At 37.9% G+C, this 72089-nt stretch overlaps 2 protein-coding genes and 1 pseudogene across 7 annotated transcripts; all 3 read left to right on the forward strand.

Annotated features, from left to right (window-relative positions):
* The first annotated feature begins 11105 nt into the window (after positions 1-11105).
* Positions 11106-37719, forward strand: VWA5A (von Willebrand factor A domain containing 5A). 6 transcript variants are annotated; one of them, XM_050755577.1, is made up of 18 exons: positions 11106-11200; positions 12287-12401; positions 13214-13271; positions 13390-13592; positions 13904-14126; positions 14247-14422; positions 14689-14803; positions 18656-18825; positions 19058-19146; positions 19357-19501; positions 19934-20013; positions 26102-26216; positions 26999-27163; positions 27442-27542; positions 27896-28149; positions 32894-33037; positions 33738-33868; positions 36879-37719. In XM_050755577.1, the coding sequence occupies exons 3-18, from the start codon at positions 13229-13231 to the stop codon at positions 37164-37166; spliced, it is 2442 nt and encodes an 813-aa protein (XP_050611534.1). In that variant the 5' UTR covers positions 11106-11200; positions 12287-12401; positions 13214-13228; the 3' UTR covers positions 37167-37719. The 6 variants fall into 6 exon arrangements, with proteins under 6 accessions (XP_050611534.1, XP_050611537.1, XP_050611540.1 ...); XM_050755580.1 differs by lacking the exon at positions 32894-33037 and adding an exon at positions 33093-33221; XM_050755581.1 differs by lacking the exon at positions 12287-12401 and having other exon boundaries at positions 11157-11200; positions 36879-37005; positions 37505-37719.
* A 12023-nt stretch (positions 37720-49742) lies between these two features.
* Positions 49743-50703, forward strand: LOC126934811 (olfactory receptor 149-like). Its single transcript, XM_050755632.1, has one exon. It carries the CDS (start codon positions 49743-49745, stop codon positions 50676-50678), a length of 936 nt encoding a protein of 311 aa, XP_050611589.1. The 3' UTR covers positions 50679-50703.
* Positions 50704-70900: 20197 nt separating this feature from the next.
* Positions 70901-71703, forward strand: LOC126936543 (putative olfactory receptor 10D3; annotated as a pseudogene).
* Positions 71704-72089: the final 386 nt, after the last annotated feature.

A 72089-nucleotide genomic window follows, 5' to 3' on the forward strand; every position in this document is an offset into this window, starting at 1 on the left:
CTTCAATACGCATCTGAGAGATTGAATGGCAAAAAAAAAAGTTAGGATAAGTTTTTTGGGGGGGATGTGGAAGGCCAAATGTTTATTCTAAAGTTTCAACAAATTTGCTGTATTGTGCATAGCTGCATGAAGATCTGAGACAGATGCCCATTTACATCCACAAACTAATTGTGTGGCTTGAAGAAAATTACCTAACATCCCTAAATCTCATTTCATCTTCTGTAAAATGATCTTACAGAACTCATATGTAGATTACAGTAGATAATACATAAAAAGCAATTACACAGTGCCTGGTAAGGAGTAAGGACTCAATTAATGGTAACTTATGATTATTACTCTAGGCAGATCTTCTGAAAAGCTACCTTTGACTACATTTCTCAAACTCTCTCCCCACACCAAGTGGAGGTATAAAATATAAAGAAACAGTGATTTGGGAGGGTTCAACTAAAGTAGATGTAGTTATAGGAAAAAGGAGACAACTAATAAATCACAGAATGTGTGAAAACTGCATAAGCAACCTTTAAAAAAAAAATGTAGGCCAGGTGTGGTGGCTCATGCCTGTAAGCCCCGTACTTTGAAAGGCCAATATGGGAGGATCCCTTTAGCCCAGGAATTTGAGACCAGCCTGGGGGCAACATAATGAGATCTCATTTCTAAAAGACATTTCAAAAATTGGCTGGGTGTTGGGTGTGCACCTGTAGTCCCAGCTACTCTGGAGGCTGAGGTGGGAGGATCTCTTGAGCGCGGAAGTCCAGGCTATAGTGAACCATGATTGCACCACTGCACTCCAGCCTGGGTAACAGAGCAAGATCCTGTCTCAGAAAAAGAAAATTGTGGTAAAATACACAAAGCATAAAATTTAACGTCTTAACCATTTTGAAATATATGGTACAGTAATGTTAAGTATATTTCCATTGATGATCAACTGTTTACATCGTTGCCCAACTAATCTCCTGGACTTTTTCATCTTGCAGAACTGAAACTCTATAACCATTAAACAACTTCTCCATTTCCTTCCAACATCAGTGGCTCCTGGGAACCAACATTCTAGTTTCTTTTTCCATGAATGTGACTATTCTGGATACCTCATATTACTGGATTTATACAGTCTTTTTGTGACTCGCTTATTTCACTTAGCATAATGTCATAATGTCAACATTGAGGCTCATCCATGTTGTGGCATGTGTCAGAACTTCCTTTCTTTCTAAGTCTGAATAATGTTTTGTTGTGTGTATATACCACGTTTAGTGTATCCATTCATTGAGTGAATGCTGGGTTGCTTTCAGCCCTTGCCTATTGTGATTAACGCTGCTAGGAATGTGGGTGTTCAAATGTGTCTTCAAGACCCTACTTTTATTTCTTTTGTATATATACCAAGAGCTGGAATTGCTGGATCATATGGTAATTCTATTTTTACTATTTTAAGAAAATACAATACTGTTTTTCATACCAGCTGCACCATTTTACATTCTCATCATTAGAGTACAAGGGTTCCAATTTCTGACATCATAGCCAAAGCTTATTACTACGGTAATTTTAAAAATAGTAGCCATCCTTATTGAAGTGATATGTCATTGTGGCTTTATTTTGCATTTCCTTAGTGCTTAGTGGTATTGAACATCTTTCCATGTGCTTATTTGCCGTTTGTGTACCTTCTTTGGATAAATGTCTATTTAAGTCCCTTACCCATTTTTCAATCAGGTGATTTGGTTTTGCTGCTGTAGTTGTTAATGAGGTAAGATTTTAAAAAGTGATTGTGTGTGTCTGTGTGTGTTCTTGTATGTGTGCATTTGTGTTTTAAATAAAATCTCATGTTGTGTGCTTTTAGATCCAGGAAAGATTTAAATGGTTGGTGTTTGTTTTCAGTGCCAGCCATTGCAACATTAATTTAGAAAAAGCCAAAAAGTTGGTCATTCAGATTTTGTTTTTCATATATCATCAATTTTACCTAAACATGAATGTATATTTAAATTCAGACATAATATTATTCCGTACCTTAATTATTTCACACATATTCCTCTGTATCAATAAATATACAATTGCATCATAATTTAATGGGTAAAGAGGTATCCATTCATTAATTCAACAAACCTACACTGGAAGCTTACTATGTCACTGGGCTATGTCTTATGGATACAGTGATGAGCAAGACACACATAATCTCTACTTTTATGAAACTTTCCATTGTCTAGAAAACAAATCTATTATAGAAGTATCAGTGTGTTGAATATCTGTCCCTAAACACTAGTCAGGCTTTACCAGATATCATGACATGTAGATTCTTCTACAAATATCCTGCATTAGTAGAACAGCAAACTAACACTAGGGTTATTTGAATTCAGCATATTGTCTCTAATAGGCATCCCCAATGTGTGGGAATAAGATGCTGTGGCATCTTGGATTTTTGCCAATCAAGTTAGGAGGAGCCCTAGAATCCTCCTAGTGCACTAAAACCATTTAACTATGCTTGAAGGAGCTTCACTTTATCATTTTATCCTTTTAGCTTCATGCTATTTGTAAAGTAAGCATTGTTATTAGAGATTTTTACTTGTTTTTGTTTACTGGTTTCAAATAGGAAGGGAACTTTGGAGACTACAAATGGAATAGAAGAACTACAAATAACTAAAATGTCATGGAAACTAGGAGCTGGCGTGTCTGTGGGATCCCCAGTTAATAGTACCCGTTCTTTCACTTTAGATTCTGAGAAAATTGAGAAACAGTTATCAACTTCAGTCTTGTTGGAAGTTAAGTTACAAAATGTAACTTGCTGGGAGAATCAAATGAGCATGCTAATTAAGCCCCATAATTAGACCATCTTCTCTTCAACAACACTGGATGGAAAGACTTTCCCCTTGCTTTTACACTAAAGAGTATTTTGATATATTGGCAGTGTGGTGCAATAGGAAAATGATGACACAGCAGGACTTAAGAGGACTTGGATCTAGGGCTGGCTTTAGCATAACTAGATGTAGTACACAAGGAAGACACTTATTGCTGTATCTCAGTGCCACCATCTACAGGTGGGAACAATTGGTAATAGAATAGAGTAAGTGGAGATAATAATAAAGTCAAATCAGTCGTCCTTCAGTATCCTCAGGAGATTTGTTTTAGGACCCCCATAAATACCACAATCCAAATATGCTCATGTCCCTTATTTAAAATGGTGTAGTATTTGCATATAACCTATGCACATCCTCCTGTATGCCTTAAATCATCTCTAGATTACTTGTAATACTTAGTACAATGCCTACCACCATTTCATGCACATGAATTCAATGTAGTACTCACATGAGGCAAATTCAAGTTTTGCTTTTTGGAACTTTGTAAAATTTATTTTCTGAATATTTTTGAATCGCAGTGGTTGAATTCATAAAGGCAGAACCCATGAATATTGAGGGTTGACTGTATATAGATGTAACCTCTGTCAGTACTTACTTTACCAGTTATTTATCGAACAACTTATTTGTATCATGAGAGAAGTAATTAGGATGAGTAAATTGCCATGCAGGTCACTTAGGGTAGCTATGTGGTACAGGAATCTATAGCAGGGAGGTGATTTGGAGTTAACTGGAGCTGAGTTTGAGGTCTGATTTGATGCTTAATGTGTAACATTGGGTTCACTATTTGAAGACTTTAATCCTCAAAACTCTTTTCTACGTTACATAAAATCTACTTTATAGGGGTGAAGATTTAATAAGATGATGTATGTGAAATGCTCATCACAATGCCCAGAAGACAGATCATGCTCTATGAATGTTAGCTAACCTTCTTCTTCGCAAGATGGAAGAACTGAAATGCTTATACACAGAAAAGAGGAACAATTACATTTTAATTGGAGCAAAAAAATAAGGTAAAATTGAATGTTGATTTATACAGAGAGGAACTATTGAAGGGTACTTCTTGGACTGCTACAGATCCTCTCTGTCCTCAACCAGGAAAAGTTGGCTACCCATTATAGAGACAAGAAATCTGTCTCCAAGTGCTTGCTATGCCCTTTGGATTCCTTATCCAGAATTAAGAGACAAAGAATAATGTTAATTATAACATTTATTCCCAATAATATCTCATAATTTATTCACAGACAGTAAGTAAAACATTTCGGAATACTCTTTTCAGGGACCTTTTCACTTCCTTGTTCCTTAAGGAATAGATTAACGAGTTCAGCATGGGTGAGACAATATTATTTAATATTTGCACCATGGCACCAAGCAAGGGGTTGGGTGTGGACTTCAGATAGATGATGATTACAGGTCCATAGGCACAGAGGATTGCAATGAGGTGAGCACTGCAGGTGGAGAAGGCTTTCTGCCTGCCCTCTGCTGAACGGATTCTCAATATGGTAATCCCAGTGCGAGTGTAGCAGACACAGATACTGATCAAAAGTGTTAAAGCCAGAAAGCCAACATTTATGGAACCCACCCTCTGGGCCAGGGCACTGTCAGTGCAAGCCAGGGGTAAAACAGCAGGAATGTCACAGAAGTAGTCCACCTGATTGGGGCCACAGTAGGACAACTGAAAGGTAAAGGAGGTCAGAATGGTGGCGTGAAGACAACCCACCAACCCGGCTACCACGACCAGGCTGACACAGACTCCAGGCTTCATGATGAGCATATACCTCAGTGGGTGACATATGGCAACAAAGCGATCACAGGACATTACAGAATAGAGGCAGCCTTCAGCAGAACCCAATAAGTGATAGAAGTAGAGCTGTGAAGCACATCCCTTGTAAGAAATGACTGGGCTCTGGCCAGAGAGATACAATAGCATCTTGGGACATGTTACAGATGGGAACAATATGTCAAAAAGAGACAGGAGTCCCAAGAAGAAATACATAGGCATGTGAAGGGTAGAGGAAGAAACAATTGCTACAAGGATGAGTAAGTTTCCAAGTAGGTTGAAGAGGTAGATGAATGAGAAGACAGCACAGCGTACAGCCTCCAGTCCCTCTGTCTGAGGTATTCCCCGTAGAATGAACTCATTCAGCAATGTGTGATTCTTCATGTTCATGGAAGGGTAGTCTGGGTTTTCACAAAATATGTGAAAATATGAATGTGGAGGCAGATTGGGATAAGTACAATACCAATACATTCATTGGCACCAATTTTTGTTTAAACATTAAGTTGATGTTGAAATTAAGAATTAGAGATTCTTCCGCAGACATTTAGAGATTAGTAAAGCATGCATATGCCTTCACATCTTGAGATATATTTGTTCGTGATTATAGACAGCAAACAAAATGAAACATTAATATGGTGAAATGTTGGATGGGCTAAGAGAACAGAGAACATAATTAATGTCCGCAACTAATGATACAATAATGAATGCCCTAAAAAGACCAACTCGTAAGTCAGATCCTCCTGATTCCTCTTCACAATATTTCTACAGTTACTCGAAGATGTGATCAGATGCCCTAATTATTCACCAAAAGTCAATTTTGTCATTGACATTTCTAATAAGAATGATGGACTGAGATACAATGCAATGAGCATTAAGATTTGGATTGTGTTAATATCATTCTAATTATAGATAAACTTTTTAGTTTTTTAGTTTTGGCACGTTCTTATTTGGAAATATTCGTTTGTCTGAAAAGACACTAGCAGTGACTAATTTTGTTGTTACTCTAGGGTTTTAAATTGCTTAGAGATTAGCAGCTGAGATGTATTATCATATCCTAGTTTTAGGTTTGAGTGAAGTCACATCATCTATAAAGACGCAGATATGAAATATTTCATCTTTGCTAACAATTGGAATTTTTGAATCCTTAGAATATAAATATTTCAATTCTGAAGTTTTTGTGTGTTTTTGTCTTTTAAAATTTTTTTATTATTTTGTTGTGTAAGAGCACTTAACATGAGAGGTACTCTCTTACCAGATTTTCAGTATAGAATACAATACAATATTATTATTAACAATATAGGGTCAATATTGTACAACAGATCTCTAGACTCATCTTGCATTACTAAAACTTTAGAGTCATTGATTAGTAACTCTCCATTTTCCTCTCTTCCCTGCCCATGACAACCATCATTTTGCTCACTGCTTCTATGAATTTGACTGTTTTATTTTAAGGGAAAGAGTTAACTGTATATGCTGAGAACATGTAACTGCCGCTGGGGTATGACAATGCTTGAATATAAAGGCTCTTGTGAATCATTCAAGAAGGATATTTTCATTTCCAGTTTTTACTTTTTTGATGTATTTATTTTTGATACTCCCAAATATGAAAACTAATAATTGCCCTTATTTCCACTTACAATTCCTGGTCAATTTCTCTGATTCTCTTTATAAGTAATAGTTATTGATTGATAATTTTAGCCTCTAAAAATATGGAAGTGGTAAGATAGATGAATATAATCCACATATACACAGGAAATACTGAAGGAATGTAGTTCAGGTTCTGTTAGACTGTTAGATCCCTGAAAGTAGTGGCTGTAATTTGTCATTGAATCTGCAGCACGTACCATAGTACTTCTGAATAGCTGGAATTTAAATATTTGTTAGAGGAATGAATGAATGAAAAGTTGGAAATGAATTTATGGATATTATCTGACTGTGAGTTCTATGAAGAGACCATGTTTATTCTTGCTCATCATTGTATCACTAGGATTTAAGAAATAGCAGCATCCAACAAGTGTGTTTATTTCGATCAACTTTTTAAATTCTCTAGAATTATTCCTTTGGGCCTTCAACTATTTTAAGTCTTTCCTCTTAACCCCAGCCAACAATGGTTGTAGTCAGCCTACTTTAGGCTTCAGATACCATGCCTAGTAAAAGGAATTTAGATATTCATTGAAATGTAGAGTACCTAATTGCTGAGCTAGGAGAGAGAGGATGAGCTTTGAATATCTTCAAAATTGCTGTAACTCATAATTACCTCTTGCTGGAGGAGAGTTAAGGAAGGCAAATGGACCTTTCTGAAGAGAAGGAAAAGAACAAAATTATGATTAGTGGAAAGTTCTGTCACAGCAACAACTAAAGAATGTGAAAAGGAATTATTGTAAAAAATATCTTAAATAGGACAAAATTATTCACACAATCTTAGGTACCAGATTTAGATCACATGTCTTAGATCATGTGATAATCAAACCTGGAAAAGTGTTATCACAAGATCTTAATGAAATTGATGTACTCTATTATTGTCTTAAGGCCTCAAGTCTATAGAGATTCTGTTTATTGTATCGAGTTCTTTGAATTTTGGGGTCCTTTGGGGTTTCTTGTTGGGGGAAAGCTACTATTCTTCATTCTCCCCAGTATCCCAACTCCCCACCCCAGGATCCTTTCGTCTGCTTTCTCTGGGGGATCATCTGGACCTGAAATGAGTTTGTATGTTTGCCTTAGTTGTTAAAGAACAAGTGCATGGCCACTGGGTGGCCTCCAAGATCCGGATTAGTCATCTCTTCACGTAGGTATCTTGGGAGGTTTCTGAACAATTTCAGTTAGGCTTAATGAACAGAGGGCAAATAGAGTTAACTGCTGTGTAGTTATTTTAACATATTCCTAGAAAAAGAGGTTTAATAACTCAGTACAGAAAAGTGGAGTGTACTATGTGACTTTTAAACTAAGAAAATGTAGGGGATAAATGACAAAAGTAGTTAGATGTTGGAAATCAAGATCCAGTGAATGGAAAAATATTGCCAAAATGTGGGATGTTCTTATATTGTGCTTGGTATATAGTGAGTATCCACTAATGTTTGTTTTTGACGAACTGAGATAATACTTACCTCACACAATTGTGTAAGGATTACATATGATGATATTCCTGACATAACCTTGAAAAAGATAGAGAATTCTATTGTTCTCTGCTTGGATGAGAGGAGCCAATAAGGGAAGACAAGAGTTTAAGCCTGGCAGATTTTGTTTAACATCTAGGCTCTTACTTACTAATTCTGTGACTCTGCCGTGCCTTCAATTTGCTTATCTTTAAAATAAGGATAGTATTACATTCTATGACAAATGATGACATGAACTCAGAGTAGTTAAATTGCTTTCTCATGATTATACAACTATTAAGTACTAGAGGTGGGAATTAAGCCCCAGACTGAATCTGAAGCTCACAGACTCAATTCTGTGACAGAGCCAAGTTGATCCTGATAAATTAGAACCTGGTTTCTTGTTTTCTCTACAATTTTCTGAACCTCTGGATGAGCAACGTATGTTCTTTACAAGCCCTCATAGATTTTTAGACCCTTGAGCTGCATCCTGCCTATCTCCTTTGGCATTTATCTATGCTTTGGGTTTGTCAGGAGCATATTTGCTTGTAATCAATGAAAATTGCTCCTCTTAAGCAATGGTCACCATTATCCAAGAAATTTCTGACAAACAACTAAGTGATTTGTGATGACACGGCTTTATTCCTGTCTGTAATTAATGTAATTTGACATACTATGTAAAATAATTAGCACTGGTTTCAAGTAGGAACTCAATACATAGTACTATACATATTTGTAAATCCACCCTACCTATCCATTCATTTATAAGTTTCTGCTGAGCCCAGGTTGTATGTGATATCTTCAAACATGAAATTTCCAAGTTATCAGTGATCTTATGAAAATTATACCTATTATTATAATTGTTATCACCAATATGTAATAAATGCTTATAAGATTTGTGCACATGTCTGAGCATTTGTTATTTGATCTTTTGAAATCTATTCTCCAATATCGATAGTAGATTGCAATTACAAGGCCTAAGCGTATATTCAACCACCGGAATTTATACGTATTTATAAATTAATCAAATAACTTCATGCATTTTAAGAACTTATTTTCTTAAAGGTTTACAATTTTAAGAGCACATAAAGGGCTCAGGTTTGATAAGAACAGCAGGAAGTTTTAGATGAATTGCTATGGAAACATCAGAGGAGAGACAACAAGCAGAACCGTACACTTAAAACTCTCCGTGATGATAAAGATATAGAACATCGAAGAAAGAGAATAACAGAAATGAGACAATGAGCAAAACAGTTTATTGAAAGCCTGTTCTGAACCAGAACAGAGTGTCATAGAGTGTTAAGAACTCTATGACAGCCTTTTTATTTCAGGAAGGGAAATGGCTCTCAGAAGAAGTAAAGAAAAATAAATAGCAAACTATGATAAACATAATCAACACACACCAGCATAATTCAGGACACATGTGTTACAGTGGTGGGTGCTAAAGTAAATTGGATATTGTTCTCATAATATACAGATTTCTATTTCCATTATAAGCAAATGTGCTTTTCATATTCCGAAGAAGACGGTTTCCTTAAAAGCCTACTTTTTAATTAATCATAATTAAATGTATTAGGGTAGGATAAGGACCCAAAGAGCTGTAATAAACCATGGAGACATTCATTACTTTATCCTGTAAAATTCTGTGACGATACGGTGACTTGCTCTATGAGAGTGTCAGGGACTCAGGATCTTTCTATCTTGTTGCTTCTCCAGTTTTAGGGGAAATACTCTAGGCTTTATGGTCTAGTCTTTATGGTTCAAGCTGGCTCAGGATATACCTGCATTCACACCAGTGAGCAGGGAGAGGGTAAAGTGAATGGGAGGCCATCCTCTTTTCTTTGAAAGGGCATGACATGGTGTTGCAATTATTTCTTGTACCCTATTGGCCAGAGCTTAGTTACAAGGCCATACCAGCTTTAAGGGAGGCTGGGCAATGTTTTCATTCTGAATGGTCATAGACATTGTGAAACTTGGGGTCCCTATTAGTATAAAAAAGAAGGTGAGAATCAATCTTGAGGAATGCCTGGCAACACTAAGGCACAAGGACAGACTTTTAAGTGAAGATACCTCATCTATGTCGGTTTAATTGTGTATATTGTACTCGGTTACGGGAATTTTCACATAGTTGTCTTTTCAACAACCAGCATCTTCTGTGTGTTTCCTGATTCAGTGCCCTCTAACCATGCTGCATGCCTGGTCTGTGGCAGACTTTTAGTGCTAAGCTCTAAGCCCAGCAGGATCAGATGATGAACTCTGCCCATGTTTCCAGCTCCTCCCTTTTGTTGCTCAGATGTTTCAGTCAATGGAAAGAAGGCACAGTCACAAGGAACAATACCAGACATGATTTCTCTCCAGAGAAAAGGATAATTTCCTCTCATAATTAGTTTAGTACATCTAAAAAACATGGTTGTAGGGCCCAGTACTGATAAAATAGAATTTTTACTTATGTTATGCTTTACTATATATGCATATATTACATGCATGTAACTGTATATACATGTGTGGTGTACATACATACACATATATACATCTATGCATGCACATGCATGTATATAAATGCGGGTGTGTGTGTATATATATATATATATAACTTTTATGGCCACTAAGATTCATTAGATCTCAAAAAAACAATCAGTGGAGGTATGTCATTATCCCCATGTTTCAGACGAGAGAACAAATAACTTGGGAAAAGTAACATATCCACAAAAAATACACCACAGAGACCAAAATCAAGCTGTGTTTTCCATATGTATCATGTATTCTTTCCCTATAGATTCTCTACAGCAATATGACACTTTAAGTCCCAGATTTAATAGGTTGTTTTGAAATAGGGAAGTCATGGGGACCTTGATAACTTCTAATGTGCTTTAGCCAGGTAAATGAGCATAGACATTCTCAGTTACTTACATTGTTAACCCAAACATTTGGTTTCAGGATCCCATAAGTGACCCATGACAGGAAGACTAGGGATTCCCTGGCTAGAGCGTCTCTCATTAGAGCAGATGTGTGTGCCTTGCACTATCTCCTTATCTTTCCCCGTGCTTTAGGGAAGGTGCAACTTGCGGAAAAATGACTCACATTAGAGATAAGGTGTCAATGATATAATGTCCATAAAGTTTTGATTAACAGGGCCCAGGACACAGTAAGCCCTTGGCAATTAAGCTTTTACAGAAATATGCAGTTTTTCATGTCATTGTTGATGTTGTTCCTGTTGCAGCATTTTCCCTTTCTCTCTTTGCCGGTTCTCTGATTGTTCCTTGGCAAAGAGCAAATAAAAAAAGCAAACGTTCCAAAGTCGAAGACTTTTCCTTTGATACAAACAAGCGAAAGTTCGATTATTTGTTTAATAATTTTCCGTTGATCCCTTAGTCTTGTAGTCCCTACTTTATAAACGGTCCCTAGAAAGGGGCGGTTCTTTCCGGAAATTGTGACCGCAGCTGTTTTCACTCCGCTGTGACTCAGAGCACTCTGGATTGCAGGAGAAAAAGGTAGGGGACCAAGCTGTCGGTGCAGGGCCTGGCTCCATCCCCTGCTCTGGAAGACTGAGAGCTGCGCATTCTAGCTCCCTTTCCCCAGTGCCCAAATTTGTAGGGGCTCCTTGAACTGCACGCCCCACGGGTGGAGGATTTCATCCTGATGTATGAACCCCAGGAAGGTTTCCTGCAAGTTTGGTAGTTTAGGGAAATCTTTTGGAGGCTGAAGGAGGGATTTAGGCATCTCCTAATCTGAAGGCCCTTCTTCCTACTTTCCTTCTCTTTTACTTTACTTTTTCACCCCCTTTCTTTCTTTGATATAGACAATTGATGTTTTCTGAATTTCAAGATAGTGTAAGCTGAGGAAATGAGGCTGTAAGCCTCCATCTACTCCAATCAACTGCAGCCTCTAAGCCCTTCTATATAGAAATGTAAGAGACTGACGCAGTCCCTTCTGTAAATACGCGGACATTGGAAATCTGGGACTGAAATGGAAAGGTTAAATCAATCTCTGATTTTATCCAAGCCCCACTTCTTACCCCAAATCTCCTTCTTGTCTGGTTCCGGGTTCTCCACTTCAACCCCTGCCACAGGTCGCAGGGGTGTGTGTGGCCTGTGGTGCCACCCAGCTCTGCTCCCTCCCTTCTAGCCGCTGAGCAGCCCCTGCTGGGACTGCATTCCCCAAGCGGCTACCTGGCTAGGCCAGAAGACTTGTATTCTCCCAGCTGCCTCAGATTCGTGGCTTTCAGCTTGGTGGCCGGTCTCTACCTAAGCCTTGCAAGTTGCCTTTCTGAAGTGCCATCCTGAAAGACAGAACTAATTCTGACCCAAACTAATTTTGTTTGTACTCGGAAGAGTGGGGGCAAGGGTGCAGAATAGCAAGTTTTCCTCAACGGAGGATTTTTTTCTGAGCTTAGAATCAGGAAGTGAAGGCTATTTCCTTGTAGGGGACACCCTCTGCGTCTCTCTCTTTTACTCAAGCCACCGTTGGTGAGTATTGCCTAGCCTGAGAGCTTCTCTTTCAGCTGTTTCACTCCTGTGTGAGTCTCCTGCTTTAGGCTGTCTGCTTAATGAGTTATTGGAAATTCTTCCCTCCCCCAGCCCAGCCTGTTCTACCAGACAACTTGCCCAGGTCAGAGGTCTGCGTAGAAGCCCTTTTCTGAGCATCCTCTTCTCTCCTCACACCTGCCGCTGTCCTCTGCATTGCTGTCAAATTGTGAGTCATTTTGCCACACTCAGTTTTTATCCAATTTCTCAAAATAACAGATATGGAATGAAAAGCCTGATTTACTGGTGCTGTTTAGTTGGGGTGCCAGTGTAGGCTATGTGCATATATAATATTTATATATATTAGAATATCTTGGATGGATACAAACAAGTATACTGGTATCTTTTAATTTTGAGTCCCAAAGAAAAGCCACAAGATAAATGGCCTGTGGCAGGAGTCCATCTTGGATCACACAGCTTCTCACATGCAGCATGTCCCTGAATGCCATGATCCAAAGTGAATGACGGCAGAGGTTTATTGATTAACAGTTACAACAATAATAGGGACAATAGTGATGTCTGTCATCATTGAATAAATGCCTCCTATGGGCCATGTGCTATTCTAGGGACTTCACATGTATTAATTCATATATGATGTGTGGATATGATGCTACTCATTTTAGAAAGAAAATACTGAGACTCAGAGGGGTTAGTGACACCTGTTCCATATGCCTAAGGAGTGGTGAATTAAACACACTTTTGAGAAAGTGGAATTGGTATTTGAAACAGCCTCAGGGTGTTTCAGAGATTTCCTGTTTAGTAGATACCAGTGAATCTTATACCTTCCCCACCTAGAACTGCCATTTAAAGGGAGCCTTTTGATGGAAATCTTTGTCTCCTTTTTTTAAAGGTTCCAACTTCCTAACTCCAACATTAACCCTTTGACTGTATTCTTATGCCAGAGAAAAGCACATAAAGTACTGGTGTTTGAACAGATAACTTCCAACTTGTCTCCCTGTTTGTGATATGTCTTTTCTGCAGAAATCTTGCATCACCATGGTGCACTTCTATGGCCTACTCACCCTCCAACGGGAGCCAGGTAAGCTTACTTTGTGACTCTTACTCGCCATTGAATCTTCGGCACTTAGCACAAGGCTTGATCTACAAGGAAGCATCCTACTGAAGCTTGATGAACTTGAATTCTGGTCTATCTGCAGTGCCACTGAAGAGTATCTCTGTGAGCGTGTCCATTTACGAGTTTGTGGCTGATGTGTCTGCAACTTTGAACTATGAGAACGCGGAGAAAGTTCCTTTGGAGGCCGTCTTTCTGTTCCCCATGGATGAAGACTCTGCTGTTTACAGCTTTGAGGCCTTGGTGGATGGGAAGAAAATTGTAGCAGAATTACAAGACAAGATGAAGGTAGTAGAAATTACCTCCTCCCTTCTTATTACATTACCTCCTCCCTTCTTATTTCCTTAATGCATACTCTTTATGATCTCTACTAAATATACTTTCACAAAACATGCTGATGTTGAAAGCTCTTTCTTCCACTCTTTTCTAACCGCCATTTTTCTAAAATCATTTGGGGGGAAAAATCAATCAGAGGCATTCAAAGTATAGCTGTGATTAGACAAGACCAATCACAGCCACTCTGCACTACTCGTCTCTTTTTCAGCCATGTCACCTTGGATGTTCCCTTTCTTTCCCATCCCTCGCCCTGTTCTTCTCAGGCCCGCACCAACTACGAGAAAGCCATCTCCCAGGGCCACCAGGCCTTCTTATTGGAGGAGGACAGCAGCTCCAGGGATATCTTCTCTTGCAATGTGGGTAACCTCCAACCTGGGTCGAAGGCCTCAGTCACCCTGAAGTATGTGCAGGAGCTGCCTCTGGAAACAGATGGGGCTCTGCGCTTTGTCCTCCCAGCTGTCCTGAATCCTAGATACCAATTCTCTGGTGAGTATCTCTCCCCTTTGAATACTAGTGGTGGGTGACATAAATGGGGAAATTTTCTTAAGGTTGAGAGTGTCTTAAAAAGTGTTGGCAAGGAAAACAGAACTAGTTCACTTTTTATAGGGTCGTCGAAGGACAGTTGCCTTAATGTGAAGACTCCTATAGTCCCTGTGGAGGACCTGCCCTACACACTCAGCATGGTCGCCACCATAGATTCCAAGCATGGCATTGAGAAGGTCCAATCCAACTGCCCCTTGAGTCCCACTGAGTACCTAGGAGAAGACAAGACTTCCGCTCAGGTAGTTAATGAGAGAATACTGCTGTTGTCAGTTCCTCTGTTGCTTGAGTCTTGACTTAGTCCCCACCCAGTTCTTCCCAAATGATAACCCAGAGGGGGTCCCACATGCTCCTTCCATATCCTCGTTTAATCTCCAGAGCCTTCTCTCCAGCCTCACCTCTGTTCCTGGTCATGTCTCTCATGGAGGAGGACTGTAGCTCTGACCTCAGCCCCAAGTAGCAAGCAGTGATGATTCTAATGTGGCTCCTTTACCTGTCCCCAACTCAGGTTTCCCTGGCTGCTGGACACAAGTTTGATCGGGACGTGGAACTCCTGATTTACTACAGTGAGGTGCATACCCCCAGCGTGGTTTTGGAGATGGGGATGCCTAAAATGAAGCCAGGTATTTTCTTTCTTCCTTTGTAGTAATCCTCTAAGGGGCACCTCCCTGTCTTAGAATTACTGTCAAATTACTCTCTTTTCTTTCCTTCCCTCCAGTGGTGGTTAATACGTGTGAAAACTGAAATAGTTTACACTATGTCATGCCAAAATGGTTAGGTTTAATGACTGTCATGTGATACGTCTTGTAGGCAAATTTAAGTAGATCAGTAGATAATTGGGCAAAAGCCAGGAACAGATAATTTACAAGAGAAAACATGGCCAGTTTATAAACATGTGGCAATGATCAGTATTGACAGAAATCCAAATAATCATGTGACATTTTCACCTTTCAAATTATCAATGATTTCCAAATCTGATGCTTCATGCTTTAAAAGGTGTGGTGAATTAACCTTTTGAGGATAAATTTGGCCATATATGTTAAATAAATGTTAACTTTCATAATTTCACGTTTAGAAATCTTGCCTAAGGAAATAAATCTAGATATAAGTAAAAATATGCATTGAGATGTCCCCCACCATTTTAATAATATCAAGTATTAGTAAGCAATCAAAATGTCTCTTAGTGGCTAAATTTCCTATGCTAGGTATACTTCATGAGTTATTATGCAGCTCCTAAAATAATGTACACTGACAGATTGAAGTAATTGGAAAAATGACCTCCAAAGAATGTTAAGTAAAAGAAAAGTAAGTTATAGACAGATTACCACTATAAAATAATCTGTGCTTTAGGAAAAACATTTTAAAACACGGGAAGAATGCAAGCAGTAATTGTGATTAGATTGACTAAGTTTAGTTCTTAATTTCTTTTTTATCTAATAAATAATTTTTATTGATTGATTCATCACAGCTACATGCAGTCTCAACTGAAGTTTTTTTTCTCTCTTTTTTGAAATAAAATATACATAACAAAATTGACCATTTTAACTATTTTTAAGTGTACAATTCTGTGGTCTTCAGGACATTCACTTTGTACAACCATCACCACCCTTCATCTCCAAAACTTTTTGTTTTGCCCCAGCTTTTTAATTCCTAAGACTAAGTTTAGCTTCTTAATAACTTTAGTTTCTTGTTTTCTTTTAATGTTTCTTGCTTTTGAAATTTTCCTTTATGTATACACACTCTTTCTTGGAATTTAAATTGGTATAACCCATGTCAGTTTGCTGTGTTCTTGGGGGCTTCCTGGGCTGCCATGCTCCTGGGTTTCAATGACGCAGGACTGGAGTGCTATTGCGACTTCTGAAGCATTTACACGTGGTGGAATGGACATGTCCTTGGTGACAATCATATTCAAAGTGAGATGACTTGAGTTAGGCTCTTGCTTTTATAATTATAACTGTTATCAAGAAAATACCCTATAGTTGTTTTTCTGCAGAGTACCCTACTCTCTCATTATTAATGTTTGCTTCCAAAGTAGCTTCATACTTGAGCTCACAAATTGAACTTTTTAGTTTTCCCTCACTTGTTCAACCACTCTTCCTCAGGGCCAGCTCTCCATGCTAAGGTCATTCAAGGGGCTCCCAGTTTCCACCAGATTTGCTGTAACCAGCTCCTCTTCCATGAAGCTCCATGCTCTGTCTTTGTACATTAGTGTTCTGCTTTTTCCTTTCCTTATGGTGACTGTTTCCTTGGGTGTCCATGAAATACTCCCACAACAGTGACCTACTTGTCAGTTAAGATTATTTTAAAGGACTGTCTTCACCAGAGAAAGTTCCATGACGTTGGATCTCAAAAGGTAAGCATTGAGATCTCAGTCCCTGTTTTTCTAAGAAGTTCCCTTGGTCCCTATGTAGATTTTCTCATCTAGTCCCCATGACCAGTTCTGAAGGCCAAGGGGGGACATCAGGGACAGTCTTTACAGTCTTGTGAATCCCTTCCAGCAGGACTGCTCAAGTTTTGCTTCCCAGGTCATATATTTAGTCAAAACGACTTGCTGTTCTCATCCACACAAGGAAGCAAATGACAACTTTAAGCGGCAGCTTGGCTCACTAAAACCATTTAGAGTTCTGCCAAATGAAACCTACAGCTATATGACAAAAACACAGTATGTTATTTTTTTACAAACTTAGAACAGATGTACTTACGATATTAAGAACATAATGTCTTCCTAAAATTAAATTTATAATTTAATTTTAAAAGTGTGTAAAAATACAATTTAGAAATAATTTAATAATATTGTTATTACGGGTTTAATCTGAGTTGAGCCCTAAACTGAGTTCCTTAAGTATATTATATTACTTAACTCTTAAAATCAAGCTTGTTCAACTCAGAGTCTGGGGGCCGCACGGGGCCCAGGACAGCTTTGAATGGAGCCCAACACAGATCTGTAAACTTTCTTAAAACATTATGAAATTATTTTGTGATTTTTTTTTAAGCTCATCAGTTATATTTAGTGTTAGTGTATTTTATGTGTGGCCCAAGACAATTCTTCTTCTTCTTATATGGCCCAGGGAAGCCAAAAGATTGGATACCCCTGCTTAAAATAATCTTGACGTAGGTGGTACTACCTTGGTTTTTCAGAGGAAGACATGAGGCTAGAGGAAGACATGAGGCTAGCAAGCAGAGGAGCTGAAGTTTGAAATGCCTCATTTGAAAACAAAGAAGCTGAGACTCATGGAGGTGAAAATAATTTGAGCCAGGCTAAAATTATAGTAGATAATCCACATATAACGCTTACAATTCATCTGGCATTGTTGTAAACAGGTTAAATGTGTTACCCCATATCATACTCATGCCACCCTTTCTGACTCCTCAGTATAGCACCAGCTCCATTTAAAACAGCTGTCTCTGAGAATGGAAAGGAACCTTGCTCACCAAAAAAGCTCCTCCTCTGTCATATATCCAGACATCTGGATTGTATAAATGTTATTTTTGAACCAGTGTCCTATCATATATTTGATGGGCAACATCCATCTTATTCAGAAGCCAGTTTGGTGATTGACATATCCTATGGGAAAGAAATTAAACTGAGCCACATTCTCTTGTCATACCAAATCCCGGGTCTACTGAGATTATAAACCTATGATCCTGGAACCACTTTGTAAAAACGGGATAATGGAATTTAATTATATAGCCTCTTATATTTTCTGTAAAGTTGGAGTTAACCCAGCCATTCTCATTGCATCACTATCTCAATACTAGCATTTCAGTTCCTGTATCAGCCCTCACTTGCTTCTAAAAATAGTCACAGCTATGGCTTTGACAATGTGGCCAGATAGACTGGGATCCTGTGGTCACCCCCACACCATTGTTTGGATGATGCTCATAGAATCCAACACGTATCTCAGTGTTTCCCTTTCTTCTGGGGACTATCAGCGAGTTATTCATAGCCAAAGCAGACAGACTTACCTCAGTGGGTGTGATACTTATACTCTCAACTCTTGTAAATTGTCAACTGAAAAATTGTCCATGTGAGTATCACTTTTTTCAAAGCTGTGATTAAAGACTTAAGGCCCATGTGATACATTTCCTGTTTATTTGATTTGAAGAAAAGGTTTGATTCTGTAGATAAACTTGTCTGATTCTTTTGGCAAATGCTGGAACATTTTAACCTAATGTGTTTCATTCATTTGCCTAGCTGCCAGGAAACTGGTAATCAGTGATAATGTTTTAACTATTGCTTGTGTCTACTAACTTCTATCCTCTTTCTTCTTTTTCATATCTGTTCTGCTTTTGTCTGTCTTATATATTTATAACTCACCTCGACCCCGTTGCAAGCAGTTATGGTATACGAATCATCATAGTGTTTTAGATTTCAGTTTTCTTAGCTCTTAATTGAATTCATTACCATTGATTCTTAGGTACTAGGATTCTTGAGTTCCTTTTTGTCTTACAATGGCTGTATCCTTTCTGAACAGGTCGTTTGATGGGAGATCCATCCGCAATGGTGAGTTTCTATCCAAATATCCCGGAAGATCAACCATCAAATACCTGTGGAGAGTTTGTCTTCCTCATGGACCGCTCAGGAAGTATGCAGAGCCCCATGAGTAGCCAGGATACATCTCAGCTGCGCATCCAGGCAGCCAAGGTAAAGCTTCTTTCCTCTTCTGGGTCATATGCTCAAGTGAGGATGAATCTGAGGGGTTAAATTAGGGTCTATCTGGAGCCTGAGACAGCAGCATGACGACCCCGAGGTTAGCTTTGGAATGTAAGAAGGCACAAGGTGGGTGATGGCCTACATCCTCCAGAGTCGATTGGCAGGGCCCGTGTATTTTGACGAGCCTCTCTCGCTCTGTCTCCTCATGCTCTCTTACCTTCAGGAAACACTGATTTTGCTGCTGAAGAGTTTACCTATGGGCTGTTATTTCAACATCTATGGATTTGGCTCTTCCTATGAGGCATACTTTCCGTAAGTTTCTGGAAAGACAATAGGGAGTACAGAATGAGACTTTAAAGAAAGCGACCAAATTGTTAAAGGGGTTACTGCGGAGTTGACTTTGGCATTGGGGGTTTCGGATAAGACTGTCTTTTCATGGGGGTTTTTCAATTCAATTCAGGGACTCTATACTGGGCAAAGTTAAGTAGCCCTCATGTAACTGGGTGTGTTTGTTTTTCTCAGGAAGAGTGTGAAGTACACTCAGCAAACAATGGAGGAGGCTCTGGGGAGAGTTAAGCTTATGCAGGCCGACCTAGGGGGCACTGAAATCTTGGCACCACTCCAGAACATTTACAGAGGACCCTCCATCCCAGGCCACCCCCTACAGGTAAGAAGTGGAACAGAGCTCACAGAAGAGACTGCAAATGTGAAATCCCTAAGAATCTGTGCCCCTGAGCTTCATGCAGTGTGTTGAAATATGGTTTGTAATTCGCAGTCTTCTATCATATAGTAAATAGAAAAAAAAAAGACGATGCATTTTTCTTCTTCCTTAACTCCTTGCAATGGACACTGGAAGGCCTTTTATGGAGTGCCACAATAACTTAGATGCAGCTAGGAGGGGAGATGCTAAAAATTCCCTGGGTTCTGAACAGATCATGTGCGAATGTGGTGCTAGCGACTGAAACGTTAGGGATTTCATGCCTCTTTGAAGAGGTACCAGAGCCTCTGCAATGAAACAGGTGGATTTTTCAAGGGCAAATTCTGGTTTCTTAAAATGAACTTGACAAAGACCTGATGAACATTTTCTTTCTTTGTACAGCTTTTTGTCTTTACAGATGGAGAAGTTACAGACACGTTTAGTGTAATTAAAGAAGTTAGGATCAACAGACAGAAACACAGGTATGAAGAAAATGTGATTTCTGGGTAATTGGAGCCAAGTAGTGGCATACAGACTGTAGTGCTACATGATGCCACTGTTGACATTCCTTAAAGAGGACCAAATGATTTCAGAATTTAGTTTTAGCAGCTGAAAATTTATTTTTTCCTATAAAAATTAAAAACAGTTTTCCAAATAACATCAACAACACAGCAAAACCATTGTTTCTTATTCTTTCTAAACTACAATGGACATGAGAATTGAATAGTAAGATGTTAATTTTTTTTTTTACTATAAACATTTTTAGGGAAGTAAAACATGCAGAAAACTACAAAAATTATAAGTATACAACTGGATAAATTATCACAGTGAATGCACTGTGTCATCACCACATAGGTAAAACCTGGAATGGTAGTAGGCCTCTCCATCTGTACCCTTTTCCATCATGTCCTATTCCCTATCACTACACACTAAAACTTTCCTGACTTACAACATCATGGGTTATTTGTGCTTGTTTTTGAGTGAAAATAAATGAGTTATACAATATGTTTTTGTTTCTGTGTATATTGTTTCTTTTCTTTCAGCAATATGTTGAGAAATTCATATATACTTTAAGTATAGCCATAGTTAATTTTCACTGATGTATGGTATTCCATAAAATGACTATACCATAATTTATCTATTGATTTTAATGCTGTAGGACTTTGATTTGGCTGTTAAAAATGATGCTGCTGTGAACAGTTTTGTATTCTTGTACATTATTGTTTTGCACACGCGTGTATATGCATACATACATATTTATATACGTAGATTTTTCTCTGAGTAGACAAGAGTTGTGGAGTTTCTAGGGAACGCCAAACATTTTTCCAAATGGTTGTACTAATTTAATTATTTATTGTAGGAGTGTTCCAATCGCCTCATTTCCTATCCAAAACATGATACTGTCTTTAAATTTTAGTTTTGTGTGTGTGTCGTGGTGTCTTATTATAGTTTTAATTTACATTTTCCTGCCGATGAATGAAGTTTAGCACTACTTCATATTTGTTCACCAGTTGTATGTCCTCTTTCATGATGTGTTTTCAAGTCTTTTTCCTATTACTTATTTATTCCTATTAGGTTGATTTTCTTATTGATCTATAGTTCATTCTGTAGTCTGGATACAAGCTCTTTGTTGATTGTATGTTCTAGAAATACTCTATAGTTTGCTCTTAGCTTCAAAATGTATTCAAGTAATAGTTGTTAATTTTAATGTAGTTCGATACTTTCTAATCTTTTCCCTTATGGTTAGTGTTTTCTGTGTCCTGTTAAAAAGTCTTTCCCTATCCAAGGTTTTGTATTTTTGTAATGTGGATATCAAATTGACCCTATTCCATTTATGGAAATGTTGGTCCTTTCCACAGTGTCATCTCTGTCATCAATAAGCATCTATGCACATGTACATTGTTTCTGGATCCTCTGTTCCATTGCATTGGTCTATTCATCTAGATGTGTGCTAGAACTACACCATATAAATTAGTACAGGTTCATGATAAATCTTGATTTCCAATAGTGATAAGCCCTCAGTTTTGTTCATTTCATAACCAAGACTGTCTTGGTTACACTTGACTGTTAGTAATTGTATTTTAGCATTAGCTTGTCGGTTTTTACCAGAAAAGGAAACGTATTGGTATATGGGCCAGAATTGCATTGACTAGATCTATTTAAGCAGTATTGACTATTTACTATATTGAGCATTCCAATCTATTCACATAGTATATCCTTTCATTCACTTTGGTCTCTGATTTCTCGAAGTGTTTGTTTCCAACATTTTATTAAGAAACCTTAAACATATAGAGGTGTTGCAAAAATAGAACAATGGAGAACAATGGCATGGGCTGGCCGCAGTGATTCGTGCCTGTAATCCCAGCACTTTGGGAGGCCGAGGCGGGCAGACCACGAGGTCAGGAGTTTGAGACCAGCCTGGCCAACATGGTGAAACCCTATCTCTACTAAAAATACAAAAATTAGCCAGGGCATGGTAGTGTGTGCCTGTAATCCCAGCTACTCAGGAGGCTGAAGTGGGAGAATTGCTTGAACCCGGGAGATGGAGGTTGCAGTGAGCTGAGATCGCACCACTGCACTCCAGCCTGGGTGACAGAGCGAGAATCCATCTTGAAAAAAAAAAAAAAGTACAATGGACACCATATACCCTTCACCTGGGTCTACCAGTTGTCAACCTTTTACCACATTTGTTTCAGCTATGTTTTTTGTCTATACATACATACCTATGATAAAATTTGACTTATAAATTACGCACAGGAAGAGATTAGCAATAACTAATAATAAAATGAACAGTTAAGTAAAATAAAGGTCACTTGAGCATAAGTACTGCAATACCACATGTATCTGTCTGTTACCTGAGACTGCTGCTAAGTGACTAACGGTCATATAGACAGCATGGAGACACTGGACATAGAGGATTCATGTCCAGGGTGGCATTGGACAGCATGGCACAATATTTCATCATACGACTCAGAATGGGATACAATTTAAAATGTATGAATTGTCTATTTTGGGAATTTTTTATTTAATATGCTTGGACTGCAGTGGACCGCAGGTAACTGAAACTATAGAATATAAAACTGCAGATAAGGGAAGCCTGTACACACAAAATCTCTCTGTAATATTTTATAATTCTCTGTGTAGAGGGCTTCGTGCATTTTTTTATTAAATTGTTTCCCTAGGTGTTTGATGCTATTTTAAATAGTATTTTTTAATAATTTTATTTACTGGTTGTTTATTTCTATTTAGAAATGAATTTCTATAGCTTGTTTTACCTTGACTTGTATTTAATGATGTTAATTAATTTAGATATTAATTAAATTATATTTTAATTTAAGAGTCTGCAAATATAATATATTTGCAGGCTCTTTTAGATATTCCATGAAGAATCACATTTGCAAAAAATATCAGTTTTATTTTTCGTATTTTTAAAAATATTCTCTTTTTCTTATTTTTTTAAAATTTTTTCTTCCCTTCTGGATTAGCCTGGAGAGAACCTCTAGTAGAAATCTGAATCAAAATGATCATATCCTTATTTCATTTTGGACTTCAACGGGAACATTTCAACTTTGCACAATTAAGTATGGTGTTTGCCATAAGGGTTTTTTGTTTTTTGTTTTTTTTTTGTAGTTATCCTTTCTACGATTAAGGAAATTCCCTTTTATTTCTGTTTTCAGGGTTCTTTTCTCTCTTTTCTTTCGTTTTGAATAATGAATGATTGTTGAATTTCATCAAATGTATTTTATGTATCTGTTTAGATTAATGTATGATTTTATCCTTTCTTCTTTTAAAGTCTGAATTCTAATGATAATTCTTAAATGTTAGACCAACCTTGAATTTCTGGAATAAACCCAAAGTAGTTGTGATATATTAATCTCTTTCATATATTTTTTGATTCCTTTGGATAATACATTTTTTAGGAGTTTGAATCTATTTTCGTGGGAAATATTGACATATATTGTCTTATCTTGTCAGGTTTTGATATCAATTTTATGCTAGTATCATAAAATGAGCTGTGAAGGTTGCCTTTTTTCCTTGCTCCAAAAGATTTTCTTTCATAACTATTTATTATAATTTGCCAGCAAAGCTCTCTTGGCCTGGATATTTTTTTGAGAAAGTATTTGTTTTGAACTATTCATATTTTATGTGTTATTTTTTATAAAAGTTTGTATATTTTACTGAACTTATTTGCATTAAATTGTCTATTATATTGCCTAATAATATTATTAAATTTTGTAGAATATGTAGTGATATTACCTTTTCTTTTCTAATGTTGGTTATTTGTGCCTTTTCTATTAATATTTCTTTCCTTGCACTGGATATTTATCAGTTTTAATAATAATTTCAAAACACCAGCACCTTTGTGTTTGTTGGTACTTTCTATTATATAAGTGTTTTCTATTTCATTAATATCTACTCCTATCTATCTTTATTATTTTCTTTCTTTTACATTCCTTGGGTTTATTGGCCATCCTTTTTTAACATCTTGAGAAAGATGCTTGATAGTTGAGTTTTAGACTTTCTTTTCTAATTGCATATTGAGAGCCATAGATCTAAGCACATCTGTAGCTGAATTTTAAATGTGGATATGCCATTTGCCATTGTCATCCACTTAAGAATATTTTCCAATTATCATTATGATTTTTAAGCTTGTATAATTTATAAGTACAGTGCCTAATTTCCCAATATTTGAGGATATTCTATTTTTGTTAGTTGTCAAATAAAAAATTATAGAAATTAGATGATCCTCTAGATGACATCTTCCCTCTGAGAGGATGCATTCTTTTCATTCTTTGCTTCTGAATGGTCACTGGATAGACTGGGAACAGATAATCTTAATCCAGTGAGGGTCTGATGAACTTCAGGCACGGTGATGGCTGGTCTATTTCGGATTCACCTCTACCTCTGGGATGTAGTCCTTTAGGGTTGTATCCTCAGTTCTTAGGTGTTTACAAGAACACCTTTGCTATGAAAAGCGCGAATTGCTATTTTGTTCCTCCCGCCTGCGTGTAACCGCTTGGGTTTTGAGTCATCTGTCTTTGTACTTGGCACTTGCTTCGAAGGGTCAAGGAACATCAGATGCTGGGCTCATTTCTCTTGGCTTCTCTCCTCTCCCAGGTCTTGGCCCATAGATTTTTGTCTTGGTAGACCTTTGATGTTTTCAAACAAGTTGTTGTAAATATTGTATATGGCTTTCCTAGTTCTCTGCTGGCCTGAAACAATTTACAGTGGCATTGCTGTGAGCAGAACTTTCCTAGGGTGTTATATTTTAAGTCAGAAGTCATTGATTTAAGTTACAGTTCTTCTGCTTGCCTGCAGAACATAAATCAACTAATCTCTCTATGCCTTAGTTTCCTCACATGAAAATTAGGATCCTAATAGTACTCACTTTACAGATTTATTGTTATGGTTAAAAGAGTATACCTAGGGAATGTATTAGGAACTGCGCTAGATAAAAAGTAAATGCTATATAAACTTTTGCTATTATTGTAATATTTTGATTTTTATTATCATCCACATGTAGCACTGTCGTGAGTTCTAGTCAGTCATCAATTTTTTGTTGTTTGATTGTTTAGAGATAGGGTCTGTCACTTTGTTGCCTAGGCTGCTCTTGAACTCTTGGCACTGGCCTCCCAAATTGTGAGCCACCACACCCAGCCAAAATTGTTTAGTTTTGATTTTATACAAAAGACCTTAAAAAAATAACAGCACTTTATAACATAGGCTACAATTCAAAGATCATGTTAGAAATTTAAAGGTTGTGATATGAAGATGCTGTCAGGTCGTAGTATTTAGGAAGTCTCGTTACAGGTAGGTCCAGTTAGAAGTCTGTTCCTGAGTCTAACAAGTGTAGAGCATTGATCCTAATGCTGATGCCACTAGACTTGGAGATGATGACTCACACTAATCGAAGAGAGACTGATACATAAACCAAAATTGCAGGGTATTAATTTGCAATGAAAACTCTGTCTGACATGCCTTCCAAAAGCACCTGTGCTAGTACTACCAATATATTCTTTGTTTATATATAATTCTATTTGGGAAATCACATTATGTTTAAGAAGTTACTTGGTGCACATGGACTAAGGCAGGGCAAGAACTCTCCAGTTAGAAGAGCAGGAGGCACACTTCCTTTCCCTAAGAATAATCTTGCTAGGGGAGATACGGTACCAGCACATCATTAGGTAGGAACTGGTGTTAGTTTCTATCTTTCTGTTAGTTTGCCAGAGGGATCTTGCAGTAAGGTAGATCAGTGCTCCAGTGACGTTGCTATCATTTAGTAGTTGCATGATCTTGGAAAGATTTCTTAAACTTTCTGGGCCTCAGTGTCTTATCTGCAAAGTGAAGCAGAAGCCTGCTTTTTAGGGGTTTTGTGATGATTAAATTGAATCATTGATTTAAGGCATTTTTATACCTCCTAAAATATAGAATATACTCAGTAAATGGTAGCTATTACACTTTTGGTCAAGAAAGTAGACTATTTCCTTATGTATTTTTGGCCATATGTATTAATTTTATATGTTTATTCTTTAATACTTGCGTCTAACCTCTGTCCTTTTACAATTGCAGGTGTTTCTCATTCGGTATCGGAGAAGGTGCCTCCACCAGCCTAATAAAAGGTATTGCCCGGGCATCAGGCGGCACCTCAGAATTTATCACAGGCAAAGACAGGATGCAGTCCAAGGTGAGGGACAGACTGGCTGTGTCTGTCCGGAGGTGGCAATCCAGACCAAAGTGGAATGGGGTGGGGACACTGTGCAAGGGCAGGGGTAGCAACTTTCCTCCAGGATACCTGTTCCTATATCCCCAAGGCCTTAGGCTGTATACTTCGTCAGGCTACTTTTGGCCTCATGTAATAGAAGCCCTCTGTAGTATCTGGAAATATGACATCTGGTCCCAATAGCTGCAAGCGCAGAGACAAGATGCTGAAAGGGATCGGGGCCTTTGCATTTAAGACCAGACATGGACAAACTAAGAGCTTTGACTGTCATTCATGACTAAGATTCTAGGTCTGCGCTTTAGAACCTCTTTTTGTACTACACGCATCCTGCATGCAAACTATACAAAGAAAAGGAGAAGGAATAATCGTGATAGATCTAATGGATTGGAAGAGGTAGTAAATTGCTATTCCATTTCATCTTTCTGCACAAGGAGAAGACCCCTCTGGTGGTATTTCTAAGCTCCTCTTTCCCAGTTGGTGCCACCTGTTATCTAATCCCCTTCTCCAAGGGTCTCGTTACTCAAACGTTTTCTTTATTTACATTTATGGTACTAAATATTTCAGCTTTGGCTTATTCATATGTAAAGCTTCTTCATACATAAAGCCCATCTCCTGGAATAGTATTGAGGAGTAGGCATGACATGTATTATATTGTACCATATCTGATACATAAATAAATGTTCAGTTAATGGTAGCTGCCATTGTCCATATCATTTGTGTTTATTCTGTTCTCTTCCCTCCATTAGGCTCTCAGGACTCTGAAACGCTCTCTGCAGCCTGTGGTAGAGGATGTCTCTCTGAGCTGGCATTTGCCTCCTGGTCTGTCTGCTAAAATGCTTTCCCCAGAACAGACCGTCATCTTTAGGGGTCAGAGATTAATCATCTATGCCCAACTGACCGGGAGGATGCCAGTGAGTTCCCATTCTTGTTTGTTCCTCTAGTCACAGAGCTACCACACTTGACCATTTCACTAAAGCTGGTAGGTGGATTTCAATCTCAACCAGAGATGATGGCACTTGCCAAGTAGAGCTAGCCTACTTCCTTCCCATCGTTTCAGGTCTCTGGTTTCCTAGGCTACCCGATTCTTCATCAGATATTTTAATACATTGTTTTGGGTACCTGCCCCTGTTCTGATCCTTCCATGGATGATCTCCTTCTTCCATCATTTCTACTCATCTCTAATTTGCAGGCAGCAGAGACAACAGGAAAAGTATGCCTCAAATACACACTCCAGGGCAAGACTTTTGAGGATAAAGCGACATTTCTTCTACAACCCAAGCCTGATGTCAAGTGAGAATTCAGTTTTCCCTTCCTTCCTTCCTTCCTTCCTTCCTTCCTTCCTTCCTTCCTTCCTTCCTTCCTTCCTTCCTTCCTTCCTTCCTTCCTTTCCTCCCTCTCTCCCTCCCTCCTTCCTTCCTTCTTTCCTCTGCCATCTTTGGGGATTAGATTTCTTCTCTTAATTTTGGGCTTCATTGTAATTGTTTTCCTACAATCATTTTTTATTTCTAAACCACCCAAGTCTTATCTCTCCCCTTATCTGACTTTATCTTAACTCTTCTATTCCTAACTTTTAGGAGCCCTGAGAAACTGGTATATGGGTGTCTTTCCCTACATTTCAGTACTTTTTAATTTTTTCCTTTTAGCTTCACCATTCACCGCCTTGCTGCCAAGTCCTTGCTCCAGACCAAGGACATGGGCCTCAGGGAGACTCCAGCAAGTGATAAAAAAGATGCATTGAACCTCAGCCTTGAGTCTGGTGTCATAAGCTCCTTCACAGCTTTCATTGCTATCAATAAGGAGCTCAACAAGCCAGTTCAGGGGCCTCTGGCTCATAGGGACATCCCAAGGCCAATGCTGTTGGGTGCTTCTACCCCATTGAAGATAAGATGCCGATCAGGTAATGAGTTTTATTCTATTCAGACTCGTATATAATAAAAGGTTCTGACTATCTGAGCACATTATTTAAAGGAAAAGGCTGTGAAATGTTCTTAAGTTGCTTTGTTTTCCTTCTACCTCCACATCTAGGATTTCTGGTTAGTGTTAAACTTTTCTGTCCCAGGGAACTAGAATGCATCACATTGGCAAGGAGATTTAAAATAATCCAAGAGAAAACAAAAAAACAAACATTAAAATGTAGAAAGTGCAGGTAAACACTGAGTAACCAAACTGCCTAATCTGTGTGTCTTCTTTTGAGAAGTGTCTATTCAAGTCTTTTGTCCATTTTTAAATAAGATTATTTGCTTTCTTGGTTTTGAGTTTTATATGTATAGATACCTTTTTTATTTAGATATAATTCAAATATCATACAATTCACCCATTTAAAATGTATAATACAATGTGTTTTAGTATGTTCACAGAGTTGTGCAACCGTTGATTGCCACAATCAATTTTAGAGCATTTTCATCACCAAGAAATAAACTTCATAACTATTAACAGACATTTCCCATTTCTCTCCCTGACCCCACCTATCTTCTTCTCCACTCCCCTCCCCACCAGTCCCAGTAATCACTTACCTACTTTCTATCTCTATATATTTGCCTATCCTGTCTTTATATATTTGTTCTGGACTTATTTTCTTTCTTTGTTTTTGAGACAGGGTCTTGCTCTGTTGCCCAGGCTGGAGTGCAGTGGCACAATCATGGTTTACTGGCTTACTGTTGCTATGGCTTACTGTAGCCTCAACCTCCCAGGCTCAAGCAATCCTCCCACCTCAGCCTCCTGAGTGGCTGGGACTACCATGCCACCATGCCCAGCTAATTTTTTGTATTTTTCGTAGAGATGGGGTTTTGCCATTTTACCCAGGCTGTGGCTGGCTTATTTCACTTAACATAATGTTCTCCAAGTTCATCTATGTTGTCGCAAATAACAGAATTTTGTTCTTTGTTATGGCTGAATAATGTGACATTGTGTATATATAGTACATTTTCATCATTCATTCATCCACTGATGGATACCTAGGTTGATTCCATGACTTGACTGTTGTGAATAGTGCTGATATCTCTTTGATATTACTGATTTCCTTTCTTTTGGCTGTATATCCAGCAGTGGGATTGCTGGATCATATAGTAGTTCCATTTTTAACGTTTTAAGGAGCCACAGTTTTCCACAATGGCTATACTAATTTACATTCTCACCAACGGTGTACAAGCATTCCCTTTTCCCCATGTCCTCACCAGTACTTGTTATTTTTTGTCTTTTTGGTGGTAGTCATTCTGACAGGTGTGAGGTGATAGCTCATTGTGGTTTTGATTTGCAATTTCCTGATGATTGGTAATGCTGAACATTTTTTCATATACCTATTGGCCATTTGTGTGTCTTCTTTTGAGAAATGGTCTATTCAAATCTTTTGTCCGTTTTTAAATAGGGTTATTTGCTTTCTTGGTTTTGAGTTAAATTCCTTGTGTATTTTGCATATATTAAACTCTTATCAGATGTTTGGTTTGCAAATATTTTCTCCCATTCCGTAGGTTGTCTCTTCACCCTGTTGATTGTTTTCTTTGCTATACACAAGAGGTAACCTCATTTATCTATTTTTGCTTTTGTCACCCATGCTTTTGAGCTCATATCCAAAAATAATTGCCCAGACCAATGTCAAAGATATTTTCCTTTATGTTTTCTTCTAGTTGTTTCATAGTTTCACCTCTTACATTTAAGCCTTTAGTTCATTTGAGTTGGTTTTTCTATGTGATGAGAGATAAGGGTCTAATATTATTCTTTCATATGTGCATATCCAGTTTTCTCGATGTCATTTATTGAAGAGACTGTCTTTCACCTATTGTGTTCTTAGCACTTTTGTCAAAAATTAGTTGGCTGTACATGTGTGGATTTATTTCTGGCTCTCCATTTCTGTTCCATTGGTCTGTGTCTGTTTTTATGCAAGTACTATGCTGTTTTGATTACTATAGCTTTGTAGTATATTTTAAAGTCAGATGGTGCAATGCGTCCAGCATTTTATTTGTGTGTGTGTGTGTGTGTGTGTGTGTGTGTTTTCTCAAGGTTACTTTGACTTTTTTTTTATAATTCCATACAAATTTATGATTTTTTAATTCTGTGAAGAATGTCTTTGATATTTTCATAGGGATTGCATTGAATCTGTAAATAGATTTGGGTATTATGGCCATTTTAGCAATATTTTTTCTGCCAGTCCATGAATGTGAGATATCTTTACATTTATTTGTGTCTTCTTCAATTTCCTTCATCAATATCTTACGATTTTCAGTATAGAGGTGTTTTACCTCCTCAGTTAAATTTATTCCTAAATGTTTTAATTATTTTGTAGCCATTGCAAATGAGATTGTTTTCTTGATTTCTGTTTCAGAGAGCTTGCTATTTGTGTATAGAAACACTAATGACTTTTGTATGTTGATTTTATATCCTTCAACTTTGCTGAGTTTGTTTATTATATTTAACAGTTTTTTTTTTTTATAGAGTCTTCAGGGTTTTCTATGTATAAGATCGTGTCATCTGCAAACAGGGGTAGTTTAACTTCCTCTTTTTTTTTTTTTTTTTTTTTGAGACAGAGTCTTGCTCTGTCACCCAGGCTGGAGTGCAGTGGCCGGATCTCAGCTCACTGCAAGCTCCGCCTTTCAGATTCACGCCATTCTCCTGTCTCAGCCTCCCAAGTAGCTGGGACTGTAGGCGCCCGCCACCACGCCCGGCTAGTTTTTTGTATTTTTTAGTAGAGACGGGGTTTCACTGGGTTAGCCAGGATGGTCTCGATCTCCTGACCTTGTGATCCGCCAGTCTCGGCCTCCCAAAGTGCTGGGATTACAGGCTTGAGCCACCGCGCCCGGCAACTTCCTCTTTTCCAATCTAGATTCTTTTTATTTATTTCTCTTGCCTCATTGTGCTGGCTAGCACTTCAAGTACTATGTTGAATAGAAGTGGTGAAAGTGGGCATCCTTGTCTTGTTTCTGATTTTAGAGGAAACGCTTTCAACTTTTCCCTCTTCAATATATTAGTTGTGAGTTTGCCATAATTGTCTTTATTATGTTGAGGTACATTTCATCTGTACCTAATTTGCTGAGAGTTTTTATCATGAAGGGATGTTGAATTTGTTTAATACTTTTTCTGCATCTATTGAAATGATCATATGTTTTTGTCCTTTTTTCTGTTAGTGCAATCCATGTTTATCAATTTATGTTTATTGAACCAACTTTTCATCTCTTGGATGAATCCCATTTGATAATGATGCATGATCATTTTAATGTACTGCTGAATGTGGTTTGCTAGTATTTTTTTTGAGGATTGTGCGTCTGTGTTAATCAAGGATATTGGCCTATAATTTTACTTTTGTTGTTTTATCTGGTTTTGGTATCAGGGTAATGCTAGGAAGCTTGTCTTTAGGGTAACACTAGACAGCTTGATGGAAGCAAGCTGACATATAGGAAAAAAAGTAGAGAAGTCAAGAACTTAGTAGTCCAGATGAGGTCAAAGATCAGGTAAAACAGAAATCTCTAAGTTAGAAAACTAGAAAAATCAGATATTGTATTTTAAAACTAGGAATTTAAAAAAAATTTTTTTTTTTTGAGTCAGGATCTCACTCTGCTGCTCAGGTTGGAGTGCAGTGGTGTGATTGTAGTTCACTGCAGCTGCGATCTCTTGGGCTAAAGTGATTCTCCCACATCAGCCTCCCATGTTGGTAGGACTCTAGACATGCACCACTATGCCTGGCTAATTTTTAATTTTTATATTGTTTAGAGATGAGGTCTCACTACATTGCCTAGACTGGTCTCAAACTTTTGACCTTGCATGATCCTTCTGCCTGGGACTGTAGGCATATGTCACCATGCCCAGATAATTCTTAAAACTTTTTACAAATATGGGACCTTGCTACTTTGTCCAGGCTGGTATCAAGCTTGTAGGCACAAGTGATCCTGCCACCTCAGCCTCCCAAAGGGTCAGAATTACAAGCGTGAACCACTGTACCCAGCTTCAATTTTTCAGTTTATTTTTTATGAGTGGGACAATTCTAATAACAAGGTCTTCATGGCTCGGGAGGAAGTGGCAGCAGTAGAATGAAGTGGAAGTCATTGGATTTGATGAAGTCAAAGAAGCTTTGCATTAGGGTGTCGGGTAGGGTATCAACATGGGTGATGAAATCTCTCAAGATGATGGTAGGCCTTTCAATGGAGTGGAAGTCTATGGTCTAGTTTTCAGATACTTTAGTGAATGATTGGAAGTAACAAAGGGATTAGAAGTAGACAATAGTGACGACATGTGGAAGGTAAGCCACATTTAATGATCTGGATGCAGCATGAGGGACTGAAGAGGTTGCCAACCCTACCTCCCTACTTGAAGTGTGGTACATTGAGCAACAACCATTTGAGAGTGATGGAAGGAGAATAGTCTTTTGGGAGGATAAATTCAGTTTTAAGTTGAGACTTAGCTGGCAGAAGCCTCCTGTAGTCAAACTAAAGATGCAGGAAAAATTGTTTAGCGTGTGTCAGGAGTTCCAGAGGACACACTAGAAGGAGGGCGAGGGTTTGTACAGGAGGTGGGCATATGAGAGAAAAATAGCACAGTAAGGGTGGTGACTGAAGCCCATGTGGACGGGAGGGTATCTCGAATTGTCAGGGTCCTTCGTCCACTGCAGAGAGCAGGGAGTGCCACCGTCTTAATGTTTGTATGGATTTTTTCAGGTTTTCGAAAGGCCTTACCCTCCGACCGTCCTCCTTCTGCATCTCAGCCCATAAGGAGAGTTATGTGTTGTGAGGCCGTCTCATTCCAGGTGGACAATTACAGTCTCTGTGGGTTGATAAATCACAAGGACCGGCACAGTCCAGGTGAGTACCTTAATAGGAACATTTTCTCAACAGTGTTTTTCTGTCACACATATAGGACTAGGCAAGCTAAAAGCTTGTAGTTACAGCTATGACAAGACATGGATGTCTCTCGAAAAGTTCCCCTGTCTGTTGGAAAGGACTCATTCCTCCACCCACAGAACCAACTTGGAAACTTACCATGCAGGTGAGGCAGGCCTTGGTTCACCCCTCCAATCTATCGGGACTGAGAAACTAACCTTCAATGTTCTGCTGCCTCTGGCTTTCTTTACCCAGGAGGTCATCTGTTTGAAAAGCAGCGGGCAGATGGTCAGATCTGTTCCACCCCTATGTTTCCCAGGGTCAGCCCAAGTAGCTTCATTAGTGTATCATATAGGACCCTGAAACCTGCTATCTCAGTGGAGTCTAGGGTGACCCCTAGTTGAACAAACTCCCTTGACGATCTCAGCTCACACGGCTTGCCTGCGGGCTCCCCCCGCCCCCCGGCAGAGCCCTACTGCCACCCCCTGTGAGCCCCTGTTCCACTGGTCATCCTTTCACAAGTAGGGTTTGAAGACTGATCTTCTGGATGTTGTCTGATGACTTTCTTTCTATGGCATTCTTGCTATGGCCTGTCTCTGAATTTAGCAGCCCTAAATTCAAGTATGCTGAGGGGCCAATAGCTCCATAATTTCTCGTCCTCCCCTTTTCTTTCTCCTCAAAGGCTTTGGAGAGAATCATCTTGTGCAGCTGATTTACCACCAAAATGCAAATGGTTCCTGGGATCTGAATGAAGATCTAGCCAAGGTCCTAGGTGTGAGTTTGGAAGAAATAACGGCTGCACACCCTGCTGAGGTAAGATTCAGTGGAAAAAGGAGTATGTATGTTTTTGAGAGAGAAAGGTCATCATTGAGAATGGAGGTGATTCAGGACCTATCTGAGGAAGGAAAATATAGGGAGCCATAGAGTAAATTAATTTGTAATAAATAGAGGCTGAAGGTTTTTCTGGTCATGTTAGAGCAGAAAGAGCAAGGGATTAATGGGGAAGCTAGTAGGAATTGATGGTTTTTTTGTTGGTGGATGATAAAGGAAAAGCAACATTCTCCTCCACTTTAATCGTATTCCCTGCCAATGGTCTTGGTTATATAACTAATATTTAGTGAGCAATTACTCTGTGCCAAGCACTGTACTAAGCAATTAATATTCGTGAGCTTATTTATTTCACACATTAATTTAATAAGGTAGATCCCATTTGTGTTGCTGTTTATAGATGAAGAAACTGAAGTCTAGGGAGGTCTAAAAAGGTGTCTTGAGTTTACCTAGCCCATCAGTAGCAGAGCCAGATTCAGTTCTAAGACTATCTTGAGAACTCCCAATAATAACCTCGTTGTTGCTCCTCTTCATACTGATGAAAGTGGTCCAGACATTGGCAAAGTTAACTGAAGTCAGGATACATGAAGTGTTGTTAATAGGAACCACCTAGTTGCTTCAGATGTATTTAAATATACTGATGAGGATAAATTGCATTCCAGAATTTCAAGGTAACTTGCAAAATCTTCTAACACTCATTGAGAAATTGTCAGGCATGAGACAGGTGCAAAAAGCCTGAAGGACAAATATCATTCTAAACTTTCAAAATGTGGAAAGAGATCAAATAAATTTAAGATATTCTGCAATTCCACTGTCCAATGCAGTGTCCACTAGTCACATGTGGCTATTGTGCCTTTGAAACGTGGCTAATACCAATGAGGAACTAAATTTTTAATTGAATAGAGGAGTGCTATGGTGGGAAATCCATACTAATTGCAAAGACTTTATATAAAAAGGAATAAAACATTTCATCAATAATTATTTGTATATTGATTGCATGTTAAAATGGTGACTTTTTAATAGATTGGGTTAAATAAAATATATCAGTAAAGTAATTATACCTTTTTATTTTTACTTTTTAAAATTTGGCTACTAGAAAATTTAAAATTACATATGTGTCTAGCATTATATTTTTATTGGAAAATGCTGTTATAGAAAAAGTAATTAAGATGATAATTCATACACACTTGGAAGAGGATACAGGGATTATTTAGATGCACTGGGAACAAAAAACATCAGATTGACATTTCCTTCTTTGGAATGGTATCCAGGCCAATGGAATCAAGTGAACCAACAGACCTGGTATGTCTGAATTTCAGTAAGGAATTTGATATACATTTTTTTTAATGATGAGAACATGGACCAAGTACAAACTAGTTGAAAACCCATGGCACTGAATGATGAATTGATTTCAAACTTGAAACAGATTTTTAGACCCACCAGGCTCTGAATTCTCTGGAGATTCACAGTTTCAATAAAGATTTAGATGAAGATAAAGACCAAGGCTTTCCTATTTGTAGATGACAAAACTGGGAGATAAACTATCAGTCAAAAGAATCAGGATCCCAAAAAACCTCTGAATAATGAGTTACAATTTTTCATTAAAAAAAAAAAGAAAAACAATATAGTAGGAATAAAAGCTAAGTACTGTTTTGAGTTGCAAATTCCCATCTCTACAGGTAGAGAAGAGAGCATTTGCACATGAAAATCAGAGGTTTTAGATGACTACAACTGTATGAGTCAGAATATTTAACTAAGTAATGGAGGACAACAGGGTTACCTGAAATGCTACCGTATTCTTGGGCTGTGATTGTAGAATTTTGTAAGTGCATTTACCTCCAGATAGACTATTTAAGGAGCTGTATTTTTGGAATCATTATGCTGTTTGTTTTTAGACTAGGAGAACAAGCATGGGGATGTTTGCTGCTTTGACTTAAGCAGTCCTCTTAAGGAAGAAATGGAGGAATTGAGAATTCTAATGTGAAATAAGACCACTCAGAGAGGACATGATAACCATTTCCAAGTTTGTTTATTTATTTATTTATTTTCGAGATAGAGTCTCGCTCTGTCGCCCAGGCTGGAGTGCAGTGGCACGATCTCCGCTCACTGCAAGCTCCACCTCCCGGGTTCTCACCATTCTCCTGCCTCAGCCTCCCAAGTAGCTGGGACTACAGGCACCTGCCACCAAGCCCGGCTAATTTTTTGTATTTGTGTTTTAGTAGAGGCAGGGTTTCACCGTGTTAGCCAGGATGATCTCCATCTCCTGACCTAGTGATCCGCCCGCTTCGGCCTCCCAGAGTGCTGGGATTACCGGTGTGAGCCACCGCGCCCGGCCCCATTTCCAAGTTTTAAAGGTCATGATATAAAATAGGAATTTCCCTTGATCTCCTGACTCTAAAAACTGAAGCTGGGAGCAGTGGGTGTAAACTCATGGGAGACAATTTTCTGCTGTATGGCTGAGATTTTCTATTGAGAAATAAGAGCAATACAACTAGAATCAGAATATTTGGCCTTTAGTCTCACTTCTGTCATTTGCTAGATGGCTAAGTTTGGGCAAATCATTTTGTTAATACTTCTATATGAAATCAGTTTTCTTTCTTAAAAATGTTTATTGATATTTTTTCATGTTTTTTTGGGGGGGTATAAGGGTTACAATTAAAAAGACTCATGAAGGTACTTTATAAACTATAAAGTAATTTTGCCTATGTTTCTCTTACTAGAGCTGGGTAAGCCTTGTCTTAGGGGTTTCCAGAACTGTCCTGGTGGTTACACTGGATTTAAAACTTAGGATTTTCTATTTCGAGACTCAGTGGATTGCTGCCCTGAGGTTTAAGGCCTGGCATTATGCCTTGCAAGTAGTATCTGGAGGTACAGAGAGACCAGGTAACTCCATCTAGTAGCATTTAGAAGGATGCTAAGTGAGGAGGGAGCGAATCTTTTTGCATCCTTTTGAGGGACTTCCTGCGCCAACTGGAGCTCTCTATCTATTGTGCAGCTTGTGGATTCCTCAGGCTGGGCCACCATCCTGGCTGTGATCTGGCTGCATGGCAATGGTAAGGACTTGAAGTGTGAATGGGAGCTTCTGGAAAGGAAGGCCATGGCCTGGATGCGTGTCCATGCAGGTAGGAGCACAATCTTAAGGCCTGTCTCCTTCCCCTTCCCTGGCCTGGCAGAAGGTTACCACAAGAGAGTCCCATTGTCACCTGTCTCCACCATCCTGCTTCAGATCTTTACTAATCTGCCTGCTAGTTCTTTTCTTGGGGGGACAAGGGTGAAATCTTAAATTGGGGACAAGGTAGGCGGGTGAGTAGGGAGGGAGAGGGACACGAATGGGGAGTGTGAACTGTGAGAAGGACAAGTGGCATTGATTCTCCTTACTGTCTCAGTACCAAGCTGAGTAGAAGACTAGAGTTGGAGTGTATTCTCCTGGCTGTTTGTTATCTCACTGCAGCTGAGTGTATCTGGGGCCAGAGAAGATTCAAGGAGAATCTGGGCAGTAAGAGGAGAAAAAGCAGGGATATTGAGGACAGAGAAAAGCACAACTCCTAGATGATCTGGGAGGTTTGGAGGAGCCTTTCATTGCGATCCTTCATCCCTGATTCTTGTTTTTCCTCACCACAGGCTCCACCATGCCTTTGGTTGTGAAAGCTGCTATTACTTTCCTGAAGTCATCTGTGGATCCTGCTATCTTTGCCTTTTGAAGATACCATCCAGAAAAAGAAGTGCCTTTAATTTGCTACTGTCATTTCCTCTATTATCACTTCTTCTGTGATAATGTGTTCTTGTGTTTTATAACTCTTTATTTTTTGCCATGAAAGTAAAGGATGCTTACTCCACTTTGCTTCTCTGCTCCAGGTTCACTTTGGATATGATCTTTCTTTTCCCAACATATCCCCTCAGAAAAGTGACAGTGGTCCCAGAACCTATTCCCTTTCTTGAAGGAGTTCAAACCATGCGTAGGCTTGTAATGTTCCTCCCAGGGTTTCCAGGGAAACAACATGAAAAACAGGTGACATGAACTACAGACTAAAGATTGCAGCCTTGATGTTAGGGAATGCCTGAACTAGAGAATTTTCTGCATTATCTTTGTCTGTTCACTTTCTATCTTATATACTTGTCAGGACTATACTGGTAAGCTTTGAAGTTTTCCGTGTGTAGGAGGAGTTAGAGGGAAGTTGAAAGCCAACATCTGGATCAATGTAATGTCAAGATCACAAAAAGAGAGACTCCAGGGGTCCTCTATGAGAGGTGGCACTGTTGGGGACCTTCCTGATTCATTCTGCCTGGGCTTTGCTAGCCTGCACAACCTACATGCCTTTTCTTCCACTGCCTGAAAGACTTGGGTTGAACTCTAATTGTTGGAGAGAGATGTTCCTCCTTAATCATGAAACACCTTAGGAAGAAGTCTATAATGCAATCCTTAGTCCTACCCTGAACCTATGAGTCCTCTAAGTCAGGCCCTGATCTAGTGCAGTAAAGGGAAGGGTGGGCTTAATGGGAGCTTTGCCTGGGACCTGAACCTGGAGGACTTACCACATTAGGAAGAAAGGAACTCCCCATGATCGCTCCTGACCCTTGTGTCTCATGTACCCTATCCTAGTGGAAATGATCCTGTTTGATATGCTATCCCTTAAAATAACTCATATCAATGCTGTCCCTTAAAATAACTTGTATCAATATTAAAACGACTATTTCTACCCTTTGATGAGTAAATGCAGTGGTTCTTAAAGTGGTCTCGTCTCCCTACCCCACAAATCTTTTGCTACTGCCATTTTGGGAAGCTAAGCTAGGATAGTAAATTGACCAGAACACAGTCGTGGAAATTTCACCTGAAGTTAGTGAAATACAACTTTAAAGAGTCGGGAAAAAAAGCTTAGTAAGAGGTCTACTCTTCCATAGATTCATTTATTGAACTTATATTGGTTTTATTATCCCTTGTTTTCTGTCCCAGCTTTTCTGATGCCTCCACTGTTCCCATGGTATCCTGTCCCTCTATTCTTCTGTTGTAGGCTGACTTCTCTTACATGAAGCAAGTAAAGGATACTAATGAGAAAACCACTGTAGAATCCTGACCATACCCTTAAATAGTTATGTGATGATGGGCAAATGATTTCACCCTCAGGCACTTAATATCCTCATCTGTAAAACCAAGGGATTAAACTTGAACTTTATTAACACTTTTGAATTCCACTCAGAATTCCTAGAGGAACATCAGTGCCGTTTCACTCAGAAAATGGGTAGACTAGGCCTGAGTTTCTTTAAGTTGTTGAGTTACCTGGTATTAGGAAGACTTGTGTGACTTGCACAGTGGAATCTAATCTCTCAGTCTTTCTTCAAGTTTGATTATGCTGAATGTGATCTGTGGAACAGGGTTGTAGCACTACCTAGAAGCTTGTTAGAAATGCAGAATTTTACTCAATACCAGGAACTACTTTATTTAACAAGGCTCCCAGGTAGCATGCATGCACATTGAAGTTTGAGAAGTAAAGGCTTAGTGTTTTCATGAAATAGGCTTGTATCCAAGTCTGCCATCTAGATAGACCCTACCTATGTAATCTCAGAAAATAGTTTTCTAAGGACCATGAAACTTGTATAGTTAACCTCTGTGCACACAGTGCTGCAACTTTACATTTATTATGCAGAGCATTTATTGTTTATCTCCTTTTTTCTCACCCTTCAGCTTCCAGACTGGGGCTTGACGACTTAGTGCAGGGCCTTCTAAAACAAAAAACAAAATGAACCAAAAGAAACAAAAAAAAATTATCAACCTGTCTTTTGTCCTCTTTAAAATAAGACAACTACAGTTTTAAAGTGGCATGGTTTTATTTTTCCACTTGGGCTCCTGCACAATGAAATGTTGTGCCAACTGTAAATTCCTCGAATCTAAACAAGTGTCAGTCTTCATAATCAGCAAATGGCATTTTGGCACATTTGTTGAAACCCCATTTCAAGCCTGATGCTTTATGTTTTGGGAAAGTATGAAGAGCCATCTGTAATTTCAGAAACTGGTGGTCCAGGCAAGGAGCCCAGGAGAGAAGCTGTTCTCATCTCCCATTGGTTGCCTTTATCTAGTACTTGTTTCCCCATAGCAGCAGACTTGGCCACAGGAAAAGTGGCAGATACCATTCCCTCAAGATTCTTCCACTCAAACAGCCCAGGAGCTCCCCTGGAGAGTTCTCTGTTCTACATAGACTTATTAATGAAATTCATCCCCTGTCTTCCCCAACTCTAACACAGTCCTACTCAGGGTCACTAAGCATCTGCTCTTCCTCTCCCAACTCACATCAGTTACTTCCTTAAAAACAGTCCATCTGCTTTCTGGAGTATCGATTGACCAGGAGAAAACCAAGGGAAAAAAAAAAAACCGTGCAGTGAACTATGTATTTTATCAGTTTTTGCCTCATATATTTTGATATTCTCCTAAGCGCATACACATTTAAAATTATTATACATCCTTGGAAAGTTGACTCTTTTATCATTATTTAATGCTCAACTTTATCCCTGATTGTTGTTGTTGTTGTTCTGAAGTTGACTTTGTCTGAAATTTATGTAACTACAGCAGATTTCTGCTGATTGATTTTGGCAGGGTATATCTTTCTCCATCCCTTCACTTTTAGCCTATATGAGTCTTTTTATTTAAAGTGGATTTTTGGAAACATGATATGGTTGGGTCTTATTTATTTGTTTTTGTTTGTTTTTAATCCACTTTGGCAATCACTACTTTTAAATTATCTACCCATATCATTTATATTTAGAGTAATTATTGATAAAATTAGGTTAATATCTACCATGTTTGTCAACTGTTTACTATTTATTGCATTTTTCTCTTTGACTTTTATTTTTGTCTTTTCTCACTTTAACCAGGCATTTTATGTGATTTCATTTTATCTCCATTCAATATATCCATCATGTTTCTTACGAATACTTTTAGTTGTGCCTCTGGAGTTTGCAATATGCATTTATCACTAATTTAAGCCCACCTTCAAATTACACTATATCACTTTACATGTAGTGCAGTTACCTTATAACAGAGCATTCCTAAGTCCTTCTTCCCATCCACTATGACATCACTGCCATTAATTTCACTTATATCTATATTTTAACTACCCAATTGTTACTATTATAACTTTAAACAGTTATCTTTCACATCGATTAATAAGAATATGCATTTCACTTTTATTTATTTCTTCCCTGACATTTCCTTTCTTTACATAGATCTGAGTTTCTTACCTGTATCCTTTTTCTTTTTCCTGAAGAATTTGTCTTAATACTTCTTGTAGAACAGATCTGTGGGCAACGGATTCCCTTAGTTTTTCTTTTTGTCTGGGAAAGTCCTTATTTCTTCTTCACTTTTGAAGCTTAATTGTGCTGAACATATAGCTCCGTGTGTGTGTGTGTGTGGGTGTGTGTGTGTGTGTGTGTCAATTTTTTTTTTTTTTTTTTTGAGACAGAGTCTTGATCTGTCACCCAGGCTGGGGTGCAATGGCACAATCTTGGCTCACTGCAACTTCCACCTCCTGGGTTCAAGTGATTCTCCTGCCTCAGCCTCCCGAGTAACTGGGACTACAGGCACATACCACCACACCTGGCTAATTTTTTGTATTTTTAGTAGAGACAGGGTTTCACCACGTTAGCCAGAATGATCTCGATCTCCTGACCTTGTGATCCACCTGCCTTGACCTCCCAAAGTGCTATGATTACAGGCGTGAGCCACCGCATCCAGCCGTCTTGTCTTTTAACACTTTAAATATTTTACTTCAATCTCTTTTAGCATGAATAGTTTTTGGCAAGAAACATGCTGCTCTTCTTTTTCCTCTATAGGTAAAGTGTTCTCCCCCTTCCACCCCGCAGACTTCTTTCAGGATTTTCTCTTTGTCTTTTGTTTTCTGCAGTTTGAATATTATAGTTGTAAATGTAAGCGTTTTTACCCTAAAAATCTACTGAATATTACAAGACCTCAAAAAACGATTAAAGTGAATGAATGGATTTTACAGTACATAAACTACACTTCATTAAGCTTTTTTTTAAAAAAGGTAAAATAAAGGCTTAAAAAAGCATGGATTCCAAACTCCATACAGAGTTTGATATCTGACAAAGGTTTTAAATATATATATATATATAATCTCATGTAAGCCTGACTGTATTCCTATACAATTCCACTTTCAGCTTTATGACTATGCTTACTATTATTTAAGAAGAATTGCCTAACATTATACCCTCATCCCTCCCTGAGACTCTGTCTATTTACGGACCCTCACTGCATTACTGAGTTCTTCCCCACACCTCACCTCATTTTCACATCTCACCATTAAGGATGTCTGTTTGTTACATCACTTAGTAATAAAAACTGGTTTATGTGCAAAACAAACAAACACAAACTTTTAGCTTTAGATAGACAATAGAAAAAAAAATGTTTTCTACCTCGTAAGTTCCAAAAAGTACAATCTGTAAATGAAGGGTCAGTGAAGTGTGGAGATTTGGTAGATCAGACTACATGGAGGCCAGTTTCAACTCTAACATGCAAAGAGTTTGGAAATCACCATTCTCATCATTACCACAAGAAAAAACTGAATGAACATGATATGGTTTGGATTTGTGTCCCCGCCCAAATCTCAGGTGGAACTGTAATCCCCAGGGTAGGAGGTAGGCCTGGTGGGAGGTGACTGGATGATGGGGGTGGATTTTCCCATTTGGTGCTAATGCATGTTTTCTGCTTTACTGAGGTACAATAGACAAATAAAAATGATCAGTCTGTGTCTTTTGATTGGAGAATTTATTTCATTTACATTTAAAATAACTATTGATAAGTGAAGACTTATCACTGCCATTTTAATTATTTATGTTTGTTTTGCAGTGAGCTTGTTCTTCTCTTGCTTTCTTCCTTTATTTGATTTTTTATTTTTTGGTTTAATTATTTTCTCTTTATCTTTTGAGACTTTTCTTTGTGGTTATCTTAAGACTTTCATAAAAATATCTTGTAGTTAAAAACCATCTGTTTTAAGTTAATAGCAATTACAACTGCATACAAAGACTCTATGATTGAAAATATTACTATTTTTTACTTTTAAAAATAAAAATATGAATAGCTACTTGTTTTGAATATTAAGAACAAAGATTATAATACTTTATTAATAAATTAGCTGAATTATCTGGTTTTGGGAGAATCTGTAATCACTATTACATAAAACCATTAAAATGACTGTTACAGATATAATTAATACACAGCTATATATTTTCCGTTTTGTACCAAATCTTTACTCTAAACAATAATCATCTCATCATAATGTTCAGATGTAAATAAATATATGAATGACACTACCACCCTGGTACAAGATACATAGAGTTGCACACATTCAAAACAACCCTATCAGTTATGATAGACTAAAAATTAGCACATCTGCTGTTGTGATTTCTTAATGTCCATGGCTAAATAGACACACATTAAACAAAGAAGATATTGTAAAATGAAGCTGTAGTTCAGGCGGATCAGATTTATCTTAGGAATAAATCGAAATATTCTCTTATAACTATATCTATTAGAATGCATGATCAAAGGACATGGTGTGACATTTAAAGGCATAGATTCTGAATTTTGGTTCAATAATTTCTGAAGCTCCAATAACTGATAGTTGGTTAATATTGATTGAGGCACCAAATACTTTCAGGCTTACATTTCCGTTGAGAGATGTAAACTAGTGATTCATTTTAGACATTGAACTACTCCATCTGATTCCAAGGACTGGTCCAGTATTCTAACCTGTTATGGTTACCTGACTTATAACCCAACAGGTTATAGGCTTTGAAAGTGGGAGTGGGATCAGATAGAAGCATGAAATTTGTTTAGGAATTAGTGATGATTGAGGATTCCAAATCATTCAAGAGAGTTTCCAAGGATTCAAGTCCCTGATATTGCTTTCATTTCCATCTCTCCCCAGTAAAAATGCAGAAAATTTTCAGTTCTATATTCCTCTACTAGATAGATCACACCTCTTCCATAGAAAGCATCAAATTTTCAGGATGCCAAGAACTTTTCCACCAGGAAAAAAAAAATGATAGGAAGGGAGGAAGAACAAAAGGAAGAAAATGAAATAGCAGCTTCAGATATGTGTCACCCAATAAATAGCCATCATTATACTCCTTTCCATTTGGGGCTTGCAGCCTACTTCTTCTCCACTGGGTTGTCGCAGACAAAGGAAGAAACATGATTGACAATTCACCGCAGACCCTTATCCTGCCAAGAAACAACAAAACACCTGTCATTGGATCAAGAACGCCTAGACTTAAGCTTGCTATTTATAAACAGAAAATTTTGCTGAAGGATTAGTTGAGGAATCAGTTGTTGCTAGACTATGTCTTGACTTACCTGAATACCTGGAGTAGGAAAAAAAAAGGAATTAAATTAAGCAGACTTAAACAAAGATGATGGAAATAGAATGCAAATTTCCCCACAAGTCATACCATGGCAAGAGAGCTCTTCTGAGAAATATGTAGTAAACTTTCTAGTGGGACTTTTTCCCTAGGAAACAGAACATGAGCTAAATAAGTTTCTCTCACTCTCTCTGTTTGTTCCTCTGACGCTTTCTCTTATTCTTATTGTTATTATTGAGACGGACTCTCGCTCTGTCACCAGACTGGAGTGCAGTAGTATGATCTCGGCTCACTGCAACCTCTACCCACCTAGTTTAAGCAATTTTGCCACCTCAGCCTCCGAGTAGCTGGCATTACAGGCACATGCCACCATGCCCGGCTAATTTTTGCATTTTTAGTAGAGGTGGGGTTTCACCATGTTGGCCAGGCTAGTCTTGAACTCCTGACCTCAAGTGACCCACCTACTTCATCCTCCCAAAGTGCTGGGATTACAGGCATGAGCCACCATGCCCAGCCTATCTCATTATATTTTGATGCCATAATCTTGTCAGGGAATCCACGATAAAAACAGTAATGACCATAAGGTTATACTGAAGGCTTAACCAAATATCCAAATGAATCTATTAATAATTTGTCTCTCATCCAGAGACAGCTGCTTTCTGTATGGAGTCACTTTGGGAAGCAGTGATGATGTAGTGGAAAGACAGCTAAACCTGGGAATGCCTGGGCTCTTCTACTGTCTAACTTTAGAAAAGCCAGAATTGCTCTGAGGTTTAATGTCCTTATTTGTAAAGTGGAGTTAAGAAAATCCACCTTACACAGCTCTTAAGAATTAATTAGAACTACATAAAAGTGTATTGGAAAACTAGAACAACTGCAAATGTTAGGTGCTATTAATTATTAATGAGTATTTGAAAATCAAAATTAGTAATAAACTTATTTGTCTTTATAACACAAAGAGAGAAGCCATATTATTCTGGATTTGAGATACAACTCTATCATTAACCCACTCTGTTACCTTGGTTATGTTAATTAAAGTCTTTGAGATTAAGCTTTCTACTATAAAAAATAGATAGAAATAAATTTTTGGTAAAAATTGAGATATATTAAATACAGAGCCCTCATCACAATTCCAGTATATAACAAATCCACAGAAAATGTTAGCTATTATTTAAAATGTGATGTACTTACTAAGACATCCCAACAAACCACGTTCATCCTCTGAGCCTCTATCTGAGCAGTGTCTGTACACCCTCCACAACCTGCTTTTCTCCTCTCTTAAAAATACTAAAGTCTAGTGTTAAAGGGATAGAAAACACCTGTTATGTGATCTCTAAAACTAAATGAGGTATTTATCAATTGGGCTCTAAAGTCAAGATTGGAAATGACCAGGAGGAAATAGGACATGAAGACTTTTCCTACCTTAATATAAAGCAATGATGTGAATGCATCTGGAAAGAGTGTCATTGCCAAGCAATGGGTACATTGCCAAGCAAGGCTGTCTTAGAAAGCAGAGGCAAACAGAGGGCACAATTTCCTAATGATTGAGGACACAGGAAATGGAATTAAACAAATCTGTCACATACTAGCTTTTTAAGCATGAGAAATGTGCTTGATTTTTCTAAGCTTCACTTTCCCATCTGTAGATAAGAACGGTAATAATAATAGTAATTTCTTTTTATAGGTATACTTTAAAAATAAATAATAAATTTTAAAATGCTGAACCTGTCCTTGGTATTACAATGGTAACAGTTTCGTAACCTTTGTAACTACTTTTGTAACTGCTATGGGCATATTCATAATTGCTTTTGCTTTAGGGGTTAGTTGAATTATCATCATTAATTTAAAGCTCCACTTGTATGGTGTTAGGTCAGAATCATTGAAAAGTTTTATGGTGGAAATAAAATCAAATAATTTCATACTAAGAAAAAACTTTAAGGTTTTTGAATTCATGTTATTCATTCAAATTGAGAATATCCTTAATGGTATACCTGAAAGATGGTTCTCTTTACCTCTTCTTGAATTACTTCCAGTGATGAGATCATTACATCAAAAGGTTGCTTATTTCATTGATGTAAAATTTCTAATAATTAAACATTTATTTTTTACATTGAAAATAAATCTATCTTTCTATCTGCCCATGGTTCTTGAGTCTGTGTAAAACAACTCCTACCAAGTCTACCTACCAGCTTTGCAAGCATTTGAAGACCACATTAAATCTCTTTGTCTTCTTTTGGTGCAAGACTCAAATCTCTGTAATTCAGCATAGCCTAGTGCTTAAAATAATTGGCTTTGAAATTACAATCTCAGCTCATTTACTTTCTAGTTGTGTAATCTCTAGATTATTTAATCTGTTGTCCAGTTTCTTTGTCAAGTAATACTATCTACTTCCTAAAGTTTCATTTGGAGATTAAATGTGACAATGAATTAAATACATTAGCATGACAGTTTATGGTAAGTACTTACAGTGGATTGTTAATTAAATAATAACAGTTTAGTTGATTGTTTTTTTGGTTTATAGCTCCTCTATTTATACTGGTCATCTTCCCAGCAATGTGTCCAGTATGTGAGACTGTTTTTCTGTAGGAGTAATGACCTGAAGATACATCATGATAGTAGATGCATAATAAATAACTACTGATTAGGCTTCTGTCTTGAATAGTGATGTTTATTAGAGCTAGCCATATAGTCACATGCATGTATACATAATTTGAAAAGTGATGAGGCAAGTGGTAACACAAACTATCATGAGATCGTGAACTTATGATATTGATCTGAATTGGAGCAAAGACTTGAAGGTGTAACAGACAACCAAAGGGATAGCAATGCAAGCGATCTAATGTTAAAACTAGTGTTTTTCTACTATGAAAACAGTCTTGGGGGAACATATTTCCCACTTTAGAGCATCACTTTCCAATGATATTATTACTGTTATCTCATGATTGGGTGATGAATGCTACTGACAAACTAATTGCTCCCTCAGAGCTATCACTGAGTCCCAAGTAGGGCTTAAGGGGTTCTGAAAAGAAATTTCAAGAAAGCAATCCAGAGAGAGTGAGTGTGTACGGGTCTTGATTGTACAAATCCTATGAGATTTGATTCTTTATAAATAGGAGAATTAAAGCTCCTTTGGCTGGAGCACGCTGTACTCTGCTGAGAAAAAGTAAATGTGAGATCTTGTTATAACAGTTGGGAAACTTGACTGTGTTCTCAGGTGGACAGTGTGAGTGTTCAAACTTCTACCTATGTCTCACTGTTAGCCTCTTCCCCTCACACACTAATGGGTTCACACATGGAGATCTTCCTTGTCTTTGGTGACTTCTTTCTGAAATGGACTTAAAAATCAAATTATGGAATCACAGGATATCATGGTGTTTGATCATAGGCAAGAACCAGATGCTCTCCCTCTTGCCTTTGCTGACCAAAGAGATGAAAACTCACGGGAATCTGTGTTGCTCAGAGAGATGATTCAGGTGAGGCTAGAATTAATAACAAGGGGCAGACTGCAGAAGCATTTCTTCCCCAGAATGTCACTGTTTCTATACTGTCTTTACTTTGCCCAGTTCTTGGGTAATATGTGGGTGACTCATTCTGGCTTGGTCGTTCTCTTTAGAGATGCTTTTCCATGACACTTGCCACAGCTTATGATTGGGATCCCTATGTTGAATGTGGCTCCGCAACTTGAAAGCTCCTTAATTGGAGCTGATACTAAGGTCTAGTGTTAAAGGAATAGAAAATACCTGTTATGTAATCTCTAACACTAAATGAGGTATCAATTGGGCTCTAAAGTCAAGATTGGAAATGACCAGGAGGAAATAGGACATGAAGACTTTTCCTACCTTAATATAAAGCAATGATGTGAATGCATCTGGAAAGAGTGTCATTGCCAAGCAATGGGTACATTGCCAAGCAAGGCTGTCTTAGAAAGCAGAGGCAAACAGAGGGCACAATTTCCTAATGATTGAGAGCACAGGAAATGGAATTAAACAAATCTGTCACATACTAGCTTTTTAAGCATGAGAAATGTGCTTGATTTTTCTAAGCTTCACTTTCCTATCTATAGATAAGAACAGCAATAATAATAGTAATTTCTTTTTATAGGTATGCTTTAAAAATAAATAATACATTTTTAAATGCTGAGCCTGTCCTTGGAACACAGTAAGTATTCATTAAATGGTGTGCGTGTGTGTGTGTGTGTGTGTGTGTGTGTGTGTATTACCATTATTATTACTGAGTAATGAGAGATCCCTGAATCTTTCAGGTGCTATGCTCTGCTCTTAACTTATGTAAACTACCTCATTAGTGCTGTTCTTTGCCTTTCTTTACATGGATCACTGTATTTTTTACTTCATTACGGGAACATGAATTGGATGCTTTCCTTGCTGATACTGCTTCTCAATATTTCAGTCATCTTAAGTCGGCTTAGAAACAGAAGAACCAGAACAGCATCTCTTATTAGAGTTGGAGATCATTGACCTTTCAAGTCTAGAAAGATGTAATCTGAAGAGTATGTAATCTTAAATCTATTCAATGATGTTATTTAATAAAATATTTTTTGCAAATAATTACAGGATACAGACATTAAAGGAAGGTACTTAAGAATTAAGTTTAAGATACATAAAATAAAGGGAACTAAGCTATGAAGATGCAAAGGCATAAGAATGATACAATGGACTTTGTGGACTTGGGGGGAAGAGTGGGAGTGGGGCAAGGGGTAAAATACTACAAATATGGTGCAGTGTATACTGCTCAGGTCATGGGTGCACCAATATCTCACAAATCACCACTAAATCATGTACTTATGTAACTAAAAACTACTTGTACCCCAATAACTTATGGAAGAAAAGAAAAAAACTTTTCATTGGGGTTCATAGTTTTGCCAGACATTTTAGCAGATACTTCATAAACTTTAATACTAGGATATTTGTGTTACCGATGTTATAATAAGTATGATTTCCATTTGGCAGATGATGAAACTAAGTCTATGAAAGATGTCATGTAAATTGTTTTAACAAGTATAGCTAATAAATGGAAAAGCCAGGATTCATATTAAGTTTTCCAGTTTCTAACATAATTATTTTTCTGTTACGTTGCAGAGGACAATGGATAGTAGAAGTTTCTTATGTAAAGACATCACAAGAGTTCAAATAGTAAATATGCTCAAAAAGAATAAATCCATGGTACATAGGCTTCTAACTTAAGTTGAAGTGTTTTAAATATGCCTCTAAACTTCTCATCCTGTAGAAGACAAGCATCTGCCTTTACAAAGCATTCCTTCCATGAGTTGAATAGACTGACTCTAAAATAGGCATTTCCTTATTATCTGATTTTTTTTTACATGGATCTCTCTCTTGCCTTTCATAAGAAGGCAGGTTGTTCCTTGTTAAAAACATAGCCAAAGCACTCATCAGCAAAAAGCTTGAGAACTTGACATTGGTATTTAGACTTCGGTGTCTTGGGTACCTTTTCAAGGTTAGATGTTTTCACAGTCATGAAGAATCTCTCGGTGGTGTCTGAATTCATCCTGCTGGGCATCCCGCACACAGAGGGTCTGGAGACTATGCTCTTGGTCCTGTTTTTGTCCTTCTACATCTTCACCCTTATGGGGAACCTGCTCATCTTGCTGGCTATTGTCTCCTCCACTAGGCTTCACACGCCCATGTACTTCTTCCTGTGCAAACTTTCTATTTTTGACATATTTTTCCCTTCTGTGAGTTCCCCTAAGATGCTGTGCTATCTTTCAGGGAATAGCCGAGCCATCTCCTATGCAGGCTGTGCATCCCAGCTCTTCTTCTACCATTTCCTGGGCTGCACTGAGTGTTTCCTGTACACGGTGATGGCCTACGACCGCTTTGTTGCCATTTGTCACCCTCTACGCTACACCGTAATCATGAGCCACAGAGCGTGCGTCATCCTAGCCATGGGGACCTCATTCTTTGGCTGCATTCAGGCCACCTTTCTGACCACTCTCACCTTCCAATTGCCTTACTGTGGCCCCAATGAGGTGGACTATTATTTCTGTGATATCCCAGTCATGCTGAAGCTGGCTTGTGCAGATACCTCCGCCCTGGAGATGGTGGGGTTCATCAGCGTGGGCCTCATGCCCCTCAGCTGTTTCCTTCTCGTCCTCACCTCTTACAGTCGCATCGTCTTCTCCATCCTGCAGATCCACTCTGCCGAGGGCCGACGCCATGCCTTCTCCACCTGCAGCGCCCACCTCACTGCCATCCTGCTTTTTTACATGCCAGTGGTCCTCATTTACCTGAGGCCAACCCCCAGCCCCTGGTTGGATGCAACTGTTCAGATTCTGAATAATCTGGTCACCCCCATGCTGAACCCCTTAATCTACAGTCTCAGGAATAAGGAGGTGAAATCATCACTAAGGAGGGTCCTACATCAGCTGGGCTTCCTCCCTGAGCAGTTGTAGAGAGAAATAAGTAACTACCACTTCAACCACACCTCATAGCTTATAACAATTTTTATTTGGTGCTCACAAGTATTTTTGAAATTGAGGGCACAGGTATTATTATTTCCATTTTACAATGTGGAGACTAACACTCAAAGTAACTTGTCCAGGGACATGTAAGGAGTGAATGGCAGAATGAGGACTCTAGAGCTGGTTTTGTGACTCTGGGGCCTGTGCTCTCTTGAGGAAATCATACTGAGAGAGAGAGAGAGAAAAAAAAAAAAAAAACTCTTCTCAGCAGGCAGAACAGCTTGGAGCTTCTGCTTCTCAATCTGTATTTTCTTCATCCTCCCACATCCCCTCCTCCTCTTCATTTCCCTCCCACTGTGACATTTATTCATCTTGACTGCAGTGACTATATCCTCAAATGCCTGCATTGGATAAGTCCTTATTTTTATTCATCTACAAGTTGTTAAAAATGTTATTCAGTCCAAAGGGAATGAGGAATGGCTCCTACAATATGGATGAACTTGAAAAGCTAATGCTCAGTGGGAAAAAAAAGCCAGACACAATAGGTCACATATTGTATGATTCCATTCCTATTAAATAACCAGAGCAGGTAAATCCATTAAAACAGAGGAAATTGATTTTTTTTTTTTAGTTTGATTGTGGGGTGATGAAAATGTTTTGGAACTAGGTAGAGGTGATGATTGCACAACTCTGTGAATGTGCTATGTACAATATGAATGTGAATGTACACAACTCCACTGATTTGTTCACTTTAAAATAGTTCATTTTTTGTTATGTAAATTGTACCTCAATTTAAAAAAATCACTCTCTCAAAAAAAAGAAAAAAAGAAAGAAAAGAAAAAGTGGGTTTTTTGTTGGTGGTGGTGGTGGTGGTGGTGGTGGTGGTGCATCCCAATAGATTTAAATAGAATCCTGTTACTTCTGAACCATAAGGAAGTTGTATAAAGAGAAAGGCTTCTGGCTGGGACCTGAGGCAGTCTCCTATGGGTAAAGCAGAGATACTAGTGTGCTGTGTCACTTCCAAACCCTGCCTGCCGGGCTTAGACCTGGAAACAGGCCCTGGCTGTGAAGATGCAGCATGTGAGTGAGATGCGAAGGTAGGTAGGGGAATCCAAACAAGGGCAACTGTGCTGTGATCCTGAAGGGGTGACCTGCCCCTCCACACCTGTGGGCGTTTCTCGTTAGGTGGAAGGAGAGACTTGAGAAAAGAAATGAGACACAGAGACAAAGTATAGAGAAAGAAAAAGTGGGCCCAGGGAACCGGCGCTCAGCATACAGAGGACCCGCACCGGCACCGGTCTCTGAGTTCCCTCAGAATTTATTGATCATTATCTGTACCATCTTAGAAAATGGGAAGTGGCAGAATAATAGGATCATTGTAGGGAAAAGGTCAGCAGTAAGACATATGAATAAAGATCTCTGTGACATGAATAAGTTTAAGGAAAAGTGCTGTGCCTTGATATGCATATGAAAACATCTCCATAAACCTTTTTAGTGCATAAAGAGCAGCATTGCCACTAGCACGTCCCACCTTCAGCCCTAAGGCTGTTTTCTCTTTTCTCAGTAAATAGAACATACTATCAGGTTTTACACCCAGATGTTCCATTGTCCAGGGATGGGCAGGAGACAGAGGCTTTTCTCTATCTCAACTGCCAAGAGGCCTTCTTTCCTCTTATACTAGTCCTCCTCAGCACAGACCCTTCACGGGTGTCAGGCTGGGGGAGGATTAGGTCTTTTCCTTCCCACGAGGCCATATTTCAGACTATCACATGAGAAACCTTGGACAATACCTAGCTTTCCTAGGCAGAGGTCCCTGCGACCTTCTGCAGTGTATGTGTCCCTGGGTACCTGAGATTAAGAGAATGGTGATGACTTTTCACAAGCAAGCTGCCTTCAGGCACTTGTTTAACAAAGCACACCCTGCACAGCCCCAAATCCCTTAAACCTTGAGTCACCACAGCACATGTCTCTTGCAAGGACAGGGTTGGGGGTAGGGTTACAGATTAACAGCATCTCAAATACAGAACAAAATGGAGTCTCTTATGTCTACTTCTTTCTATACAGACACAGTAACAGTCTGATCTCTCTTTTCCCAACATTTCCCCCTTTTCTTTTCAACAAAACCGCCATCGTCATCATGGCTCCTTCTCGATGGTCGCTGTCTCTTTGGAACTGTTGGGTATACCTGTGGACTAACAGCCTGGCTGGGACCCAAGGCAGTCTCCTATGGGTAAAGCAGAGATACTAGTGTGCTGTATCACTTCCAAACCCTGCCTGCCGGGCTTAAACCTGGAAACAGGCCCTGGCTGTGAAGATGCAGCATGTGAGTGAGATGCGAAGGTAGGTAGGGGAATCCAAACAAGGACAACTGTGCTGTGATCCCACGTTAGAAAGTCTGGCTTTGAGTAGGGCGCGGTGTCTCACATCTGTAATCCTAGCACTTTGAGAGGCCAAGGTGGGTGGATCACCTTAGGTCATGAGTTCAAGATCAGCCTGGCCCACATGGTGAAACCCCATCTCCACTTAAATACAAAAATTAGCCGGTCATGATGGTGGGTGCCTGTAGTCCCAGCTGCTCAAGAGGCTGAGACGGGAGAATCCCTTGAACCCAGGAGACAGTGGTTGCCTTGAGCCAAGATTGCGCCACTGCACTCCAGCCTGGGTGACTGAGTGAGACCCCATCTCAAAAAAAAAAAAAAAAAAAAAAAAAAAAGTCTTGCTCAGTACAACGAAGAGGCAATGCTGGGTACAAGATGTTATCGTTTGGTGTCTTTGGCTTCTCTGTTGACTAAAAGGGTTCGATTTTGGTCCCCCTTCTTACATTTCTTTATTTTTTGGCTGAAATATGCTAAGAATGAGAAGTGAGCTATTGTTTTAATAACTGAATTCATTGAGAATCCTATCATACTGGGGAAATATGTTGCTGCGAACTTTGCTCTAACAGGGCTGTAAAGAGGATGATGGAAGAGTAGAGGGCAGAAGCAGAGACCAGTGCTTTTACCCCACCTACACTTCTTAGAATTAGAGAGTAGTCAAGAAAGGACCAGAACAAATGAGCAACACTGTGTCAGTGCCTCCAGCCAGTGGTTAAGCCTGCACAGCTCCTGGAAGGGAGACAAACGTTTGCCTGGTCACCACTCAAACTCCTAAAAACCTCCTTCAGTGCTGTTTCCCCCTTGTTTCCAGTAAACAAAAGCCTAAAAGGGAAGCTAGAAATACATCTCAAATTATTTCAAATTTATTCCAAATCGCAAGCCCTTCTCAAGCCTCTTTGAGTCCACTCTGAAGACCCCTTCCCATGCCTCAGTTTTCTGGTTGTAGCAGCATAGTCAGTAAAAACAGATGAATTTGTAAAGATAAAAGATGGGATCTGATTCCTTTTCAGATTTTCACTCATTCAGATGTTGTTTGATGAATAACTCTGTGCAAGGGTGAGAAATACAAAGTGAAAAAGATATGACCCCAGCTGCACCGAAATGAGAGTCTGCTGGAGAAACAAACAGACATACAACTAACTAGAACATCCCATCATTAAACTATGATCAAGATGTACAATACAGCAGAAAATCTGGAGTACGTTTTCCTCATTTGAAGAAAGGACCTTACAGCAAATGTGTTGAAGATTAAAACTGTTATGTTGTTTGTTTTTTCAATATTAAGAATGGCTGAGGAGTCTTTTCCAGGAAGAGGCAACATACTTCTCAGTCTTTATATATGAGGGGAAAGTGGTGAGAGATGATTATTTGGGCAGGTATCACTTAACTGTTTGCAATTTGTGACCAAATGCCTTTGCAGGAAAAATAAAATTTAGTGTGCCTTCTGTTTTCAGGGTTCTTCTCCAGCTCAGTTCTTTGTTCATTGGATTTGATGTCTTGAACAAAGAAAACTATATACCTTTCTCCTTAAATAAGATGACTTTTCTGCTCATCCCAGTGGTTCTGAGAGATGCTGTTCTTAAGTCTCCAGGTAGTGTCTGAGTTCTCTTTCCACCTAAGCAGTAGCCCAGAATGCCAGCCCCAACCTGCAGGTGTGCAGGCCCAAGTTGGGTGTGAGGGTGAGCTGATATTTTTCTGTGTTCTATAATCTAAGGGGTAGTGTAAGAAGAACTTGAGAAAAACCGTCAAAGGGAAAACCTCAAACCAGGTAGACAATCTAGAAGAATATTTAACCCACAGGGGCAAAGCAAGACAAAAAAATCAAGTGTCAAGACCAGGGAGGCCAGAGAAGAACAAGAATATTGAAGCGGAGGATCAGAGGATGTTTTGAGCAGAACAGGCTCCAGCATAGCCTTTCCTGAGAAAATGGGTTGAAGCATGGCCTAAGAGGTGCATCCAAGACCTGATGCCAAGTGGATTCTAGTTTCTTTAAAGGCTTCTTTGTTCTCCCCCCATTTTGTTTTCTTTTTGCAAGACACTCCCGTATTTTCCAGTCACTGTTCCTTTTTGCTCTATTCTATTTTTTTTACAAAACTGATGCCTGTTCTGAGTTTCACTTAGGTTGTTTTGTTTTACCTGTAGTCCCAAGAGCACAAAACTATGATGCGGGCATCCAAAATGAAAACCTATGATGTGGACACTAAAAGTGAACCTAAGGTGATGGCCACTGACATGGCAGGGGAGGATTGTGAAGAGGGGTTTTCAAAGGAGCATTCACAGGGTCTGGGACCTGTTCTGTTTATTTCCTGCCCTCTCCCGGCCCTTGCTGGTTTGTTCTAAATCAAATTGATTGAAATGAATGAATAACCAGTCAGAAATAATGTTTTCAGTCACTCAATTGGCAATTACTTTTGGTCAAGGATATTGACTCCACCTTTGCAAAAATAATTAGTCAAGCTAAGAGAATAGCATTATTACATTATATGTTGTATTAGTTCACTTAGGGTAAGAGGGGCAATAATACCTGTTATTGTTGGAGTGCTACACTGGTGAGAAACAATCGAGCCTACTCTATATCATTCCTTTATTTTACATTCTGTTTAAAAATATTATTTTAATTATTGTTTTGCTGATAAGCTATAATAATGATACCATTAAAAAGCCATTCTTTATTGTCCTGTTGGATGTCTGTTTTTAAAAAAGTTTTTATTAAATATTAAACATTTAGAAAATAATACTCATGAAAAATATGTAAAATATAAGGAACTGTGATACAATGATACAATGAACACGTGCATCCCATTACCTAGTATAAAAAAAAAAGTAATGCTAGTGCCTTGGAAATTCTCTGTAGACCTTGGCCTGATCACACATTCTTCTTTCTCTCTAGAAGTTATCATTCTCTCAAGTTTTGTGTTTATTATTCCCTTGATGTTATTTGCATTTCACTTGCTATGTTTGTGTCCCTACACACCTGTGTTGGTAACCCTTCTTTGCAAAGCTTTGAACTTTTATTAATATAATTCTACTGAAATTGGCTTTTTTCACTTAACTATTACATATATATTTCAATTTCCTCCCCTTTTATTTTTAGTTGACACATAATAATTTTACATTTATGAGATACAGAGTGATTTTCAATATGTGTACACAACGTGTAATGATCCAATCGGGGTGATTAGCATATCCATCACCTCAAACATTTATCATTTCTTTGTGTTGTGAATTTTCAAAATCCTCTCTTCTAGCTTTTTGAAACTATATAGTAAATTATTTTTAACCGTATTTATCCTATAGTGCTATAGAACACTAGAACTTCTTCCTCCATCTAGCTGTAACTTTGTATCGATCAACCAACCTTTTCTTATCCTCCATTTTCCCTTCCCCTTCCAAGCTTCTGATAACCACAATTTTACTCTCTGCTTCTATGAACTTAATTACTTTAGCTCCCATATATGAGTGAGACTATGTGGTATTTATCTTTCTGTGCCTGACTTATTTCACTTAACATAATTATGTATTGCATATGTCTGAAATTAACTCATTATTTCCAAAGCGTAGTGTCTCATTGTATGAATATATAAACATATATTTGCTACTGTTTTTATCCATAAGTAAATAAGTATACATTTCCAAAATAGAAGAGCTATTTTTTGTTTCTGTTTCTATCTTGAGACTGGGTCTCCCTCTGTGTCCCAGGCTGGAGTGCAGTGGTACAGTCACAGCTCACTGCAGCCTCTACCTCCTGGGCTCAAGTGATCCTCAGCCTGCTGTGTAACTGGGACCTCCAGCATAGGCCACCACGCCCAGCCAATTTTTGTAGTTTTTGTAGAGACAGAGTTTAGCCATGTTGGCAAGGCTGCTCTCAAACCCTTGGGCTCAAATGATCCTCTCACCTTACCCTCCCAAAGTGCTGGGATTATAGGTGTCAGACACCACACTCAGCCCAGATCTCCTTTATTTTAAATTAACACGTTTTGATGAGATTTTTGTACTTATTAATGTGTATACATATGGCACAAAGATACCATCACCAAACTCTCCTCAAAATTTCCTTCTACTAGGGCATACAAGAAACAGAACATTTTATTTAGTTTAGATATGTCCAACAGCAGACATTGAGGCAAAAGTTTGGGCCTAAGCAATTCGTTTGGAAGATGATCTCAGAGAGCATGATAAGGGAGTGAGAAAGAGAAAGGAAAGAACAGCCAACTAAGTGCATGCCTATGGCTTACCACTGTGGTGAACTGGGGCTTAATCCCACGGGGACCTCTGAAATACAGTGTATAACAACTTCCAAGCTGTCCCACTGGAGTGCAAAGGAAGCTGGGGTATTTTTAGTTGGTGGATGTTTTTGAGAGCATTAATTAAGTGCTCCGGCCTGCTTCTTATATGTAAGCTGAAAAGAATTCTGTGGCGAGAGACTTTCCTCAGGTAGAGGAAATAAATGGGGATCCCTTAGCACACAAAGAAACTCTCTGAAGGTGACTTCTGGAGTGGGCTGAGGAGATGTGGACAGAGGCCCTAAGAAATGTTATGGTCATAATTTATTCACATTCTAAAGTAGTTTCTTTCCAGAATGGAAACCACATAATACTACTCTGTTTCTTTTGGATTTTCAATAATTGTTTGTTGCTTATAGGTTGAATTAAAATAATTCAGTACTGTAGCTGCAGAATTAACGATCAAAACCAACACATCTCTTTAGTCTCCTCGAAGTCATAAGCTCACCCAGCAACACCCCATTGCTCTCTTTCTTGTCATTGTTTAAATATACCACTTCATATTTTTATTCATACATTGATTTGTTATTTCAATAAACCATTATCTATTTAATACGTATCATGTTAAACACTGGAATTACAAAGATCTGTATGTCTTATTCTTATGAAGCTCATAGCTAAGGATGGGAGATAGCTACAGAAATAATTAAAATAATATGTGAAAAATATTTAATCAAAGTATATACAATTTAGAAAAGCAAAATGAAGGCAGAAATGATTAATTCTGTGCAGATTTTAAGAAGACCTAAAACATTTAAAATAGATTCATTCACGATTCTGTGACTTAATACATTTTAATGTCCCCTCTTGGTGTGCCCTTCCCTGATTCCTCTACTGGACAAACTTCTACTCATCCCTCAACACCCAAGCTAGCAAGTCATTTTCTTTAAAATTTTCCCATCTTAGACATAATTTCTTTTTTCTGCGTTTCAGTTTTATATCATGGCATAAAACATTATCTCGCTATGTCAAAATAAGATTGGCAAAATGACTTTTAACAGTTAACTAGGGGCAGAGAGGTAAAGAAAATAAGACAGATGAGTAGTCACAGTTCAGAACTGTCCAAACCTTCATTTGTTGAATAAATAAATGAAAGAATAATTTGTGGAAACATTTCGTTCATGATCAGCACCTCAGTCTATACATTTGTTAGATGTCATTGAACATCTGCTAGGGACAGACTCATGCTGTACTTTGAGAAGAATACTAATATTTGTGCTGACAGAGGTAACATAATCTGACACACATGATTTGAATTTCATCTTAACATGTATAAACTTATGATTTTAACATGTTACTCAGCTAATTTAAGTTGTTGTATTGTAATTTGGTAAAATAGTAATATTTAAATCTACTTTGTTTAATTGTAAAGATTAAGTTAGTTTTATAAAACATCAAAAAATGTATCTTGAATATAATAAAGATCTGATAAGTATGTTACCTTCCCCTCTCTCCTCTTTTTTTTTTTTTAAAGAAAACTTGTTATGTAAAAAAATAAAAATAAAAAGTAACAGAAAATCAGTGTTCATGGTAAATGATTTATATTCTTTTGGGCATATACCTAGTAATGATGGTATTTCTGTTTTTAGCTCTTTGAGGAATCACCACACTGCTGTCCACAATGGTCAGACTAATTTATACTCCCACCAACAGTGTATAACGGTTCCCTTTTCTCAGCAAACTTGCCAGCATCTATTATTTTTTCACATTTTAATGACAGCGTTTCTGGTGTGAAATGGCATTTCATGGTGGTTTTGATTTGCATTTCTCTAATGATCATTCATGTTGAGTTTTTCTTCATATGCTTGTTGGTCACATGTATATCTTCTTTCGAAAACTGTTCATGTCCTTTGCCCAATTTTTAATGGGGTTGTTTGTTTTTTCTTGTACATCTGTTTAAGTTCCTTATAGATGTTGGATATTAGACCTTTGTCAGATGCATAGTTTGCAAAAAATTCCTCCCATTCTGTAGGTTGTCTGTTTCCTCTGTATATATAAATATATATATATATATATTTTTTGTTTTTTTTTTTGCTGTGCAGAAGCTCTTTAGCTTCATTAGATCCCATTTGTTAGTTTTTGCTTTTGTTGTGATTGCTTTTGACAGCTTCATCATGAAATCTTTGCTCATGTAGATGAGCAAAGAATGGTATTGTCTATGTCCAGAATGGTATTGTCTAGGTTGTCTTTCAGGGTTTTTAAAATTTTGGGTTTTACATGTAAGTTTTTAATTCATCTTGAGTTGATTTTTGTATATGGTGCAAGGAAGAGATTCAATTTCCATCTTCTGCATATGGGTAGCCAGTTATCCCAGCATCATTTATTGAAAAAGGAGTCCTTTCCCCATCGCTTGTTTTTGTCAGCTTTGTCAAAGATCAGATGGTTATAGGTGTGTGGCTTTATTTCTGGGCTCTCTATTCTGTTCTATTGGTTTATGTGTCTTTTTTTGTAGCAGTACCATGCTGTTTTGGTTACTGTACCCTTGTAGTATAGTTTGACATCTGGTAACATGATGCTTCCAGCTGTGTTCTTTTGGTAAGGATTGCCTTAGCTATTCAAGCTCTTTTTTGGTTCCATATGCATTTTAAAATAATTTTCCTCTAATTCTGTGAAGATGTCATTGGTGGTTTAATAAGAATAACATTGAATCTGTAAATTGCTTTTGGCAGTATGGTCATTTTAATGATATTAATTCTTCCTATATATGAGCATGGAATGTTTTTCCTTTCATTTGTGTCATCTCTGACTTCTTTGAACAGTGTTTTGTAATTCATGCTTTAGATCTCTTTCCCCTCCCTGGTTACCTATATTCCTAGGTATTTTATTCCTTTTGCGGCAGTTGTAAATGGAGTTGTGTTCCTGATTTGGCTCTCAGCTTGGGCATTGTTGATGTATAGGAATGCTAATGATTTTTGTACATTGATTTTTTTTATCCTAAAACTTTGCTGAAGTTGTTTATCAGCTGAAGGAGATTTTGGGCTGAGATTATGAGGTTTTCTAGATATAGAATCAAGTTTTTTGCAAACAGGGATAGTTGGACTTCTCTTTCTAGTTGGATGCCCTTTCTTTCTTTCTCTTGCCTGATTGCTCAAGCCAGAACTTCCAATACTATGTTAAATAGGAATGGTGTGAGAGGACATCCTTGCCTCGAGGTGATTTTCAAGGGGAAATCTCCTAGATTTTGCCCACTCAGTATGATGTTGGCAGTGGGTTTGTCATAGATGACTCTTATTATTTTGAGGTATGCTCCTTCTACCATAAAGACATATGCTTGTGAATGTTCATTGCAGCACTATTCATGATAACAAAGACATGGAATCCACCTAAATGCCTATCAATGACAGATTGGATAAAGAAAATGTGGTACATATATACCATGTAATGTGATGCAGCCATAAAAAAAGAATGAGATCATGTCTTTCGCAGAAACATGAATGGAACTGGAGGCCATTATTCTTAGCAAATTTACACAAGAACAAAAAAACAAGTATCGTCACTTATAAGTGGGAGCTAAATGATGAGAACTCATGGACACAAAGAGGAGAACAACAGACACTGGGGCCCATTTGAGGATGGAGGCTGACGGGAGGAGGGAGAGGATCAGAAAAAGTAACCATCTGGTGTAGCAGCAATGCTCATACGGGGGTACCAGCTGTTGGGTGGGGCCTGTCCTTTGCAGACCCCTGACCCAGCAACGGATGAAGTACACTGACTCACAGATACTCTACTTTGTCAGTACAACTGAGTGTGTCCAAGCTGCTTACAGACTCCCTGCTGAGTCCTGTAAACAGTTGCACCTCAGCCTGATCAGCTAGTGAGACTCACATTTATTCAGTAAGATTAATTATCAAAGGCTTGAGTCAACACATTTAGAGGGTATTGACATTGTGGACTTCCCTAGTGGAAAGCACGTAAGCACCCAGGATACATCAAAGGTTAGTCTTAGATCACATGAGTAAAGAAGCTAGCTAGGTAAACTACTCTGCTCTCCTTTGTTACTACTTTAATTTGTTTAGCTAAAGGTAAAGGGACCCGGTCGCCTTAGGTCAGATCTATTACGGAAGTTATGCAAAATTCTCGGCCTTCCAAGAAGATTTGTGTCTATCGCTATAAGTATCTCTAATATTTTTCCCACCAGCTTGATTGAACCCCAACTATCAGGTACTAGGCTTAGTACCTGGGTGGCAAAATAATCTGTACAACAAGTCCCCATGGCAAAAGTACCTATATAACAAACCTACACATGTACCCCTGAACCTAAAATAGATAAAATAAAATTTAAAAATAAGGAAAATTAACATTCAACTTATAAGCTTTTTCTTTGGAAACAACTCTTCAAGAATACTAGTGACAGTGTTTAAGAATGTGCTTGGCTTTGTGGTCAGACAGATCTGATTTTAAGTTTCCACAAAGTCACTGATCATTTGTGTGGCCTTAGACGGGTCCTTGGAGTAGAGTCTTGTCAAATGTATTACAAGGAGGATCAAAGTACTTAACTCATATGGTTATTGTGAAGATAAAATTATGTTATCCATGCAAAATGCTCAGTGCAGAGCTTAGCACGTAGTACAAAATGAATGTGTAAGCCTGTCAGGCTTCGTAAAAGAAACAGAACCAATAGAAAAAATATATATAAAACAAGGTGTTAAGGAATTGGTTCACATGACTATGAAGACTAAAAAGTCCCAAGACCTGCAGTTGGCAAGTGGAGGCCCAGTAAAGCTGATTGTGTAAGTTCAGTCTGAATCCAAACGCCTGAGCACCAGGAGAGACAATGGTGTAAGTTTTAGCCTGAGGGCAGAAGTCCCATGTTTCAGGTCAATCAGTCAAAGTACCAAAGTTGTGTCTTTCTTAGTGTTTTTGTTCTATTCAGGCCTTCAACTGATTGGATGAGGGTCACCCATTTTAGGGAGGGCAATCTGCTTTACTCATTCAAATGTCAATCTCATAAAAAAAGTCTTCACAAACACACCCAGAATAATGTTTGACCAAATATTTGGGCACTCAATGTCCAGGCAAGTTGACCACCATAACCGATATTGAATATTGTATATAATAAAGCTTTCATTTTAATTTCAAATATTCACTTTAAAGGTTATTTTGTACTTATGCAATGTGTTGGGTTGAAACAAAATTGGATGAGGCTGTTTCCCATTATAGTTCTCAGAATTACTTTTCCTTCAAATGAAATTACTGAAATACTGAACTCTTGAACATGTGACTCCATAAAAGTAATAGTTATTGGAATTACACAGTCTGTGTCAATCCATTGTATATTTGGCCTTTAGCTATGCTAACAAACTATAGGTAGACAAAAAAATTATAGGTAAACAAAGACTTAGTAAGAAAAAAAAAAGCAGCGAAAAAGACCCTGTTCTCAATTTGTCTCAAATCTTCAGGAAACATGAGAAATGGCAACTGTTACTGGTAAATACTGCCAGAAATTAAGAATTTATCAAAATAATTTAACACAATCAACAATACAAGATTAAAGGTTACATTCAATTAAATAGGACTGAGATTAGATGAGCAAACTGATAGGTTTATTAAAATTGTAAGTGTAAATGGAACAAGATAAAGAGATAAAGCTACCATCAGGAATGTTTGAAAGACCAAAAAAACTGTAAAATTTTGTTGTGGTAACTAAGATTTATAGAGCATTTACCCTGCTGTGAACACTATGCTTAGTCCCTTACAACCTTATCTCATGTGGGTCTTATAATAACCCTGTGAGTTAAGTCCTTATTGTTACTATCTGCTTTTTACAGTTTAGAAAAATGAGACTGAGAGCTTGAGCAACTTGCTCAAAATCACACACATGTCCTGTAGTCTTCAGCCCTCATTTTGTCTGACTTTGAGGCCCAGCTGTGCTCCAATGCCTCTCATGTACAATGTATGATGTGTATTATTGGCCAAAGCAAGTGCTTTCCATAGTTACTCCTATTAACATCGTTTGTTAAAACTCAGAAAATGGTCACTGTTTTTTCAGTTGTGTAATGGAAAGCTCCTGGCAGGAAACACATTTACAGAAACTTCTGTTATCGCTGACATCAAGCTATAGAATCTCTCGAAGGGAATCATTGAGAATAATTTTTTTAAGTTAATTAACGTCAAAGGTATTCATTTCTATGAGATGCTTTTTATGTTAATTATGATTTTGGCTATTTTGCCCTTAATTGTTGGTTTCCATTTGTGAGCTGTGTCATGGGGTAAAGAGGATTAGTTAGTCAATGCAAGAAGGCTTGTTACAGTGTTTATATCTTGGATTCACTCTGCAATTGTTATTCCAAGGAAAAACTAATTATGAGTATAACGCATACATGTTATTATACAACCTCCTTTCCAGACACATGTTCATGGATAATTTCATTCACATCAGTTTTTTCAGCATTTCCAAGGTGAGGCTGATTTTTTCTAAATCGCTGCATTAAAAAGCAAACAAGCAACTTCCCCACTCCTCACAAAAAAAAAAAAAAAAAAAACCTCAGAAAACTAGCTTCCCTACAACATTACCTCTCCTGTGGGAGTTAGTGTTAAAAATGTCACTTGTCAATTGCAATACAATGAAATAGCCTTGGTTGAAATTGACAAGAAAGAACAGTGAAAATATGGAGTTTTAAATGTCAAAGCTCTAAGTGGCTGCATATTCTGAGTGTGGACTTTTCTCACTTCAAAGATGCATCAGTGGAACCTGTCAATCATATTTCATTCCTCAGAGCTGGCTTTGATCAGCACATGGTGAAAAGCTCAATTAAAACCCCACAGTTAAATTGAGCAGCAGGGCCAGGGTAAGTAATTTGAGACTTAGTGTGAATTTCAAGAGGGACTGTTAACCACGACAGTCCTCATAGATTAAATTAGGTACTTGCTAATTTTTTCCGTCAGTACTTGCTATGAAGATGTATTACACCACATGACAAACCACCTCCCCACCATTCTGAAGCCCCAAAGTTAGAGGCACTTTAGGTTCTTAGTCAGTTTCATGACATTAGGGAGTATTTAATTACCTTAAATACCTACAAAGAAACACACACTACATACACACACACATACATGCACACACAATATAATTAATCAAGGTAACAATTTTGATAATACACCAATAGAATGAAATTTGTTGCTTTTAATTAAATATTAGAAAAATCCTTTGGGGTCCACAATAACAAACCATCTCTATCAAAATAGAAGATAAATGCTTATGTCTTTATAAGTGGATAGAAGTGGATGGGATCTTGAATGTCATGTAAAGCTTTAAAAAAAAGTATAATAAAACAACTGGACACAGAAAGACCTAACAGCATACACAAAATAACACAGAAAAAGTGAGAACAAAGTGAGGTTCTCTGCTATCCAAGGTTACTTTAAGAAACAGATTGAAATCTAATTCAGGATTTAAGTCTTCTATTGATCTTGTCTGATTTTGAATAAGGTTTTATAATTATCTTTATATTTGTCTTATCTATTGCACACATTGCAAATTCCCCAAGAATAGGCACTGTGTGCCCCGTATATCTTCTACCACTAATCCTGTCTTTATTTCTACTGCAGTGGTTCAGCACAAGAGCCTGAGCAGAGCTGAAAGTCTATTAACTATTTTTAATATTGAGTTGGCTATCTCCTTGTAAATGATATCCTTATGTAGCCAGCCCTCAGGCCTCTGCCAGTCTCATTACTTACAGAGCTGACCCTAGCCACTCAGAAGCCAACGGTGAATAGAATTAAAGAGAAACATTTAGACTTGACTTCACAACAAAAGCTTACCTACATGCACCATAATCATATCTTATTTTTATATATGATTATTAAACAGAACTTTTGAACTAAAAGGGACTTCAGAGATCACCAATAAAAACACAGCTCTTTTAAATGAGGAAAAAAATCTACATAGCTAGATGAGTGTGCACATAAACAAGTACACTAAATTGGGAATTCTGCTTCTCATCAAGATATCTGAGGGATAAGTAGGTTTTCTCTTATTTTAACTAGCTGATATATTAATGTAGCAAACATTCATTGAGGATCTACAAAGATACTTAGCTAGGCACTATAAAAAATATGAATCAGACAGAGGCCTTTATAAAATTAACTATGCAGCAAATTCTATATTACCAGTCATAAGAAAAATACCTTTAAAATTTGAAGTGGGTTCAAATGAAAAAGGTTAGTTTGATCTGGGTATATCGAGGTTGGCCTGAGGGAAAATGTGACATTCAAATTTAGCTTTATTGGCCTCTAGAATTTGAAAATTTGGGAATAGCAGTTGGTTTTAGAGAAAAAATCCAGGAGAGACTAAGGCATAGAAATAAGAAGAAAATGAAAAAAAAAATTAGTTCTTATTTATTTTTTCTTTAATTAAAGAAATCAATAACGTAGAATACTTAATATTATCTATTTATACTATTGTACTATTATACAGTATACATTATTTTTATTTTATATTATTATTATAGAATAGTACTTTATAGTGTTTATACTTATAGTATTATATATTTATATTTATTTGGTATAAATAATATTCATTTAGCCATGCTAAGACATTAGCTCTATAGTCAGGACCCAAGGAAAACAAAACAGCAAGCTCAAAATTAATTGTTAGGCTACCTTCCTGTGCTTTCCTTTCCTCTCTGCTTTTGGTTTCCATGGAGACCTTTCGAGAGAGGACCCAGTGAGTCAGCAACAGACAAAGCTAGTTCACTGAGCCCTGTGAAATTAGCAGTAAGCTTTAAGGTCAGTGAAAATGTTGCAAGTGAAATACACTGCTCAAATAATTGTCAATGTTCATTAAATTTAACTAGGCCTATTATCTTCTGCTCGAAATTCTGCTCCAGCGATTATATTTTCAGGCCCTTGATTCACACCCAGATATATGTGATAATAGAATTGATGTCACTGTCATACCTCTTGGAGAGCCACAGCAGATTTCAAACATACTGAGAGGATACAAAATGGATAAACTATTGTTCATATGCTACAAACTCAGATATAGAAAAATGTAATTTCCTTTGATTTTTTTTTAAACTGAGCTCATTTTTATTCCAAGATTTCATTTCTGTCAAGTGATAAGAAAAAATAATCTAGTTCTCTTTAAGTAAACCCAGTCAATTTTGAGTTTTCTGTCCTCATCTTCATCTTCACAGAGTTTATTCTAAGCTCTGGGACTTACACAACACCACAACATTGGTGGGGAGGAGGGTCTACTTTTCTCCTTTGATACGCCTTCCTTTGCCCTCCGATGATATGTACAACGTCTTGTGATGGCATTTGATCATCTAGAGCCATCGCCACATGTTCTGGGATTAACCTATTCCTGTTATGGTTGTTATACTGAGGTTCAACACCACTCTTCCTTGGAGAATTCTTTTACAATAATTTAAAGACCATTTTGGATTGATAGTTTTCCTTCAAAATTTAATTTTATTTTCTTTAAAATTTCATTATTTAGCTAGTAAAAATATTATCCTGATAAATCAAAAAAGCCATTTTTGAAAGAACTAAGATTACAACAAGGGTAAGAAAGATGCCTCCAACGATGGCCAAATATACTTTGAATTTTAGAATCAAGTTGACATGTAAAACACAAGACTCACAAATATAAATATTTTATTATAAAACTCAGTATAAATCATTTGGTTTTAGAAATACAACATAATATGTTAGATCAAATTAATGTTCTTTATTAGAATTTTATTGGTTCTATAGTTGTTTTTTAGCATTAGTTTGTTTTTGTTTCATTACCGTAGAAATGTTGTAAACAAGAGTTTATATCTAACTTTGTGTTTGAAACAGCATACATGTAAGGAAATGAATAAGTCAGTATGATTTTTTTTTCCTTCTGTGTGTAACTGAAATCTAAATGCCAATAGTCTACATCCAGCATTTCACCGCTGGATGTATACCCAAGAGAACCGAAGACATACGGTCACAAAAAAGCTTGTACACAAATTTTCTCAACAATATTATTAATAGCCAAAAGTGGAATAAACTCATATGTCCATAAACGAATGATAAATATGTGGTATACTCATACAGTGAAATATTAGTGAATCACAAAAGGGAATGCAGAACTGATAAATGTCACAATGTGAACAAATCTTGAAAACATTATGCTAATTTAAAGAAATTAGATACAAAAGGCCTTATATTGTATGATTCTCTTTATAGGAACTGTCCAGAAAAGACAAATCAATAGAGACAGAGTGTAGATTAGTGGGTGCCTAGGGCTAAGGGTAGGAACAGGGAGCAACTTCAGATGGGCATGGAGAATCCTTTCAAAGTAACAGAAATATTCTAAAACTGGCTTAAGGTATTGCTGCAAAACTGTAAATTTACAAAATATAATTGAATTCTACACTTTAAAAGGATGTGTTTCTGGTATGTGGAGTATATTTCAATAATCTTGTTAAAAATTCTGATAGTTTAGTTCTCTTAAAGACATGATGTCAACCATTTTTAATAGTGCTTATTAAATAAAAATAATTAAACTAGTGTCAATTCTTCACATTTGCAGAGAATTTATATTTCAAGAAAATGTTTGCACACACAATATTTCAGTTGAAATTCATAAAATATATGTGAGAGTTAGTATCATAATCTCAATTTTTTAGGTAAAGAAATTCAGTGACCTTGAGACAGTTTAAGTAACTTGTACATTCTTATACATCAATAATTGCATGATCAAGATCTGAACCCAGAACTTATGATTCAAAATCATATGCTCTGGTTGTCATGTAGCAATCATTGGTTTGGGGAGCTATAAATCACTGAGAGTTTTAAAAATATCAGGAGGGAAAAATTTTGAAGGAAGACTATCTCTACTTTTCAGGTAAAATTTACCAGTTGAGTTAAAGTGAATGCTCTCTGAGGTGCCTCATAGATCTTCCAGAGTGGTCCTGAGTAAAAGTTTTACCATCTGGTGTACATGAACCAATTGGTTATGTCCTGGTTAAAAGAAAATCATTAGTTTCTCCAAACTAATTAGTAAGACAATGATGCAATCTCTAAGCCTTAGGGACTCGAGACAGACCTCATTGGATCAGGCCCTGTAGTGATGCCAGTTCTGTTTAAACGTCTGATACCCACTCTTGGGAGACGCAGGAAAGCCTGCAGAAAGGACCAGAGGATCAATGGGTTTAGGGGTTTATTTGCACGCACCTTGACTAGCTCAAGGATAAAGGCATAGAAAAACCACAATTCTAGGTGCCAAGACCAAGTCAGTCTGTAGAACGCTTTCTTTGTAAGGTGACCCATAAAATCATCTATAAGTGGTACCAGAAGAATAAAAAAGAATAAGCTTCTATTTGACTTGGACCAGAGCATGATATACATGAAAAATGTAAGCCTATACTTTTATTATATACTTAGCTTCTCTCTCTATCTCTCTCTTACTCTTTTCTTTTATGTTTTCCCGCCCCTCTATTTCTTCTTCTCTGCCCTTTCTGCATCTCTTTTTTATTCTCCTTTTTTCACCATATGTTCTAAGTGGGCTAGTTTCAAGTGTTTCACTGTTTTTTGTTTGTTTGTTTGTTGTTTGTTTGTTTGTTTGTTTTTTAGGGAGGAGAATCGCTTGAACCTGGGAGGCAGAGGTTGCAGGGAGTCAAGATAACACCACTGCACTCCATCCTGGGCAACAGAGCGAGATTCCCTCTCAAAAAAAAAAAGGGCGTGCTCTAAATGATCTCTTATGGTCTATTCTATCATAAAAAGTTAAAAAGTATTATTACTCACCGATGGAAAGAAGAGGAAATCGCATCGCATGAGGGTGTATGTGTGATAGATTAACCGAAAGCTAATAATCTGATTTCCTGATTTGTTACATATATTACCCCTGTTTTCACTTGAGGATTGTTTACCCTTTCTATGTTAGTAAAACTGTTTGGAGCATTAAGTCCAACTGAGTTCATGTGGCAGATTAATAAGCAGTGAATGTTTTACTCTAGGTAGGTCATGACATTTGTCCTTTCTTAATCCCATTTGTAACCCAAAAACTCTCTAGAACCTTATGAAATATTCTATGTTTTAAGTGACTTATTTTGTACTTAGATCTGAAAAAAAATTGTGTGTACATCTGTACATTGATAAATAAAATCCTACTCCAAAATTAGGTTGAATTGACATGATCATTAAAGATTGTCTAGTTCTCTTCCCGACACAGATCAGGCAAAGTACATACAATATCCCTAACTCTTTTAGTAAAGGAGAATTTGTCCCTGTTTTAAACAGAGTTTTACCAGTTTCTTTGAAATAAAAACATTAATGCTTCTGTGTAGCCAAAGATTTACAAGTAGTTATTAAAAGACCTCATAAAGAATATCATGCTAAAAATGATGGTCTACATTAGATGATAGAGTGAAAATCTATAAAGATGCTTTGGTAGGCTTGAGTGATGGATGAATACCAAAACAATGACACTATTTAATGGCCAGTCATAAATGGTATATGTAATCACCTGTTTTTTTGTAGACTTTTTTTTTTTTTAAAAAAAAGAGACAGAGTTTCCCACAATGCATAGTAGAAACCAATATGAAGGCCTTCTTATAGTTTTACAAAAAAAAAAAGTTCAATCTCATATTATAGTGTTACCAATGTTTCTTTGAAATGTAATAGTAACATTCCTGGCTGAATAGCTGTCCAGAGTTCTGAACAACAACAGTGAAAAAGACAGGGTTAACACAAGAATTATCAGGGAGTAATTCAAAGCCAATTGGGCAAAAATATGTATAAGGAAACCCAAATTTAAAAAATAAATGATTGAACTAAGTTATCTTTGAGGCATTTTGAGTTCAGAAAATACATTAATTTTCCCCATATGTACATTTCCATAGCTCTTTTTTCTGCTTTCCCAATTATAGTATAATGAATTTGAAGTCCTTGGTTTCCAATCTGGGATCTGCCATGAACTGTATATGGGAAGTTGGATAAGTTATTTAGTTTCCATGAATCATGGCTTTTTCATCAATTATGAAATAAAAACATCAACACCGAACTTACAGGATTCCGTCAAGGCTTAACTAGAAAATGGTTATGAAAATTATATGTAAACTGTAAATGTGTCCCATCTTTTTCCTCATGTTTTCTCTATTTCCTTTTTCTTTATTTTTTTGTTTTTCTATGCCTTTCCCAGTCCTCAACACTTCTACTCTCTGTCATTTCCTCTTCTCTACCTGATGATAGTAAACGGAAATCTACTCCTACCAGTCAAATTGCCGGGATCCAGTTCTCACTCCGAGATCACACCTGTTTCTGGGGATATCTGTTGATCCTACAGTCACAATAAACATCATCTTTTCTTTAATAGGAGGTATGATTGCTGTTTCCTCATGAATCTACTGATAGCAAGAAGTAAAATTTGGCCCCTTGAAGCATCATCTTGTTGTCGTTTTCCCTCTTCCCAGGATAACATCGAACTTCTGTGGAGATAAAGAATTACACTTTGGTTACAGAGTTCATCCTGTTGGGCATCCCCCACACAGAGGGGCAGGAAACTGTGCTCTTTGTCGTGTTTGTGATCTTCTACCTCTGTACACTGCTGGGAAATCTGCTCATCCTCTTAGCTGTGATGTCTGATTCCCACCTCAACACACCTACATATTTCTTTCTTTGTAATCTCTCTGTGTTGGACATTGGTTTCTCTTCTGTGAGCACTCCAAAGATGCTGGCCAACTTGCTGTTGAGGAGCCGAGTCATCTCCCTGGTAGGTTGCATGTGCCAGGTCTTTTTTTTTTTTTTTAACCACTTCCTAGGCAGCACTGAGTGCCTGCTCTACACGGTGATGGCCTATGATCATTTTGCCACCATCTGCTACCCACTGTGCTACACCATCATCATGAACCACCGGGTGTGTGCTCTGCTGGCAGCTGGCAGCTGGCATCTGATTTACTAGCTCCTTTCATGTGATAATTCTCACTACATTGACCTTTCAACTGCCATATTGGCGGTTCTAATGAAATGGACTATTTCTTTTGTGACGTCTTCCCTCTCATCAAACTAGCCTGTGGTGACACCATTATCATCGAGACAGTGAGCTTCACCAACATTGGCCTTGTGCCCATGACCTGCATCCTTCTCCTCTTTGCTTCCTACATCCGCAATGCCATTGCAATTCTAAAGATGCACTCTGCTGAAGGGAGACACAAGGTGGCATCCACCTGTGTTTCCCACCTCACACAGTTCTTTGGACCCTGTGCCCTCATCTATACCCAGCCATCTTTGAGTGAAGTGCTGGTAACCCCAGTACAGATCTTTGGCAATGTAGTCACCCCCATGCTGAACCCCACAATCTATACCCTGAGAAACAAAGATGTCAAAGGAGCTCTGAAAAAGCTGGCTGGGGGCCAGATTGTTTCAGAAGGAGGTCACTAGTCCATTTGTGGGTAAAGTTATTTTTTTCTCCTCATTTGTGTATTAAACTAATTTTTAAAAATATCTGTCCATGCCAGTTGTAAGGGTTTTTCTGCCACAAAAACAGCTGGAAAACAATTATCCCAGATACAAACCTGTGACATCTTCTCCATCTCACACACAAAGATCAGGAAATATGTTAGACATTGTGGGCCATATAATCTGTTGCAAATACTCAACTCTGCTGTTGACGCATGAAAATAGCGATAGAAAATACATAAGCAAATGGGTGAGGCCATGTTCGGATGAAATTTTATTTACAAAAACAGGTGGGGGGCAGGATTTGCCCCACAGGTCGTACGTGGCTGACCCCTGTCATAGAGGCAGGTTGAATTTAAAAACCTCTT

The sequence above is a fragment of the Macaca thibetana genome, chromosome 14 (genome assembly GCF_024542745.1).
Source record: "Macaca thibetana thibetana isolate TM-01 chromosome 14, ASM2454274v1, whole genome shotgun sequence".
NCBI lineage: Eukaryota > Metazoa > Chordata > Mammalia > Primates > Cercopithecidae > Macaca > Macaca thibetana.

Excerpts from the sequence above, each read along its gene's own strand:
- LOC126934811 (XM_050755632.1), top strand. The coding sequence starts at position 49,743 with ATGAAGAATCTCTCGGTGGTGTCTGAATTCATCCTGCTGGGCATCCCG.
- VWA5A (XM_050755577.1), top strand. The coding sequence starts at position 13,229 with ATGGTGCACTTCTATGGCCTACTCACCCTCCAACGGGAGCCAG. Across the intron at positions 14,804-18,655 it reads GATGCCTAAAATGAAGCCAG|GTCGTTTGATGGGAGATCCA; the intron begins GTATTTTCTTTC and ends CTTTCTGAACAG. Across the intron at positions 27,543-27,895 it reads CAACCCAAGCCTGATGTCAA|CTTCACCATTCACCGCCTTG; the intron begins GTGAGAATTCAG and ends TTTTCCTTTTAG.